General features: G+C 62.4%; 7 protein-coding genes across 7 annotated transcripts in view; 4 read left to right on the top strand and 3 right to left on the bottom strand.

Moving 5' to 3' along the window:
- LOC122155417 (alanyl aminopeptidase, membrane) overlaps positions 1-376 on the top strand; it is a 5,385-nt gene extending 5,009 nt beyond the window's left edge. The window contains exon 20 of the mRNA XM_042809249.1: positions 1-376. This exon is cut by the window's left edge and continues 38 nt beyond it. Within this exon, the coding sequence (XP_042665183.1) occupies positions 1-121 (121 nt within the window). The 3' untranslated portion in view covers positions 122-376.
- Positions 377-986: 610 nt separating this feature from the next.
- Positions 987-2,177, bottom strand: LOC122155412 (mesoderm posterior protein 2-like). Its single transcript, XM_042809245.1, has 2 exons — positions 1,311-2,177; positions 987-1,094 (listed from the first exon to the last, which is right to left on the bottom strand). The coding sequence occupies exons 1-2, from the start codon at positions 2,175-2,177 to the stop codon at positions 990-992; spliced, it is 972 nt and encodes a 323-aa protein (XP_042665179.1). The 3' UTR covers positions 987-989.
- Positions 2,178-5,124: 2,947 nt separating this feature from the next.
- Positions 5,125-6,569, top strand: LOC122155415 (mesoderm posterior protein 1-like). The gene is made up of 2 exons (XM_042809247.1): positions 5,125-5,973; positions 6,351-6,569. Exons 1-2 carry the CDS (start codon positions 5,125-5,127, stop codon positions 6,411-6,413), a joined length of 912 nt encoding a protein of 303 aa, XP_042665181.1. The 3' UTR covers positions 6,414-6,569.
- A 1,123-nt stretch (positions 6,570-7,692) lies between these two features.
- LOC122155416 (putative gonadotropin-releasing hormone II receptor) lies at positions 7,693-9,620 on the top strand. The gene is made up of 4 exons (XM_042809248.1): positions 7,693-7,738; positions 8,083-8,636; positions 8,822-9,026; positions 9,166-9,620. Exons 1-4 carry the CDS (start codon positions 7,693-7,695, stop codon positions 9,618-9,620), a joined length of 1,260 nt encoding a protein of 419 aa, XP_042665182.1.
- A 1,224-nt stretch (positions 9,621-10,844) lies between these two features.
- Positions 10,845-12,759, bottom strand: TMED3 (transmembrane p24 trafficking protein 3). Its single transcript, XM_042809246.1, has 3 exons — positions 12,607-12,759; positions 11,968-12,216; positions 10,845-11,669 (listed from the first exon to the last, which is right to left on the bottom strand). The coding sequence occupies exons 1-3, from the start codon at positions 12,757-12,759 to the stop codon at positions 11,433-11,435; spliced, it is 639 nt and encodes a 212-aa protein (XP_042665180.1). The 3' UTR covers positions 10,845-11,432.
- Positions 12,760-14,052: 1,293 nt separating this feature from the next.
- Positions 14,053-15,537, bottom strand: ANKRD34C (ankyrin repeat domain 34C). The gene has a single exon (XM_042809244.1). It carries the CDS (start codon positions 15,535-15,537, stop codon positions 14,053-14,055), a length of 1,485 nt encoding a protein of 494 aa, XP_042665178.1.
- Positions 15,538-46,846: 31,309 nt separating this feature from the next.
- RASGRF1 (Ras protein specific guanine nucleotide releasing factor 1) lies at positions 46,847-64,816 on the top strand. Its single transcript, XM_042809243.1, has 27 exons — positions 46,847-47,122; positions 52,756-52,862; positions 53,205-53,352; positions 54,112-54,204; positions 54,507-54,760; positions 55,336-55,415; positions 55,611-55,804; positions 55,890-55,999; positions 56,165-56,283; positions 56,398-56,558; positions 56,683-56,746; positions 56,857-56,993; positions 57,331-57,413; positions 57,651-57,899; positions 57,991-58,361; positions 58,513-58,638; positions 58,743-58,913; positions 59,143-59,249; positions 59,623-59,735; positions 59,945-60,005; positions 61,243-61,346; positions 61,429-61,513; positions 61,633-61,830; positions 62,479-62,558; positions 63,091-63,208; positions 63,337-63,405; positions 64,679-64,816. Exons 1-27 carry the CDS (start codon positions 46,847-46,849, stop codon positions 64,769-64,771), a joined length of 3,771 nt encoding a protein of 1,256 aa, XP_042665177.1. The 3' UTR covers positions 64,772-64,816.
- Positions 64,817-64,846: the final 30 nt, after the last annotated feature.

Here is a 64,846-nt window from a genome sequence, read left to right as displayed (position 1 = left end):
CGGCTCGGGGACGCGCGCCCTGGAGCAGGCGCTGGAGCGGACCAGGACCAACATCAACTGGGTGAATGCGAACAAGGAGGTCGTGCTCGCCTGGTTCAGCGCCGAGACCGCCTCCAGCTAAGTCTGCTCTGCGCACCACCGCGCCGCGGGGTCCGCCGTCGCTCCCCGAAGCCGCTCCGGCCGCTCTCCCGCTCCGTCCCCGTCCCGCGCCCACCCCGGAGCGCTGCCGCCCGCCGCCCCGGCCCGCCCGGCCGAGCCCTTCGCTGCTCGTGACGGGAAGCGCCCGGCGCCTGGATGATGGGCGGGGGGCACGGGGCCGGGTACAGCGAGAGCTCGTGCCAGACGTGGGGTCTCGTAAATAAAGAGGTGCACGGGAGCGCGGTGTGGCAGCGGCTGCGAAGCTGAGCGGGGCCGGGGCAGGAAATGGCTGGAGCGGAGGCTGTTAGGATCCCGGTGCTAAGTGGCTCCGGGGGCTGCGCCGACGCCAGCGCTCGGCCTCTCCGTCTGACGGCTGCGTGTGAGCTCGGCCGCGGCGCTGCGGGGGGGGGGGGGGGGTTGGGGCCGCTCCTCGAGCCCCAACCCCAAACCCTCGTGGGTGCAGAAAGGATGGAGGGGTCGGCGGGTGGATGGGCGCCGTGCCCCGGCGATCGGTAGGACTTGGGCAGGTGGAGGGCTGAGGGAGGCCAGAAATGGGGTCCCTCTGTCACTCTAGCCCTGGGGACGTCTCTGAGCTGTGGGACAGTACACCAAGCCCCAGACTGGGGGCAGCACATCGAGGTGTGTAATGTGGAAGTGAAGGCTGAACATTGCCCTCCCACAACCCCCCCTCGGGGCCCCATTCCCTGTCGGAACGCAGTGATCAGGAGCCCCGCAATAACCAAAGGCAAAGTGCAGCAGTGCACAGCAGCTTTAATGAGGAGCCTCTCCCAGTGTCCCGCAGTGCCCCTTGGCACTGTCCCCACGCTGCGTCATCAGCTGTGGGCACCGCATCAGCTCCACCACCCCCAGCACCGTGCGGGGCTGCAGCCGGGCAGGACAGGCGTCCCGTGGACGTCGGAGGAGATGAACAGGTCCTGGTCCAGGGGGCTGCCGATCTGCAGAAAGGCTGTGTGTCAGGCGGCTGTGTGGGGCAGTGCTGTGGCCATGTGCATGCATCCTGGGCTGGCTCTGCATCTCGGTGTGCTTTGTGCTGTGCCCACACCCCATGCAGTCACCCTGGTCACGGCACACATGTGCACTGCAAGAGCATCCTCCATCCCACCCCACCACATCCCAGGCTCCACCGTCAGCCCGCATGCACCCGTGTGTACCTGAGAGCCGCATGTGTGGAGTCCTGAAGGTCCCATGGCCTTTGCTCTCATCCCAGGATACAGGGAGGGGGCTGCGGGCTCCGTGCAGCAGGAGGGACCTGTCCTGGTGCCTGTGGTTGCTGCGCATCTCCGCGGGGGCTCCATCAGGGTCGCTGCTCTGATGCTGCACAGCGGTGATGGTGAGGGCTGTGACATAAAGCCCAGCGTCCCATGCAGCTCCGGGGGGGTCCCCGCAGTGGGGCTGTAGGACGGTGACGACCAGAGCCCCATCCCCACGTCAGGAACCACGTGCAGCTGCGGACGGGTCTCCAACACGGGGCCGTTGGAGAGCGACCCCCAGGCCCCCGTCCCCGCATCCAGAGCCCCGCGCAGCTCTGGGGGGGTCCCCCAACCCTCCGAGCCGGGGGGCGAATTCTCCTGCGGGGCTGGGGAGCGCGGCCGGGGCTGCGGGGGCTGGCAGCAGCCCAGGCCCCCGGGGCAGAGCGGGCAGCGGCGGGCGGCCGCCCCGCGGCGCAGTAGCAGCACCTCCTCGCTGAGGCCCAGCAGCGCCGAGAGGTGGGCGATGTAGCGCGTGGCGAGGCGCAGGGTCTCGATCTTGGTGAGGCTCTGCCCGGCGGGCGCCAGCGCGGGCGGCAGGTAGTGCCGCAGCCGGTGCATGGCCTGCGCCAGCCGCCGCATCCGCAGCTTCTCCCTCTCGCTGGCGCTCTGCCGTGAGCCCCCGGCCGCCCCTGATCCCCTCCTGCCCGCCGGACCCCCGCACCGCCGCAGCCCGGACCCGCCGCTGGGTCTGCAGAGCTCCCCGGTTGGTGTCGGAGTGGTGGCTGTTGGGGTCTGGAGGCTGCGGGGTGGCAGTGGGGACCCGGCCATGGCGGGCTCCGCTCTGGGGCTGCGCACGTCTGGGGGTCCTTGGGCAGCCCTGGCTTTATGTGGGCCCAAGGTGTGAGGTGGCAATTCTGTGGCCACCTGGAGGTGTCAAAACCTACATGGTGTGGGCTGGGACTGGACCGGGAGCCTGGGAAAGCCGGACCCATTTGCGGAGGTGTCAGTTCTGACTCCTCCAGCCCTTAATTGTCACTGCCCAGTGCTGGGAAGTGTGCAAGGACCAATTCACACGGTCGTGAGAGATGCTAACGTGCCGACCAGCCCTGCCAGCTCCCGCACTGCGGCACGGCACTATGGGGCAGCGAGGCCTTGACCTTCCATTGCCAGCATCCCTGGCATCCCCGCACCACTCTGCCCCTTGCGTGGCTGAGAGATGGAGGTCCTGAGTGTCTCTGCATCCAGCCATGCTGCTCCAGTCTCCCTGACTCTGTGGGATGCTGCTGTGTGTCCCTGAGATGCTTACATGCAACTCGGCACACTATCTGTGTGATTGTGGACACGCAGTGAGCCATGCTGCTTGCCCAGCTGTGGCAAACCCCAGGCCCTGACCCCAGGATGTGGGCAGCACTGTGGTGAGGTGCTCCAGGGCACAGGTCCTGCCTGCGGCCTTTGGGCTCAGCCAGTAGAACTGTGGGTGGGAGATCCTGGGGTTAAGAGCTGGTGCTGGGCAGGAGAGTGCCAAGATGGGATGGGAGCTGCAGGAGTGCTCAGGTTTGGATCTGGGTTCCTGGCCTCCAAAATCTATCCCTGCATCCTCAGCGCAGTGCCCTGTGCTGCACTCCATCAGCACAGCATGGAGGGAGCAGGGGATCCCGGCTGCCCAGTAAGGAGCTGCAGGCACTGCTCTGCAGGGGCTCTGACCCCAGCCCCGGCCGCGCTCCAGCACTTGTCTAAACACTGAGGGAGGTGGGAAGTGCCTGCCCAGCAGGGCCGCAAAACTCATTACCTGGGAGCTCGTCAGCTAATGAGACACAGGAGGGGGTCTGGGAACAGGGGGGAGCAGTTGTGGGACTGCGCAGGGGGATGTGTGGGGAAGGGGCTGTGCCCAAGGCTGTGCCCGTGGCTGTGGAGCTCCCTCTGAGCGCCCCCAAACACCCCTCTGCGCTTCTGGGCTGGATCCTCTGCAGACCCCCAGGTCCCCAGTGCAGCTCCAACCCTGTGGGTGTGCAGCTGGTGTCAGGAGCCTGAGCACAGAGCTGTACAGCATTCCAGTGTGCTCGTCCCTCGGATGGGACGGCGCAGGGGCACTTCTTCCACCGAGGGCAGAGGAACAGCTGGGAAATCACCAGCATTTATCCGCTGCGTCTGTGGCATCCGCAGGGTGAAAAATGCTGTGTCCTTGTGGCACCCGGCTGGTGGCAGACAGCCTGAAGCAGGGTGGCGGGTGCCTGGGTGCCTGTGGTGATGTGCCCTGCCAGCACGACGTGCACCAGGGTGTGCGTGGCTCCAGCAGTGCTGGGCACAGTGCGTGGTGGGCAGGGAGCGCCTGCTGTGTCGGCACTGCTGTGTGCTCAGATGCAGTGACACCCACACAGTGTGACTGCTGAGGGATGGAGATCCAGCATTGGTGCTGCCCAGCGTGGCGAGGAGTGCGGATGTGCCACAGCCCCACCGGGGGTGACTGATAGGCAGGGCTGATGTCACCACCTCCATGTCACAGCATGCGCGGGGAAAACCGAATGACTTTCATGTGACCATTGCTGATGAAGCGGTGGCTCACGCAGTCCCATCGCCAGCACTTCCCCGTGGAGCGGCGCACCCCGTGACCGCAGCCGGTTCCGTGCCTCGTGCCCGGCTCCGTGCCCTGCGCGCAGCTCCGTGCCCCGCGAGCAGAAAGGCTGAGCAGCTCCGCTATCAGGGGCTGCGCACGTCCTGCCCTGGGGGCTGCGTGCGCTGCTTCACCCCGTGCCACGCAGGGGCCGTCCCAGCGCACGACCAGGCTGCGCCGCTGACGTGCAGCTGCGGTGCGGTGGGGCCGCGCAGCGGCACAGGGATGCTCTCCCCCCCGGCCTTCCAGGCGCTCTCCCTGATCTGTTTTCCTTCCCGCGCGGTGCCGCGTTTCCCTGGAAACCTTTACACCCGCAGCGCGCGACTCCTGTGCGGGGCCTGGGAACGCGGCGGGGGGCCCCCTCCCAGCCCCCTCCCAGCCCCCGGAGCGGGGACAGGGCCACGAATGTCGGGAGGGGCCGGGGTCTGTGGGGCTGTGCCGCCTGCGGGTGCTACTGCAGGAACTGGAGATCGGGACTGGGGCAGCAGGGTCAGAGCTGCTGTGGGATATGGGGGCAGGCGGGAGTCGGGGGTGCAGCGCGGGGGCTGTCAGTCACAGCAGTGGACTTTGGGCACCGGGTGTAGGCAGAGCCGGGCGGCTCCACAGGCGTCAGGGCTCATTAGTGCCAGCATGTGAAATGCCATTAGCGGGACTGCAGGGGGGCCTGGGCAAAGCCCGCTGCCCCGGCTGAGGGTGGCGGCACGGTGCTGGACCCACCCTGGCCCGTAGGTCACACTGGGGAGCAGGATGGGCTGGAACAGCGCGGTGCTGGGCTCTGGGACTACCGGACCGGGGATGCGAGGGGACAGAGAAACCTGCCAGCCCCACTGTGTCTGCAGCACGCGTTGCACCGCAGAGCAGCCGAGCCCACCGCACGCACCCTGCGGCAGACCGCACCGCAGACCCCGCGTGCATCCCTGCTGGGGGGGCTCCCCCGGCCCCGGGCCAGAGCCGGTGCTGGGATGCGGGCAGTGCCGGGGGGCGGGCAGCGCAGAGCAGCCTCACACCACCGGGGTAAAAATCCTCACCCGCCTGTTCAAAGGACGGCTGCCCTCGCCCCCCGCCTTTGAAGTGCTGCCGACGCCGGCCACGGAGGTGCCGCTTCACACCTCCGGCCCGGCATAAAGCCAGGGCTCCGGGGCCGGCGGCTCTCAGCCCTCAGCCATGGCCCACCAGGCAGCTCCCGGCCTCGCGCTCCGCACCGCGTCTCCGCTGCACGACTGGGGTCTCGCCGCAGTGCCTGAGCCCGAGGGCTACAGCAGCAGCTCGCCGGCACCCTCACCCGACTCCTGCGGCCTCTCACCCCCTGCCAGGGCACCACGCCGCGGTCCGGCGGGCAGGAGGGGATCAGGGGCGGCCGGGGGCTCACGGCAGAGCGCCAGCGAGAGGGAGAAGCTGCGGATGCGGCGGCTGGCGCAGGCCATGCACCGGCTGCGGCACTACCTGCCGCCCGCGCTGGCGCCCGCCGGGCAGAGCCTCACCAAGATCGAGACCCTGCGCCTCGCCACGCGCTACATCGCCCACCTCTCGGCGCTGCTGGGCCTCAGCGAGGAGGTGCTGCTACTGCGCCGCGGGGCGGCCGCCCGCCGCTGCCCGCTCTGCCCCGGGGGCCTGGGCTGCTGCCAGCCCCCGCAGCCCCGGCCGCGCTCCCCAGCCCCGCAGGAGAATTCGCCCCCCGGCTCGGAGGGTTGGGGGACCCCCCCAGAGCTGCGCGGGGCTCTGGATGCGGGGACGGGGACCTGGGGGTCGCTCTCCAACGGCCCCGTGTTGGAGACCCGTCCGCAGCTGCACGTGGTTCCTGATGCGGGGATGGGGCTCTGGTCATCACCGTCCTACAGCCCCACCGCGGGGACCCCCCCGGAGCTGCACGAGGCTCTCGCCTCCGACGTGTCCTCCTGGCCATCCTCTCCTCACTGTGCAGTGGCAGGGACCTCTTCAGATCCCCCCAGTGACCCCATCTTCGACACAGGGCTGCTGCTGCCAGACTTTGTGGATGCAAAGATGGTCACCCAGGTATGTGCGTGGCCGTGGAGCTGGGATACTGATGTGGGGCTGGGCACAATCTCTCTGGTGGGTGCTCAGAGTGCTCCTGTGGTGTGTGGAAGTGGTGTTGGGGTCACAGTGATGTAGTCTGGGATTGGGAATGGAGAGGACCCCCCTCTACCCTATGGCATGTGTATGTGGGGTGCTTGGATCCTTCAGCTGCTCCCACCCTTCCTTGCATCGTTTGGGCTCCTATCAGCTAGCACAGAGCCCTGCTGGTACCTGAGTGGGTGCCCTCCTGACGGTGGGCTCTGCCAGCCCCTAATGCTGCTGACCCACACCCAGCCCTGCCCTGCATCCCTGCCCTGCCATTGGTGCTTTCCTCACCGATTCTCTCTTCCCCACAGGACATCTCAGCAGATCTGCTCTCTCTGCTGGAGGCTCTGCTCCCACCGCAGCCCCAGGACTGAGCCACGCACCATTGGACGCCCACGACTTGCAGGACCCAGGGAGACGTGTGTCCCCCCTTGGACAGCAAGGGGGTGGTGAAAGCAAGGTGCTTGGAGCCCGGATCCATGCTGGCTGACTGTACATAATATACTGTGACTGTACATAAATAAACCCCTTTGCCCACTCTGTCGCCACGTGGCCATTCCTGCAGCAGCTGCTGCGCGCGGGATGGGTGCAACATGCACAGCTGTCATGCTGGGGCTGAGAGGATAGCTGAGCTGGGGAAATTGCACCAGGGCATCTCTCTGGGCATGGGCAGGGGCTGTGACACAGAGCCAGCACCGTTGCGGGGCCCTGAGCCGGCAGCGTGCAGCTGGGGACAGCATCTGGGAAAGCAATTGCCGGGAGGTATCAGGACAGACACCTCCAGCTCTGGGAATGGAGCTCACCAGCACTGCCCAGGTGCGGCTCAGTGACAGCTGAGCGATGTCCGCACCCCGTGCCCGGAGCCTGGGAGGGCCCCACGTCGCAGGGTCACCTGGGGGCCGCACCCCACCGAGCTGGAGACCCCGCGGGTCCCGGGTGGAGGGCGGGTACTCGGCTGCAGGGGATCCCCGCGGGTCGGGCTGTCGGGCGGTGCGGAGCCCCATCCCGGGACTGGCGGGCAGATGCTAACGCGCACCGGGGTCCCCGGGGCAGGAGGTCTGCAGGGCTAATGAGCCCCGCTTATCTGTGAAATGACTGAGGTGACTTGCTAATTACGGTAATGCCCTCCGCCTGGGAGACGAAGCCTTTGAGATGCAAAAGAGCCGCGTTCCCCTCCCCCAGCCCGCAGCCCTGGTCCTACGGAGGAGCCGGGAGATGGGACCTGCGCATCTTCGGGTCCCCACAAACGATGCACTCCAAAGCAACGAGCACTGTGCACCCCACACACACGGCTCTGCAGCAGCAAGCCCAGCTCCGGGCACCCCGCAGCGCCTGGATGCAGGCCCGTCGGGCTGGTAACACACCGTGTTCCTTTGTGCACATGTGTCTGTGTGCATGAGGCTGTTCACGCTCATCCGTGTGTGGGTGATGCGGGGTAAAGGACGGAGTCGTTCCATGCAGGTTGGCTACGTCAAGGAGCAACCTGAGCTGCCAAGGGCAGCAGCCGGCGGGGTGCTGGGCGGGAGCGGAGGTGGCTGCAGGCAGCAGAGTGCTGCACTGCCGGCCCTGCTGCCCGCATCCCAGCTGGCTGCAGCTGATGCCAATGTGGGAGCACTGGGAGCAGCGAGTGGGTGGTGTTTGAGCAGCCCTGACATGGCCCGGCTCGGCGGGGGAACGGGGCAGGATGCTGCTGCTGCAGGTGAGGTGTGCAGGGAGATGGGTGCAGGGAGCATGGGGTGCTGCACCAAAGGGCTCCTGCACCGGGGAGTGCCTTTGTCCCTGAGTAGGACCACGAGGGATGTTCTGGAGTGGGGTGGACAGGGCGGCAGCGATGGCCTGGGGCAGGCAGGGGGTAGGGGAGGCTGAGACCACTTCCCCATGCTTACCTGCGATGCCAGAATCCCACAGTTCTCTGGGTGCCGGGGCTGCAGATGGGAATGCCGCGAGCTGAGGTGGGCTTCTGGGTGGGTCGGTAGGTCACCCCCTCCCCTGAGCACCCCCAGCCCTGTGCGGGCCGTGCTGCCCATCTGCCTATCGCAGCAGGAGGGGGCTGGCTGGACCCAGGCCCCGAGGCGGGGAACGACACCACGGAGCCCTCCAGCAGCACGTCCCACCCCAAGCAGGGCTGTGCCTGGAGCCCCCGTTCCGAGGGTGCCGAGGAGCTGCTGCTGCTTCCCACCTTCTCGCCCGCGGCCCAGGCCCGAGTGGCAGCCACCTTCGTGCTCTTCGTGCTCTCGGCCGGCTGCAACGTGGCGGTGCTGCGGGCGGCGGGGGGCCGGGGGGGCGGCGGGCGCTCCCACATCCGCCTGCTGCTGCGGCACCTGGCTGCCGCCGACCTGCTGGTGACGGTGGTGGTGATGCCGTCGGATGCCGTCTGGAACATCACGCTGCAGTGGCGGGCGGGCGACCTGGCCTGCCGCCTCCTCATGTACCTGCGCCTGCTGGCCATGTACGCCTCCGCCTTCGTCACCGTCGTCATCAGCCTGGACCGGCAGGCCGCCATCCTGCGCCCGTTGGCCATCGCCCGCGCGCGCCGCAGGAACCGCGCCATGCTCCGTGCCGCGTGGATGCTCAGCGCCGCGCTCGCTGCGCCGCAGGTGCCTGCCAGCCCCACGCACCCCGCGCTCCTGGGGGCCACAGGGGCTTCTCAGGAGTGGCAGCGCCGTGAGCCCTCGGTGCGGGGCCCAACCCTGCAGCTCAGGTGCTCTGAGACCCCTGGGTGCCTCTTGGGGAGGGGCAGGGTCTCCATCTCAGCCCCGTCCCACCTCTGCTCCGCTTCCAGCTGTTCCTCTTCCACACCGTCACCCTGCACGCCCCGCACAACTTCACGCAGTGCACCACGCGCGGCAGCTTCCCGCAGCCCTGGCACGAGACCCTCTACAACATGCTGAGCTTCTCCTGCCTCTTCCTGCTGCCGCTGCTCATCATGGTGTGCTGCTACACACGCATCCTGCTCGAGATCTCCCGGCGCATGGGCTCCGGCCTCTGTGAGTGGGGCTGGCAGGGGGCCTGCGAGCAGATCCGAGTGTGCAGCCTCAGCCGGGATGGTGGGGGTCCTTGCTCCCTGCTTGGGGTGTGGTTCCCACCCTGAGCCCCCCGCTCACCGGTCCCACTCCCACGTTTCAGTCTCCTCCAGGGACGTGCCGCTGCGGTGCTCTGGGAGCAACATCCCACGGGCACGGCTGCGCACGCTGAAGATGAGCCTGGTCATCGTCTCCTCCTTCATCCTCTGCTGGACCCCCTACTATCTGCTGGGGCTGTGGTACTGGTTCTGCCCGCGGGCCATGCAGCAAAAGGTCCCACCATCCCTCTCCCACATCCTCTTCATCTTCGGCCTCTTCAATGCCTGCCTGGACCCCATCACCTACGGGCTCTTCACCATCCCCTTCCAGAGGCGCTGCAGTTGTCCCTGCGGGCACAACCCTGAGCCTGAGCCACCCTCCTCAGCCACGGGTTCCTTCCACTGTTCGGCCTCATCCCTGCGGGGCAGGCAGAGTACAGGGGGCACGGAGGGGCCACAGCCACCTATTGAGCTGGAGCTGCCTGCTGGGGCTAGTTCCTGCCAGAGCAGTGCGCTGTGAGCCAGGGCAGCCTGATGCCACGAAGATGGCACTCTGTGTCTGGAAGGGCACAACAGCGAGGGCAGGCAGTGGGGGCTCTGCTCCAAAATGCTTCTGTAAGTGGTAGGGCAGAGCTGCTCCTACAGCCAGGTGGGTGTGAGCCACCCCTCTTCCCTCTCTGCACCCATTTATGATACGTGCTGGAGCACAACACAAATAAAGCATCCTGTGGCCATCTTGTGTTCTGCCTGCATCCGTGGACGTGGCTGCACTGGGGCTGGGGATGGGTCGTGTAGGGACCCTGGCTGTTGTCCCCAAGGGCAGGGTGGTTCTGCCATCCCCACAGCGCTGCTGGGGGCTGCACAGAGCAGGGCTTGCAGTCCCTCTGCTCCTGTGCCAGCCCTGCACCCGCCTGCTGCTGGGGACAGGATCTGAGCTGCTGCTGAAGGTCGTTGCGAAGTGCGGGAGCCTGGCAGCGCCCAGCAGCACAGCAGCTGCTCCAAGGCCAGTGGTGCTGCCGGGGCCAGGGACGCAGCTTTGCTGCTCTGCTACTGTGGGGGCTGCAGCCCCGGCCCCAGCGTGGGCTGTGGCTGGGGTCCCTGCAAGGGTGGGGGCTGCTGGTGGGGAGAGGGCAGTGAGGCACTCGTCAATGGGGTTCCCCGGATCTGGTGCATGGAATTGTGCTGTAAGTGCATTTGTCAGATCCTGACGCTGCTGCTGGACCAGCCTGGACCTGGCACAGAGTGCAAGCGGGCAGTGGATACGGGAGGAATTTGGAGCTGCCAAAATGCATCCCCTTGGATAGAGGTCTGCAGTAGGAGTCTGGCGTTACTCCATCAGGTGCATGGGTGGGATGGGCACTGTGAGCTCTGGGCACACATCCCTGCACTCCGTTCTGCAGCAGGGCTGGACACGGCCCCAGGGTAGGCTGGGCTCTGGAGGCACCGCAAGAGCCTTACAGTTGCTGCAGGGAGCTGGGAGGGAGCTGAGCACAGAGCTGCAGTCCCCGCAGGCTGGTGATGGCAGGGCTGAGGGATGGTGCTGATGCCCTGATCCCACACCATGGCTGCATGGCATGGCACTGCACCTGCAGGTGCAGCCATGCACGAGGAGCAGTGTCATGCCAGGTTCCCAGGAGGGCAGCAGCCATGCACAGTCGCTGACAGCACTGGGGGGATCTGGGGCACGATGGGGCAGGAGCTTTGCCATGCCATGCTGGGAGCAGTGCCCAATAACAGCAGCAGGAACAGAATCGTGTGGGTTTATTGTGAAGTGGCAAAGTAAAAGGACAAAGTGGTGCTGCTGGAGCTGGCTGGGTGCTGCAGCCAGCTGCCCCTGAGGGCTACAACTAAGGGAAGGGGATGGGGCTCCGGCATAGACTCAGCTAAGTACAAAAATATCTTCTGTGGAGCACACTGCTTACTCCTGTGGCCTAGGAAATGCTGCACAGGGAGAAGCAGACAAAATAAAGAAGCCAAGAGCCCCTGCTGAAATTTCAACATGGAAGATGCTGTGTGCGCTCAGGGCACAACCTGCCCACTGCAGGCACAGCAGGGAGCCGTGCGCACGCAGCCAGATGCAAAGCCTGCAGTCTGCAGGTGGGGAGCTGACCTGGGCTGGCGGCGCACGGCCCAGAGGTGGCCTGGCACTGGTGAGGCAGGTGACATCTTGGGGGTTGCTGCCGATATGTGCGGGGATGCTGGTGCTTGGCAGCTGTTTTGCACCCGGGCGAGCAACAGCAGCACTCCCCATGCCATCCCCAGCCACGTCCCCGCTACAGCACCATGAAAACCCCGGCTCCCTCCTGCAGTTTGGGATGGCACAGCTGTGGCATTAGGTGCCAGCTGCACTGCTGCCCGGCCTCTTCTCAGTGAAGAAACTTTTGAGCAGCATCACTTGCCCAACGCTGACCACGAAGAGGATGACGGTTTCCCCAGCCGACCAATACGAGACGCGCCCGTTGAGGTCCTCAGCCCGGCCGCGGTCCTGCGCTTCCCGCAGGCGGTAGTGAGTCTGGGAGTCGATCACCGCGTTCAGCGCCTCGTGGATGGTGACGCAGGCAGACTCCATCTGGGGGCACAGGGATGCAGCGCCACCCACCAGGCACGGCTTGGGCAGGGGGAGGGGCGCGCTGCCGGCTCCGCCGACGCGGCTCTGCTCCAAGGGGCAGCGCCGGAGCCCGGTGGGCAACGGGACACCACGCGGCTCAGCGAGGGCTCTGCGCCCCAGCCTGACACCGCGGCTCCGCTCTGCCACCAGCAGGCCGGCACGGCGCTGCCTGGCAGCGGGCGCTTCTGCACTCAGCAGAGGGGAAGGGAGCGAGCGCGGTCGCACGGGGTTGTGCGTTTGGCCACATGCTGCAACACACCTGTGTCAACGCCGTGACGCGGCTGCCCATGTCGGGCAGGATGGGCGGCTCGTCGCCCACCTGGAGGTTGAAGTAGACGGTTTTGTGGGAGAACGTGGAGAACTCATTGCTGAAGCAGAAGGTGTAGATCCCCGTGAGCTCAGCGTGGTGCGGGAAGCTGTCGTACTGCTTTTTGGTCTCCCTGTAGATGGTGCGGCCGTTGGGGTCCTCAACGTAGCAGTCGACATCGTAGTGGCCCCCGGTGATCACCTGCACAGGGAGATGTGGGCAGCACCTGCTGAACCCTGAGAACCCGGCACCACGGGCAGAGGAATGCTGCCCCAAAATGTGCCACATGCACAGCCATGCCCTGAGCAGCACGGCACCGTGCCACTGCAGCCCATCACGGGCAGGGGCCAGGCTGAGGGCCCACGGGCAGAATGAACGGGGGGATGGCCGCCACCACCGGGCTGGGGGACCACCGTGGGCACATCCCAAGCAGCTCTGATGTGGGCTCTGCTGGGCTCGAGTCTGGGCACAGCTCCCGGGGCAGCACGGGGGGAGCGGGGCTGTGGGGGAGAGGTGCGGGGGTCGCCCTGCTTGGGGCTTTGCAGGGGCTGGGGGACACGGGTGGAGGCACGGGTAGGAGCAGGGCCGTACCTGGTAGTCCAGCGTGAACTTGAGGCCTCGGTCCAGCTCTTGGTGGAAGCACTGCTTGTCGCTGTCGGGCAGCTCGAAAGTGAGCTCGGTGCCGCTCGCGTGCAGAGCGCCCAGCAGCAGGGCCAGCGCCCAGCCCCGCGCCCAGCCCCGCATCCCGCCCGCCCCGCACCGCGCCGCGCCGCTCGGCCCCGCGCTCGCCCCGCCCGGGGCCGTCCCTCCCTGACGTGGCGGCACCGCTGCGCTTCCGGGCTGGGGCGGCTCCGTGCGTGGCCGGGGGACGTCGGGGGGCCGGGGCCGGGCGGCTGCGGGCAGAGCGGGGATGTAAAACCGCCGTCCGTCACACGGCGTCACCCCCGCACCGCACACGCGAGCGGCAATGGCTGCGGCGCGGCGCTGCCCCGCGTTCCCGCAGTGAGATGCGCGCTCCCGCAGTGAGATGCGCGCTCACAGCCCCCGCGCAAAGAGAAGCTGAGCTGTGTTTGCAGCGCCGCCGTCAGAGCGCGCCGGCGGAAGCGTCAATAAAGATATGGGGATATGCGCGAATGAAAACTCTGGGATTTGGGATTCCTCAGCCAAAAATAGAAGACGAACTTCATGGTTAGAGATAAAGCGTGCCTGAAATTCCGTCTGTAAGACATCTGAGCGACAGCAAGTATAAACTTTAAGGCTGTAAAAATATAAGCCCACCTTTACTCTAAACAACACATTTAAATCGAAAACGCATTTCCAGAGGGCGCTCCCGTGCCGACGGAACCGCGGCGCATCCATCCTCGGGTACCCGCAGCGCAGCGGGGCCGGGCAGCCGCGTTCCCCGCGGGCGCAGCGTGCCAAACCCGGAGCTCTGCGCACGGCTCCCCAGCTGCACCAGCAGCGGATCTGGCTCTGTGTTGCCAAGCGCTTGGAAACGGAATCGCAGGACCTCTGAGCGTTGTCTCGCCTCTGCAGCACAGTGAGGGTATAAATACATTCAATCGCTAAGGAGGGTTATTTCTGCTCTCCATCCTCTCGCAGCGTTGAGCTCCTTCCCGGTAGGCACTTCACACACACGTCAGCCCCCGACTCCCTGGCGTGGGGCTCCCAGACCGTTTTCTGCATTGGGATGAGTGGGAGGGATGAAGAATGGATCGTAAATAACCAGGAACAAACACACTGCAGCCGGGAGCCTTTGTGTGATGCCTGCCTCTACCTAAACGTGCTGGGATTGGATTTCTCAGATAAGTGCTCGAGGGGGGGGGGAAAATCCAAAAGCAGCCGGCATGGCAGGGCTCCAAGCACTCAGTTCTGTGCTGCCTGCCACCTGTTGTCCCCCCAGCTCTGGGGAAAGTGCTCTGTGCATGGGGCCTCGAGCCCAGGGCTGCCAGCGCTTCCCAGGGCAGCACCGCCCCGCTCCGAACTGCCGTGTGTGTTCCTACAGAGGGCAGTTTGGGGAACTTCCCGGGAAAGCAGCTACTGTGCCACGATTTCCTCAAAATCAGACAGCTGCCTCATCTGCTCCAGCTGCATGGAGTGCCTCCGCAGGAGTTTCTTTTTGGTTCTCAGGTCACCCCGCTTGGGGGAGCTGGGCGCGACGGGCACCAGGGCCCTGAAGCCGGCAGCCAGCGGGGAGGGGGCCTTGCCACTGGCTCCGATGTCGGGGATGGGGGGGCTGGGGTTGACGTTGAGGGGGGGCAGGTAGCCGGGCCGGGTGTGCGCGATGTGGTCCAGCAGCAGCGTGCCGGAGCCGCGCCGTTCCAGCAGGTTGGGCGGGCGGCGGGCGGCGGCGGGGGAGGTGCTGGGGGCGCCATCCAGAGCCTCCCGCGAACCACCCAGCAGAGCCAGGTGAGAGCCGCTCAGCTTCCTCCTCTCCGCAGCCACCTTCCCCGCCTCGGCCATGCCGGCGTCGCACTCGTGGTGCTCGGCGCTCATCCGCCGCCAGTGCAGGGCCTCCATCGCCTCGCTGCTCTCCGGCGGCTCCGGCACCGTGCTCCTGCGAGGCAGGCGCTGGGGGCCCTTCTCGAACCCCTTCCTGCAGCCGGACCCGGGGGCTGGAGGCGTGCGCAGCGCCTGCTCGTCCACCAGCGGGAATAGGGGCGCATCCTTGCTGCGGCTGAGGGGAGCCTTCCTGCACAGCGCGAGCTCCCCGATGCTGCTGACCAGCTCGTCATCCGTGCGCACCCGCTGCTCCTCGTGGTGCGCAGCCAGCACTGAGGGCGCGACCAGCCCCCACGGCTCCGACTGCAGCCGCTTCAGCTGCGGGAGCCGCGCTCTCTTGGTGGTGGTGCCGCCCCTCCAGCCCGGGGAGGGTGGCTCAGGGGTGGCCTTGGTGGGAGGACCGTCCCCGGGGGGCAGCTCCTGCTCGGCGGGCTGTGGGCATGGGGCGGCCGCCTTCAGTGCTGCGTTGCTCGTCTCAGGGGAGGCCCTCTCCTTGAAGTCCAGCAGTGGGGGCACGTTCAGGTACTGCTTGGTGGCCTTGGCGCCGGTGGCCGACTTGTCCATGGTGATGATGATCACCTCCTTCCCCTTGGCTCTGCAGGCATTCAGGAGGTGCTGCAAAACATCCTTGTCATCGGCGTTGATGGCGTGCACCAGTGCAGAGGCACCGGAGTGGTCCTCCAGGCTGGGGTCGGCCCCGTTGTCCAGCAGCAGGGTCACCACCTCGCCACCCGCGCCGCGGATGCAGGCGTGCATCAGGGCCGTCTTCCCAGACTTGTCCTGGATGTTGGGGTCGGCCCTGTTGTCCAGCAGGTACTTCACCATCTTGGCCTTGCTGATGCTCTGCTGGTCCACGTGCGTGGTGATGCAGGCCACCATCAGCGCCGTCTCCCCCTTCTCGTTGCTCTCATTGATGTAGGCCCCCCCCTCCAGCAGCAGCCGGGTCAGCCGCAGCCGGCCCAGCCACACTGCCTTCAGGAGGGAGTTCCCCCCGGTCTGCAGCTCCGTCGCCTCATCCATGGCATGCAGGGCTCACGGCAGCTGGGGAGGAATGGGATGGAGAGGTGAGCCCCCCTGCAGCCTCCGCTGAGCCCTCTGCACATGGGCAGCCCTGCAGCACTTTCCCATATTGGAAGAGGTTGAATTTAGGTTAGACATGAGAAAGGGATTCTGTACCGCGAGGGCACTGAGGCCCTGGTGTAGGCTGCCCAGGGTGGCTGCGGGTTCCCCATCTTTGAAGTGCTCATGGTCAGGTTGGATGGGGCGCCGGGCTGTGGGAGGTATCACTGCCCATGGAGGGGTTAGAACTGGAGGGGCTGTAAGACGTCCTCCGATCCAAATCATGCCGTGGTTCTGCCACAGTGCTGTGTGCTGCCTGCTGGGGGTGCTGGGGTGCAGGGGGAACTGCAGCAGGAGGAAAGCTTTGTTTCCTCTGGGGTCTCCTGGAGTGACAGCACTGCTTGGAGCCAGCTGGGAGGTGCACTGGCACTGCCTTCCCTCGGCTCATAATTCATGTTATGGCATTGCTCCTCTCTCAGCGAATTCATTTCAGATGCAATGTTTGCCAGGCAGCCCCACAGACTCAGCCCCTGCTGTCACCCCATCCAGGTGTGCTGGTTGCCAGCCTTGCGAGCACCAATCAATGCCGATTGCTGAACAGCTTCACCTGGATCCCCACACCCCCTGCTATGGGCTGGGAGCCCTATTTAAAGGCAGGCCCTGAGCCTATGCTCAGCTCTGTGGGATTATCTTTGTTTGCTGGACTTCTCTTGTGGATAGAGTTTGCTGTTCTGCATTCTCCTGGTGATCTCTCTTGTGTGACCCATAGCTGTTAGCAGCCTACTCCTGCCCTACAGGTGAGGTCTTGCTCTCAGCTCATAGCTTGTCTCCCTGCGTGGAGCAGCTCTGCTCTCGCTGCTCCTTGATACACCTCAGTTCACCTTGCCTTGCTCTCCTCCGGCTCTGCTCCCACAGCCATGTTGATGTTTCCTTGAATGCAGCTGATTTCCTTCGGTGCCAGAGCCACCAATGTGGCCCTGCTCCTGGCATGGCTCTACTGTGCCTCGGAGGCCCCTCGCTCTGTAACACGGAGCCCACTGGAGGCTGCGAGCATCTCCTGTGCAGCTGGGGCCGTGGTCCTCGCTGCTGGTGGAAATTCTAAGCAGCTGCTGCTCTGCTGTGTGTAACCCTGTGCTGCTTTGTTGTGCTGTGGGGAGTCCTTGTATAGGAGAGTGCTGTGAGAGAGCAGCGTTCTCGTGCAGCACTCTGCAGCAGGACTGGCTCGGGGGGTCAGCAGACGCCCTCCCTTCTGGAAGGCGCTTCCTGCCCCTGCTCGGCAGCGGCTCCCCTGCTGATCCCGGGACTTGCAGCAGGGCAAGGCTCCTCCGTGCTGCTCCGCGGCACCACTCGGGAACTGAGCGCCTGGTGGCTGCGTGCCTGTGTCCCCGTGGGGCAGCAGCGCTGAGACCCGGTGAGTGCCGTGCACGGGGCAGAGGCGGTAACTCGCGGGGCCGAGCACCGCGGCGATGTCAGAGGTGCGTTGTCCCAGGAGCCCTGCCGCCTGCTCGCCCTGCTCTCCCATCACAGCTCCCTGCTGCCCGGCGGCGAGCGGCGCTGTCCCCTCCCCTGGGCATCTCCCCCTGCTCCGTCACCCGCAGCACTCCGCAGTCTGCGCTCACCGCCTTCCCCCACGGCACACGCGCGATGCTCTGCCTGCTTCCCCTTTCCCCCCCCCCCAGCCCATGCCCATTAATGCGTGGCTCCCGCAGCCCCCACCTCCCTGTCAGCGCAGCGCTGCCCGAAGGCTGTGAGCGCTCCCAGCCCCCCCCGGTAGCACTGCGCCCAGATGCCCAGGGCTGCTCCCCGAGACCCCCGCTCCGATTCCGAAGTTGCTCTCACCTCCATCTCCCCTCACCGGTGCCGCGGTGTCGCCTCCCCTGCCTCAGCGCCGGGCTCGGTGCTGCGACAGCGGGGCGGGGGTCCTTTCCTGGAGCCGGGGCTCGCCCCCGTTACCTGCTGCACCGTGCTGGTACCCGTTAGCGGTGTGCGGTGCCCGGTATCGGCCCCGCTGTGCGCACCGGGGCTGCACGGGGAGGAGGGCGCGGGGCGGCGCGTCCGCCCCCGCTGGGTGCGGGGAGTGGCGGGGGGGGGGGGGGAACCGTGTGCGGGGCTGCGTCCAGCACAGCCAGGTCTGAGCGAGGGCGGGACGGTGCGCGTCTGAATCCGCGTGTGCGAGGCGGGGCCGCGGTCTGTGTGTGTGTCTGTGTGTCTGTGTGCGTGCGCACGTCCTGAGGGCTGAGTGTCTGTGCGGTGGTGCGCGCAGGGCTGCGTCTGCGTGGGTGCAGGTGTGTGCCGGGTGGCTGAGTGCACACGCAGCCCCCGTGTGTGTGTCCATACCTGTGAGTGCCCAGCGGCACGGCGCTGTGTTCGCATGCAGGGCTGGCTGTGTCGCTGCCCACGCGTGGAGCTGTGCCGCTCGTGTCCCCTGGTGCCCGTGTGGCCACGTGTGCCGTCGGTGCCCCCCTGTACGTCGCTGTGCCCTGGTGTTGCTGAGGGTGGCCTGGCACTGCAGTGTGCCCCCACTGAGGTTGGGCCCCTCCCTCCTTAGGGGCTGTCAAGGCTCAAGGGGATGCAGTGAGGAGCAAACTGGGCTGAGCCCACTGCTGGGCCTTTCACTGGGCTGGAGACCCCTGAGGTCCATCTCCCAACAGTGGTAGTGTGCTCCTGTGGCCTGAGTGCATCAGCAGGGACACCAAACTGTCCTGCTGCACGAGGGAGTCAGAGGCTGTGTGCTGTTTTCCAGGGTGGAGATCTCCCCTCCATGCCTGCAGAGAAGCACTGCGACCACGGGCATCCTGCTGTCACTGGGACAGAAACCTCTAGTGCCACTGCTGTTGTACAGCATCCAGCCTGCCTTACCCTGAGGTTACTGGGGAGCCTGGCTCCTTTGAAGGTCCCACCAGGGGCAGGAAACCAGCCAGAGGGTGGGGAGCAACTGTAGGTGCACAACTGGCACAGAGCTGTGTGCAGCTCTGCCATGTGGGAGGATGCTGCTGCCTGAGCTGTGGTTATCACAGTGCTCTGAGACTGGATTGGCATTAGGGGCACCTGATGCTGGGCAGGGGTACGGCCACGGGGGGAAGGCATGGTGGGAAAGGCAAGGCTCTGGGATGTGTGAGGGCAGGGCTGTGTGCTGCTGGCTCCGAGCAGACGTTTGGCACTGGGTCGCCACCAGCCTGCTGGGCAGGGGCTGCTCATGGAGCTCACTGGGCTTGCAGCAGGGGCTGCCTCACACGTGGGGTCAGAGCGTTCCTTAGAGCCCACTCCAATTCCATGCAGAACGTATCTAAGTTTGCCTTCTGCTTCCTGTTTAGCTGAATAATTCATAATGAGTGATTAATGGAGGCGTGCCCCTCATTTCCTACTGGCACATCGTCACAGGTTGCATTTTGTCAGTGCTGTTCGTTATTCATTATGATTTGCTGAGTAATGGCTGCACGGCTCCGGGGCTGCGGCGCTGCCTGGGGGGCACGGTGTGCTGAACTCGGTGCCTTTCAGCAGGAGGGCAGCGAGCACATGATGTGCGAGACGTGGGAGGCTTCAGCTGAGCTCTCCCGCTCCTTCCATGTGTATCTCAGACGTGGAGGGGTATGTGGCAATGCAGACGACAGCACAGCAGAGATGTTGGGTGCTGCTCGGACCTTGCAGGTAGCTCTGGTCTGCCTATCGCAGCTTTCTGGTTAACATTGGAGCTCAGCCTGAAGGAAGAGAGAGCAACTGCTGCCTGCTGGGGCCTCACCGGAATGTCCAGCGTGTGCATATGCGCCCTGCGGGGCTGTGCAGGGGCTGCGGCGGCTGAGGCTGTGAGCACAGCGCTTGGGGCTGCGGTCCCTCCTTGTCACCACGCCCCCTGCAGCAAGCGCAGCTGGCGTCTTGTCAGAGCCTGGCTCCAGCTGGGGCAGGGGCTGCTCGAGGTGTGCGGGAGGTGGGCGGCTTCGCTGCTGGGCTCAGCTAAACGCGCGCCATCTCCCCGGGAGCTGCGCCGCGCTGGCTCTATTTCGGGCACTTTGCAGAACAGCTGGTGATCATCTCTTACACGGTGCGGCGGCGGCTGTGTGCAGCTATTTCTGCCAGCTCATCCCCACACAGCAGCTTTTTATAAACGCATTCACCCGGAGGGATGGACGCAGCTGTTGGGGAGGGAGGGGAGTTTGGTGCTGATGTTTTGGAGATCGTCAGCTCTGCCCTGAGGGCTGCTCCCGTGCTGGGTAAGGCACGTCTCTGCCCCAGTCTCTGCCCCGTTGGGCTCAGCGGGACGCAGAGCCTGGGGCAGCCCTGGGCATATGTGGCATGGGGGGCTGTGGGTGCCAACTCCTCAGTGTGCTCGTGTGCTGTGGCCCTGTGCTGGACTTGTCCCAGACTCTTACGCTCTGTGAGAACCCGTTCTGGTCCGGGCAGGTGATGGGGTTGTGAAGCCTTCACTGAGGGTTGGGGCTGCTGAGGGTGCCTGCGGTGTCCCCATGGTACAGCGCTGGCTGTGCTGGATGTGGAGGTGTTTTGGGGCAGGGGGGCCGGGTGCCCCTTGCATGAAGCTGTTCCCCCTAAGACCTGAGCAGGAACACACTGCATGTTTGCAGGTTTGCATCCACATTAATTTTGACCCTGTCTTCTGCTGGAAAAAATGAAGTAAGTAGCAGCTTCTTGTAGTGTCAAGAATTAGCTGACCTCTCTGATGGCCTCTGCCAGTGACAGCCTGGCTGTGACCATCTGGTGTGGCCATGCAGTGCCGTGCCTGCTGTGCTGTCCCTGCCCTGGCTGCAGCAAGGCTGGAGGCTCTGCTGGGTGCACAGCTCTGCTGCAGGGACCACAGGGACACTGCATGGTCACAGACCCCTGTGTTGGACTGCCAGTGCTGTTCTCTGCTTGGCTTTAGCAGGACCCAGCTCTGAGCCTCTATGGGAAGGGGAAGCCCCAATCAGCCGCAGCTTGAGTGGATCTGCCTCGGGTACAGCTTGCTGCAATCCTGCTGCTGCCGGAGCCTCTTTGTGCACGTGGAGGGGATGGGGGGCAGCAGGACTGGCTGGGGATGGGCTGCTGGGGCTGCCGAAATGCCCCCTCCTCCATCTCCCCGTGTCTGCTCTCCATCCTGCTTCCAGCTGGGGGGGCTGTGCTGAATGCGGGGCTCCCAAAATAGCAGCCCCCCGCCCCGTGAGCGCTCACAGGCAGGAGGCAGGCGGTGATGCAGAGCTTCCGAGAGAGGCTGCATCATTGCAAGTGGGTCTGATGTTTCTATAGCAACCCCGGGGTAAAAATAGTGTAGGAGCATTTAGGAGCTGTCAGGGCCTGGAGGGAAGGGCTCCTCCAGTGCTCTGCAGGGTGGGGGCTCGCCCACGGAGCAGAGCTGCTGTGCTGGGGGTGCTTCTGTGCAGCTCACAGAGGCTGGGGGCTCTCCCAGCATTAGCTGGGCACTGGAGCTCCTGCAGCCCACCCTCATGTGGGGTGATTTCTGCTGACTGTGTGCCTCTGTAATGCACTCATTAGAGCTGAGGAGAGGCTGAGGGTGCTTTGGGGCAGCCTGTGGGGCTGCAGGAGGGTCTGAGCAACTTTTGGGGGTGGGTGCAATCCAGGTCACGCTCCATTGCTGACCCAACAGCGTTGTGCCTTCATGCAGCTTTGACTCTAAGTTGTGCTGAGGTCTGGAAACAGAAATGCCACTGCTGTGTGTCACTGCGCAGTGAGTGCTGCTCATCTCTAATCACAGCTTGATGTTCGGCACCGTTGATGCTGGTGTCTGGCTCTCCTAATTGCTGTGTTGTGCCCAGAGCCTCAGCCTCTGCCCCTCATGATGTGGGGGTGCTGAGAGCTGGGTCCTGATGAAGCTGTGTGCTGGGGCCCTGTGCTCCCCCCAGAGCTGGGGCTGATGCTGCTGCCCCTCACCCGGCTCCTCTGGGCGTGTGGCTGTGGAAATGGCACAAACTGCAGTGCACTCATTTCTCTCTCCTTTCCCATCTCTTCCCCCATCTCCGTTGCTCCTGCAGTTGGTGGTTACCATGACAACGTATGTCTCTCCTTTTGCTCTCATCCCTTTTTGCTTTGTAATCTATATATTCTTTCACCTCCACTTTTTTTCTCTGCCGTACCCCAGAAGATCTGTGGAGGCACTTTGGAAGTGCTGTTGGTGTCAAGCAGGAAAACCTTGGGCCAGAGGAGGGAGGAAAGGCACTGCTGCAGAGAAGGGTGAGGAGCTGCTCAGCCCCATGTGCTGCCCATTCTGAGCGTGGGGCCGCTCCTGCAAGGGCTGTGCTGTGCTCCAGGCACCCAGCTGAGCCCCACGTCCCTCAGTCCCTGCCATGCTGTGTATGGACACGGCGAGGCTGGTGTGATGGGAACGGACCAAGCAGTGTTACGCAGCGCCCGAGCCCCTTACCTCTGGCACTTAACAGGAGGTGTGGAAGGAGCTGAAGGCAGCTCCATTGGTAGCAGCTATTTGCCAGTTGACATTAGTGCAGTGTCTGGACTGAGCAGAGCACTGCTTGGCTGGAGGGCTGCGGGCACGGAGCCGTGCTCCCCAGGGGAGCCGTGGGGACGTGGGGTGGGGATGGCGCCCCCAGGGTCGCACCGTGGGTCAGCCGGAGCAGTGCCACCTCCTGCAGCTGCACTGGGTGCTGCCTGGCCCTGTGCCCTTCCTGCTCCCTGCAGGTTGTGCGCAGCCACGGCAGCTGCTGCTGCAGCTTTCCCTCCTGTTTGCTTTGTGCTGCGGTGGCAGAAGGAGAGGCAGGCGTTGTTCTCACCCAGAACTCCAATTCTTTCTTTTTTTTTTTAATTCTTTAATTTAGTATTATTAAACAAAGTTTTATAAATATTCATGGGAACGAAATCAGTGCAAAAATATTCCGTTCTCTCCTTTTGCTGGTTTAATTTTAGAAACTCATTTTCTCCTGAGCTCTCTGCTGAGCAGTCGTGGCAGTGCTTCCTGGATGGCGCCTCACTTCTGAACCTGTGTGGGTCCTGCAGGGTAGCGGTGTGTGGGTGACACAAGCAGAATGCCAGCGTCCCTGGGGATGGGGGACAGGCAGGGGGCTGATGGGTGGCAGCAGACAGGAGCGTGGCTTGCTCACCTTGCATAGCTTGTCCCTGGTGCAGAGCCCTCTGCAGCACAGGCCGTCCCCACCCTGCGCACGGTGCCATGTCTGTGTATGTCTGCCTGCTGCCTGCGCTGTCCTGCTGTTGCTGTGATCAGCCTTAGAGCACACAGTGTGAGCCCATCCCTCAGCCCGGCTCCTCCGTCCCTTTCCCATCCCTGGCACTCCTGTGCTCCCCTCCTGCTCTGCCCCGTTGCTGCGTGTGACTGCGGCGATGTTCCCTTTGGGCTCCGTGCTGCTGGATGGGGCAGAGCCGCAGAGGTTGAATGCAGCTCTTGGTCGACTGCTGTTTTTGTTTTTTGTCTTAAAATCATGCAAGAGGGGGCATTGCTGCAGTATTTGTCACCAAACATCGGGGTCAGTGCTGCGCAGCAGCTGAAGGTGAGCAGTGGCACTGGGGCAGCCCTGCAGCAGTGTGCCAGCACTGGGTTGTGCAGCACGAGCGTCAGCTGGAGAGCAGCAGCAGCTCTGCAGGAATGCAACAAAGAAGCAATGTCTGCACTTAGCTGAGGCAGTGCAGCAGGAATTGTCGTGTTAAAATCTATAGGATGAGCCTTGCACTGAAAATGCGTCCTGTGAGATCCTTACCTTTTCCTTTACTTGCCTGCTTACTGAGGATCAGCCCAGAGCTGATGCTGTGGGCAGGTGGGGGGTGTCAGCACTGCATCCCTGCTATGCTACATGCGGTGCAGCGTGCGCCCTCTGCACGGCTGTGCCACTGGGTGAGCAGAGGTGTGAGGTGGAGGAGGGAGCTGATTGGAGTTTGTATTACACAGCACGCTTGTCGGAAGAGAAGTGATCTGTATTTAACAACAGCGGTGCAGTAATAACCTGCAATTACCTCCGAGCGCTGCGGCGGGGGCGGCTCTGCTGCTGGAGGAGGCTGGCGTGGCATGGAATAGCATGGCGTAGCGTGGCGTGGCTCTCACGACGCACAGAGCGTGGCACGGGGTCTGCTGGGCTGTGGTTCCTGTCTGCATGGAGCTGGGAAGCCCCATGCTATGGCTGTGCCCTCCCCGGGGCAGAGCAGAGGATCACTCCCCTGCTGTCCTGGCCACGCGCTGCAGGGTCTGTTTGGCCTTCTTGGCCCCCAGGGTATCCGACTGGTCTGACTGGTGGCCACTGGCACCCCCAGCTCCTTCTCTGCAGAGCTCTTTTCCAGCAGCTCAGCCCTATACCTGTGCTCAGGGCTGTTCCCACGGCTGCTGTGCAGGGATGAGTGTGGTTATCCATCCCTCCTCCTTCTGCGCAGTGCTGGGAAAACGCTGCAACGCCTCTTTGGCGAGAAAGCACATTATGCAGGCTGACTTTGTTCTGAAAGCTTCTGATGTGTAAGCAGGGCAGGAAGGCGAGGTCATCTGTGCGTTTCCACTGCTGGCTGCGCTCCAGCTGTGCAAGGGAGGGTGCTTTTGTCTGCTCGGTGCGGGGTGCCCCGAGGCTGGGGTGGTGCGTGGCCGTGGGCACGGCTCTGTTTGGGCAGGCAGCGCCTTCTGCAGGAGGGGCTCTCCTGACGCCTGACTTCACCTCTGCTCACCCCCCCGCCTTGCGGTAGCTCAAGCTCACAGAACTTCTGCTCCCCTCTCCCTGGCTGGCGGCAGAAGGGAGCGCAGCGGCACCACCTCCTTCAGAGCCGGTGGGACAGGAGGTGGTGCAGAACGATGCGTGCCCCCAGCCAGCCCCTGCGCGGGGCACGCGGCTGCAGCTGCTATTCTGCAGCTGTCTGAAGGGCTGCGGGAGTTTTAATATCTCTGCTGAGTGAAATTTCCTGATTCGGCTTTCATGTCCCCTGGGACACTTATGAAATATCCGGATTCTGTTTTTTTTTCTGAAGAAGTGGAATTTCCTATTTATGGATTTAATATAAGGGCTACGTGCTCGGGGAGGGCAGGGGCTCCGCGGTGCTCTCCCCGCCGAGGCTTTGCCCCGTTGCTTCTCCCCCTGGCTCAGCCGGCAGCAGGGCCGTGTGGGGAATTCGGCTGCCTCAGTAGTTTTCCAGCCCGCGCTAAGCTCCCTTTTCACAGCTAATCATGCTTCGCGATGAGCGAAGTCGAAATGCACGCCGCCAATCCGCTGGCAGCCGGATGGGCACGGGGCAGGCGAGGTCCGGCCGCGCTCGCCCTGCAGCCCTCAAGCAGCAGCGCTCACCCACCCGCTGGGAGCTGAGCTCTGCTGATGGATGCCAGCAATGCGCCGGGTCTGGTCCTCTCCGGAACCTCATCTGCCCTCGGTGTGCCTTTGTGCAAAGTGTTTGGATCTTGATGGAGGGCTAAGGGATGAGAGCAGTGGGAAATGGCTCCAGCAAGGTAGAAGAGGCTGGAGACGTGTAGTGGGATCCCTGGTGTCACAGAGCAGCAGGGCGTGAGATGAGTGGCTGAGCCTTCAGGCCCAGCTGATGCAAGGCTGGGAGCACAGAACGAGGAGCTATGGGCAGCACTGGCCCTGGTGGCACAGAACCAGGAGCTATGGGCAGGACTGGCCCTGGTGGCACAGAACCAGGAGCTATGGGCAGGACTGGCCCTGGTGGCACAGAACCAGGAGCTATGGGCAGCACTGGCCCTGGTGGCACAGAATCAGGCTGCGGTGCCGCTGGCTGCAGGCAGGAATGGGTTCCAACCCTGGGTGCTGGGAAGGAGCTGCAGCACCCAGTGCAGCACGCTAGCATAGCCCTGCCTTGCAGCAGGTCTGCGTGGTGCTGGAGCCCCTCTGGCCCCAGGGAGGGCTGGATGCTACTGGCTGCTGTGTCACAGCCTGCTCCTTTTGCCGGCCAGCCCGGCGGGGCTGTGGGCACTGAGCAAGCAGCCCTGGTTCCCGAATGCTTTGCCCTCCCAGCCAGCTGGCGTTGTCCTCATGACTCATGGCAATATTTGCCTTTCTGTTACCAGCATTTCTTTCATCAGCTGCAGCCAGATCCATGCTGCCACCACTCACCTTTAAAATCATGGGAACAGTTGAAATAAATTACTTTTAATGCAAACAATGTCAAACACAAAACACAGGCGTCTCACACTTATGCAACTCTTACTTTTGTAATTGCTCTTTATCGTGATCCCAAAGAACCTCAACAGCAAGTGAATGTCACCAAAGCACAAGCAAACTGCAACCTGCTGGTCACTCTCATGAAAAGTCATTTAGCAAATGCCTAAAAAAACCCCCCAAGCGTGTTCTCCTGCAGGACACCTGTTGTAGAAGCAAAAGAGGAAAAGCCCGGAGCGATGTAACCTGCTGTGCTCCATGAAACCCAGCATCTCCAGCTGCAGAGTGGGCTGTGCTGCTGGTCCTGATTGCAGCCGACCTCTGCAGAGCGCTGTGCATCCAGGCACCGCCAGGTGCTCGCACCACCCGCACACCCTTATCAGTTCTCCGTCCAACAGTCAGAGCGAAGAAGCTGGGCTGGAAAAGTGATAAGGGGGTGAGAGCAGCCACGGGGTCACCTTCTCCTGGAACTTTGGCACGGAGAAATAAGGCGAAGCCGGTAGCAAGTGGAGCAAGTGAGGTGTCGCCGGTTCCTCTGTGCGGCCCTCTGTGTGGAGATGCTGCTGGAGGAGCGGGCGATGCTGCTGGGGCAGTCCCAGCCTCCCGCCGCCCCGCAGTGCCGCCGCTCTGCCGAGCTGCAGACACTCCCCATTCACAAATTTCATAACCTCCAGTCCCCTCCCTGCGGGTGGGATTGGACGCCCCGTGGCCCCCCCGGCCCGCTGGATTAGGCTGTACAAATTGTGGGGCTGCAGCCGGGCGGATTCGTCTGACGCTGCAGAAAGGTGCTGGCAGCTGTGCCTCTGCACCCCGATGCCGCCGGCCCCAAACTGGGGCTGGGGTATCTCCACCTGCAAAGAGTGAGGGGTCGTGGTGGTGCCCGGGGGGATGTCCTTCCCCTGCGCCATTGCTCCCGTCTGCACTGAGTCCTGCTCTGTGAGGCCGGGCCCCACAGCAGCTCCCCTTGTGCCCTGTATCCCTGTGCCCGCTGCCCCCAGGGAGCAGCTCGAGTGTACCCAGGCACCCCAGAGAGTGAGCAGACCCCTGCAACACCTGGGCTGGGAAGGTGCACACTGGAGGGAGGAAGTGGGTGGCCCCAGGCACCTCGTGTACCCCTGCTGAGCAGAGCCTGGAGCCGAGGAATGTGATCCCCCTTCTGCAGCCTGGGCGTGTGCTGGCTTGGTGCTGCACTGTCGGGTCGATGTGCACAGGAATTACAGAGGAGCTCTCCTGCATGCGCCTATAGGGAGTGCTTGGCTGATGCTGGAGGCCCTCTCACAGCAGCCAAGCAAAGCCCAGCAGTTTCTCAGGGCTCCGGGGCTCAGTTCCATAATGGTGCTCTCTGCTCAAGGACTCAGCGCCTCAGGAATGGCCTCTGCCCTGCAGGGTGCAGAGCTGTGTGCTCAGATGTGGTTTCTGCTGTCATTTCCAGTTTTAACCTGGGGGAGGGGTGGGATGCTTGGTTAGCAGTGCTGGGTGTGCGTTTGCTATGGGGCACTTCTCCCCATCATCGTGAAGCACCATGGCCTCTGCTCGTGCTGCTGGATGCTCTTTCTGGCTGCTTGTCCCCTCTGTGCTGGCTGTTGGCTCAGTGCAGATCTGCCGTCCTTGGCTCCATGGGTGTCACTGGACCCACTGCATTACAGGGGGAGTAGGAGGTGGCACTTCAGGTGCAAACAGCCTACTTTCCAAGGTTCACAACTTTTGTCTAGTTCCTCTGTTGGAGTGCACTGAGCTGTGTGAGCTCTGATGAGCTCTTGCAGCACAGCAGCCTGCAGCCCCACGCGCTTCCAGGAAAGCACACTCGGGTCAGCCATGTCTTTCCTCCTTGTGTCTTCACCCAGGCTTGCTCCCACTCGGCCGCAGGTCAGGTACCAGCCCTGACAAACTGCACCAGCCCTGAGGCAGTCAGTGCTGCGCCTTGTGGCTTCCCATTCTCCACACTGCAGGATGGCATCGAGGGCAGCCAGACCTGCTGTGCCGTTGCCACGCCACGCCGTGCCGTGCTGCTCCATGCCGTGCCTCTCTGTGCTCCGTCCTTCCCAGCTCCCTCCCAGGAATGCCATCTGCTAAGCGCCCGCTGCCGCGTTAAGCCCTGTTCCATCTGCAGCTTTGCCCCAGGCTGCCGGTGTCCGTCGCGGCAGCGCCCGGCTCAGTAAGCACAGCACATCCCGCTGACTCAGGAGCCCGCACGGCTTTATAACCTCCCTCTGCATTTTGAGCGTGGGTCAGGAATGTTCCACGGAGCCGAGATGCCGAGGGGCCGCCAGGGTGCGGTGCTGCGCGCCGGTGCTGGCGGAGCCCCGGGGACCTTGGCTGGTGCTGCCGTCCCGGCGCCGCGCTCGGCCCTCTGGAAGACACAAACCGCCCCATCTGAAACATCTGCGAGGACAGAGGGGAAGCAGACAGCTGTTTCCCTGCGTTGCAATGAGGCCGTGTCGTGCTGTGCTGCTGTGGCACTGGGGATGCAGGGGACACCTGGGCCGTGCACCCAGCAGTTCTGGCTGGGCGTGTGCTCCCATGGTGCTCACGTCCGGCCTGCCGTGGGAGGACTGTGGCTCGTGGAAGGCCCGAGGAGCTCAGCACACAGTTGGTTCAGTGGAGAACAGGAGTGGGGACTGCTGAGGCTGGGCCAGGTTAAACCAGATCAGCAAAAGCCATCCATGTGCCAGAGCCTTTGGGCACCGACTGCCGGGGTGACCCCAGCTCACACTGCCTCCGAGGGCAACCTGAGATAGCGACAAACAGGGCTGTCACCACACGGAGCCTTTCCCACACCGGTGCTGCTGGCACCGGGCTCTGACGTCCCCACGTCCCCGCGCTCCGTGCTGCTGCCAGCAGGCGGTGGGAACACAGCGCGGCTCAGACAGCCGCCCCGGGAGCCGGGCTGCCGTGTGTGTGCGCCCAGTGGGCAGAGACAAAGGAAGCAGCAGCCCGGGCCCCGCGCTGGTTTTGGTGATTATTTCGTTGAGTAGCTCCAAGGGATGTTCAGAGTAAACAAGGCGCTCGCCCAAAATGAGTCTCTCCACAGAAGCGGCTCATTCACAACAGCGACGCGGGGCCGATGCCCCAAACGCAGGGGCAGAACTCGATCCCCAGCGCCGGGGAAGGGGAGCTGCTGCGGACCCGGGGGCTGGGAGGGCTCTGGCTGCCCCGCCCGCCCCCCGCGGCCGCTCCACGTCGCTGCTTTACGTGCGCTTACCAACCTCCTTCCCCGCGTACCTCTGTTATTAAAGCGGCTCTGGAAGGGAGGAAGGAAAGCGACCTTTCTCCCGCACCGCTCCGGAGAGGGGAGAGAAAATCCCCCCAGGATGGGAAGGAAATTGCAAATACCTCTTCGTGGCTCCGGCCGTGCCCCTGCGCCCCGCAGCCGGGCCCTGCGGGGAGCAGCGCGCTGCAGGGACAGCGGCGCCGACGCTGCACCGCCTGCCCGCGGCCACTGGATGTCCTCCAACGGCAGAGAGCCGTGCCGGGCTCCGGGCTGGGCTCCGGTCGCGGCTCTGCTCCAGGGGACACCGGCCCCGGCCCCTGCGGGTACCGAGGGCTTTCTGGCATCGGGGACGGCGAGGAGCGGGGACGGCGGGGCTGCTGCAGCACAGGGCTGCGGGCGGGCGGCAGAACACGGCTCCGCTCTGTGATACCGGGGTGGGACGCCGAGGGGGTGAGCGGACCCCCCCTGCCCTGGGGCCGTGCCTTGCGCGGCCCGGGACCGCTGCTCCGCGGCATGGAGCCGGCCGGCTCTGCTCTGCTGTGTGTGCTCTGCTCAGCTGTTTGTCTGGAGAAAAGCGCTGCTCTTATGTCCCTACTGTGTGTTATTTGAAGCGTTGATCAAACCACAGAATTTCACGAGGGATGGAGAACTGCACATGTCCGAAAGTCAGTCCTCCTCTGCGAGGGGGGGCCAGCGCCCGCACAGTGCTGCACAGCAGACGGGCGAGGAGCCCAGGAATGGGGTGTCGGGAGGCCAGACGCCCGCACGGGGCGGCCCTGGGACATGTCAGACTAGGAGGGAATAGCGGAGCCCCTAAGGGCTGCAGTGCCGCTCCCCGCCCCGGCGCACGGCCCAGGGCTGCAGCACAGCTCGCCCCGTTCCGCCCGTTGCGCCGCTCTTAATGCGTCACCAAAGCCCGAACGCGGCGGGCGCAGCGCTCAGGCGGGACGGAGCGTTTCGATGAGGTTCTGAGCGAGCGCGCACAGCCCCGCAGCGCCCCGCACCGCCCGGTCCCGCCGCCCGCGGTCAGCAGGGGGCGGCCGAGCCCCGCGGCAGGGGATGCGCCGAGGGCTGCCCGCCCCGCCCCGCGCATCGCGTCCCGCACACGAGGACCTGCCGACGGGAGCCCTCCTGCACCTCGAGCACGCAGAGGTCCCGGAGTCCCAGAACGGTTCGGACGGAAGGGTCCCCCCCAGCCCCACCCCTGCCTTGGTCTGATCCCCACGTCCTTCGGATCGCGCTGCCCAGGCCGCACTCGGCCCGGCTCCGAGGACCTCTCTGCCCTCACCCCCCACCGGCGAGCCCGGCCCGGGCTGCGTCACGGCGCTCCGAAGTCCTGAGCCCCCACCCGAGCTGCGGCCCGGCCCGGCACATGGCGGTGACGGCACCGCAAAGCACGGAGCTCCGGGCGGGGGTGAGGAGGCGGGCGGAGCCGAACCGTATCGCACTGGGTCGAGCCCGGCTCTGACCTCCGGGCGGCACCTCCCCGCTGCGAAACGGCCCAGGCAGGCGGCTGTGCGGCGCTCCCAGCCCTGCGCGGCTCTCCGTGCGCTCATCCCGCTGGGTTTGCAGGGGGTCGCAAAGACAAGCAGGCAAACGCGACCGCAGGGCTTGCTCAGCTCTTACCGGTGTGCAAAGCCCGGCCGGCTGTGCCGCTCCCACATCGCTGCTTCCTTCAGCTGCTGTTGACACCTCCACATTCGGTTTCCCGAGGCTTGGCTCTGTTCTGCTGCTCTCGAATGGTTATTTCCTCCCACTCCTGTTGATCATTTCCATTGGATTTATCGTCTGGGCTCCCACCCTGGCAGTGCTCAGGGCAGCGGGCTCAGCGCTGGGCAGCATCCCTGGCTGTGAGGTGCTCTGGTGCTGTTTTCAAGAGGTATTGCTTAAGAACTACAAAATTGCTCCATCTGTAATGACACGACTGCAAGCACAATGCACCTCCATTTTTGCATTTTTTTCCCCCCAGAGAGCAAATTATTCATTATTAAGTTTCATTTTCACATCCACATTGTTCTGCTGTTGTGGAATACATGCTTTTAATATTTGAGATTAGTAATTGAAAGAGCTGTATGCAAAATTGTTTTCAGAGCAGCTCCTGAACACAGGCTGCTTTGTAAAGCACCTGAAGGCAGCACTCAGCTCGTGGCACCGCTGCCATCCAGGCCCGATGCTCAGGGCACAGCCAGGCAGAACCACCTCATGTGTTGCAATGCCTGTGGTGACCTTTTGCACCCTGGAGGGTGAGAGGAGGACCAGCCTCATGCAGCAGCCCCAGCTCCCTGCCCACCTTCCTCCTTGCAGGGGACACTGTGGGGTGTAGGTGTGAGGAGCAGGGCCTGCAGGGCGCTCGGATTCCTTCTGTGACTCACAAAGCCCACCTGAAACCAGGAAACTGCAGGTCTGGCCCAGAGGTGCCCATGTGCCACCCCAGCTGTGATCGGCCCGTGGGGCAGGGGGTTGTCCTGGGATGGATACAAACACCACTCCTTCCCTCAGCTTCAGGTGCGACCATGTGGCTCCGGGCGGTTCTGTCCCTTAGCACAGCTCCTCATTCCTCTCTCCTACAGCAGGTGGCAAACCACATCCATTCCCATGCTGCAAACCAGCCCGTGCCCGTGGGGTCACGCTGCTGCTGGGCATCCACCCCTGCAACAGGACACCGTCTGCAGGCACTGAATGCAGTGTGGGGCAGAGCTGAGTGCTGCAGCACAAAGTGCAGGGGATGGGGAATGGAGTTTTCTCCACCGCTTCCCACCCAGCTGCATTAGGAGAAGTGTGGAGCTGCAGCTGCTGCTCCCACCCCCAGGGGCAGCTGCCCCCCGTCCGCAGGGCTCTGCTCCTCTCAGTGGCTGCAGAGCCATGGCTGCAGAGGTGTCGGCCCCTGCAAAGCTCAGAGGAAAGGAATCAATTGGCCTCGCACTGTCGGCCCCCCCCTGCTCTCCAGGCTGTGATTTCATGGTGCTGCCATCACCCCCAGCCCTCCTCCCTGCTGGAAGCATCGGCACATCCCCCTTGTCTCAGCGCTTTCCAGGAGAATGAAAATTGAAGGAAAGATCAAAGTTCAGCGATCTCAAAGAGAGCGGAGTATTTCTGGAAGGCCCTTGGGCAGGGATTGCTTCCAGCCCGGTGCGTGGCACTGCGGGGCTGTCAGCAGGGTCTGACTCGTGGCTGTGCCCCACAGTGGCACCCCTGCTGCCCAAGGGCGGCCCTGCAGAGCGCGGTGCAGCGAGCGACGTGGCACCGCTGTGCAGCAGGGAGGTATTTCCCACTCGCTGTGAGTTCCTGGCCAGGGGAACCCTGCACTGAGAGCTCTGGTCCCCACTGGGGGCCGTGAGATGCATAGCCAGCACTGCCCTGCCGTCCTCACACCGTAACGTGGAGCAGCAATGGCTCTGTCCTCCTCTCCCATCCACCAACCCACACGACTCGCTGGGTGCAGAGCAGCTTCTTTCCTATGAGGGTCAGAGCCGCTCCGCAGGATGGTAGGGAGGAATGTATTTTAAGCTGGGATGCGGTGGGCTGTTCATTTCTGTCTCCTCACAGGAGAGCTCATCCTATTTATAACAAGGATAGGAAATGTACGAGAGGTTCTGCAGATCTATTGCTTTGGAGAAGGAGACAAGGGAGCGCTTTGCGCTTCATGCAAACAGAGCTGGGGCTGACATGTCGTATTGTAAAAGAACCTCTTTGCAGCCGAGCGCAATTGCGAGAACCCAATGCCACCTTGCTATCCCCTCCCCCCCCCCAGCAGTGACTTCGCATTTCAGGGCTGTGCTTCTGCCCTGGCTCAGTGTCATTCTGGCTTATCTCAGTGCCCGGAGCCTCGTGCCGCCCTGCCCTGCGGGGTGAACACAGCTCTCTGCAGCTGCAGCCATTCCGCTCCACGCAGCGCGCAGGCAGTGCTGCTCCTGGCTGCGGCTGTGCTGCGTTGGGTGCTGCTGTGTCACCTCACATCATCCCAGCTGTGTGCAGGGCGCAGTGCTGAGCACTGGGCTCCCACAAGGAGCAGATGCAGTGCTTGCAGTGTGCAGTCTGCAGCAGCAGGGCTTCCCTGGCCTTGCAGTGCCCAATACCCGCCTGCTGCACGGCCACTGCCCACCACGCACCGCTCTGTGCCTACAGGGGCGCCGCTGCTCCTCTTCCCGCGTCCTCATTTATTTTTGGCTCCCGAGTTGTCAGAAGTGATTTGAGCTCAACAGTTTTTAAAAACTCGAACTCCAAACAGCTATTTAAAGCCTTGACAGGATACAAGAGTGTATTAAAAGCTTATTTTTAGACCCATTCTCGGCGCGCTCAGAAGCAGTTCAGTCCCCCCTGCTTCCTGCTGGCTGCAAGAGACGAGCTGGCAAGTGTGGCCAGCAGCCTCGGGGCACAGGGTCCTGGAGCCCTGCCCCCCACAGCCCCACAGCCCTGTCACCTCCCCTCCAGGCTCCTGTGCCCGGTGTCCCAGCATCGCCCCACGCAGCGCTCTGCAGGTGTCACAGCAGCACGCCGGTGTCACAGCGTGGGGCACAGCAGCACCTGGGAAAGTGCTCTGCTCTGCACTGGGAGCATTGGGAGTTTGCAGCTGGAAATGAGAAGTCTGGCTGCAGCTGAGGTGGGCGCAGCCCCGGTTACCCCAGCTCCGATGCCCCACCTGCAGTGTGTGGCTCCGTGGTTCTGCCTGGTGTGAGGCAACACAGGTTTGTTTCGGAGAGCTTTGGGACCTGCCAGCTTTCCAAGTTCTTATGATTAATGTAGAAATTAATTAGCGTGCTGCAGATTTTAAAAAATCTGTTAATTAGAAGATGATGTTGTTAAGTTTCCCAGAGCTTTGGCATGGGGGAAGGTTTCCAAGCACACTTCTGCCCTCCGTGTGCTTCTCATTGCAAAGCCCTCATGCAGACGGTCACCTCTCCAGGGATCTCCACTGGCCTCAGATGTTTTGTTCCCCATAGAGGGTGTCAGTGGTTCTGATCTGGGATATTTTTCGGCCTGTGCTTAATTAGTCATAATTCAGAGGTTTCCATCAGTCACATACTGCACATGCTTAAGTGATAATGAGGCATTTCCACACTGAATCACCACCTAATGGCTTACGACGATGATTTTGTTATTAAATCCTCAACCCCTGGCTCCAGAGAGCAGTGCTGGGAGCAGCCTGTTTGCTAATATGGGGAGACAGCGGAATGCGAGCAGAAAATATTATGAACTCGTCATGAGAGCGCTGACATATTGATGTGGCACCTGCACCTGCCTGCGGGGCTTTCCAAAAAGCGCTCAGGAACGGGGCTGACAGATTGGTGATTTTCAAATCCAGGCTGCTCTGCTCGCTCAGTGCAGCCAGCTGAGCTCTGAGCCCGTGTGAGCAGCTCGGGGGAACCGTGTGCTGTGGACCCCCGCAGCTGCAGAAGGAAGCTGTGCCCCCAACCCTCTCCTGCAGCTCCGAGCAGCCCCAGCAGCTCCGTGGGGCTCAGCAGAGCGATGTGCAGCGAGCGGAGCGCTGCCCACTGCTGCTCACCCCATAGAGGTGAGGGGCTTTGGAAAGGCCGGAGGTTCTGCTCACGTGTAGCAGCAATGCTGTTCTGCTTGAGGAAGCACCTCCCCAGGGAACGAGGGAAGTGGTGCATTTAGAGGGTTTCCAGCAAGAAATTGCAAAATTGCCTCCCCGCGGGGCAGCGCAAAGCACTCTGTTTGCCCTTGTGTTTATTCATGAGCAAACCGGCCGCAGAGCAACCGCTGTGTGCAGACACCCCGGGAGCAGAGCATGGGGTTTTTCCACCCGTTTGCCTTCGCTGGCTCCATCCTCTCCATTGGGGGAAATGGGGTCAGCAAAGGTGAGGAGATTCCCAGAGTGCTGGGGCCGTGGCGGCTGCCACTGCGTGCCCTGGCAGCGTGAGAAGCCGTGTGGGTTTGGAGTCTGCAGGGCTGGGTGTGCAGAGAGCAGCACCGCAGCGTCCCTGGGAGAGGCCGTGGCTGTCAGCCCCAGCAGCGCCGTCTGGCGCACGGCACCTCCGAGTGCCATTGGGCTCCAGGCAGGGCGCAGCGTGGCTCCATGGCACCCTTTGGTGCACACGTGGCTGAGCTGAACACCACGCTCACTCCCTGCCTGAGCTCTGCTGCTCGGCCCAGCATGTGGCACCAGACTGGGCTCAGGGTGAGCTGGCAGAGGTCAGATCCGCACCGGGGATCATCTCCCATGGGCAGAAGTACCATTTTAAAGGCTCCCGCATGGCTGTGATTTCTCCAGCATCCAGCAGAGAGGTTTCACCCCTATACACAACACAGCTGGCAATAGCAGCAGGTAACGAGGACACGGCAGCTCCACCAATGTGTCAGGACAGCTTCTCCTATTGCACACAGCACGGCAGTGCAGCCCCTCACCAGCTGTACCTCGTCCTGTGGGCTGCTTTGGGCTGATTGCAGACAGGTGGTGCTGGGGGCAGGAGCTGGGCTGTGTCCTGCACCACCCGTACCTTCCTCTGTGGTGCCAAGGGCTCCAACACGCTGGGGTGCTGCAGACTGATAGTAGCAGAGCCGTGGGCAGTGCTGTGCCTGGGGACCCCTTGGCTATGCCATAAAGCTATGCCCAGCACTATGGCTGCAGCATGCAGCACCCAGGCAGGCCCCACACCTGCTGCTGCCCTGTGCTAATGGTGGTACACAGCCCGCACGTGGCAGCTGGTCCTGCCCTCCTGGAGCTGTTGTAGGCTTACAGCCCCTCGATGTGAGCTGTGCCTTGCCAAAGTGCGTGCTGCCTGTAGTAGCCAGCCAGGCAGAGCCTTGGATTGTGCTCTCGGGGCTGTTTTCTTGTTTGGAGCTGTTTGTTGGCATCACCAGTGCTCCAGCTGCTGGGGACCCCCTGCTTCCCACCAGGAGCTGCACACAGCACTGCTGGCAGGTGAGTCCGTGGGTGCTGCTACTGAAATGAGCAGCCTGGAGGGTGTGAGGCATTGGGGCTACCTCCTCCAAGGAGTTTCCCTGCTCTGAGCACGCACTGTTTTGTCACTGCCCAGTGCCTCTCAGAGGCATCCTGAGAATTCAGAGAACGGTGAGATTCAGAGAATGGTGAGGGTGCTGCTGGTGGCTCCTGTTCACAGCTCTGCAGAGAAATAAATGTGCAGCTGTAGTGAGAAGGTGTTTGCAGGAGCAAGATGTGCTTGCTCACTCCGATCTCTCACGTGCTTCTCTTGCAAAACAGTGCTGGATTGAGGCAGGCTTGGAAAGTGGGTCAGGCACTTGTCTGCAGCGCTGCCCACTGCCTGCACAGAGCAGCAAGCAGCACTGTGCCACAGCTGCCCACCCCCCAACCAGGTGCCCCCAGGCTGCGGGGGGCCCAGTGAGCAACTCCCAGCTGGTTGCTATGGCAGTGCAGGCGTGTGGTCCCAGCACTGCAGCGCAGGGTGCAGTGAGCAGGAAATGGCATCCAGCTTGCAAAAATGAGGTGTCAGCAATTAGCCATATTTTAATGGGATTAAATGACACGCTGCTGCTTGCAGCGCCAGAGCAACCCGTGTGCAATCCCACAGGGTGGTGTGGGGACACTGCTCCCTGCTGTGTGGGGCTGGCAACGTGCTGCCCCTGGGATGGGCCTGCAGCCCTCACGGTGCTCTTGTAGGGCTGCTCTGTGATGGCTCCTCTGTGTGCGCCCTCAGTCTGTGCATACGCCTGTGCCTCTGTTAATTATAACTCGTTAGCCTTTAAGCTGCCAAGGAGAATCAGTTCCACAGCAACACAAGCCTACCTTCCACCACGCAAACAGAAGCCAGCCCTGTGCTTCTCAGAGGGAGAGTGGGTTTCTGGGTGCTGCCACCTGTTGTGTTGGTGTGCCGGGGGGAGGCTCCGGCCGGCGGTGCTTTGCATCCGTTTGCTGACAGCAGTAACAAGCAGCGGCCCTGCAGCCCGGTCACAGCGTGGATTTCCAAGAACAAAGACCTGGAGGTTGCTGGCCCTGTGTGCTCGGGGACCAGGTCTGTCTCCATGCGATGCAGAGCCCTGTGTCAGAGGTTGGAGCGTGTGGGAGCTCCTGGGCACGGCTGGCGCTGTAGGGCAGAGTTGTGGCTGTGGGCTCCATGGGATCTGCAGGGGTGCAGTGCCCACAGCAGTTGCCAGCGAGTCTGAATCTCGTGTGTGAGATGCAGAGCTGCGATGTGCCAGCACGGTGTTCCCCAAATAGAGGAGCTATTCATAGCTGGGCAAGGAGCTTGGGGATGGGCGAGCAGGCTCTGCGGGGCTGCGTCCTGCACCGGCAGCTCCGTGCTGAGCGGGGCTCCCTCTGACAGCAGGACTTGGGGCGTGAGAGCCTGGCAGGCTGCAGATCCACCATGAGCTGTTCCCAAATGCGGTTCCCTGAGTGGTGCTCAGGAAGAACCGTGCTGCTGCCATCTGCTCAGAGCCTGAACCCTGGCACAGAACCGGAGCTCTCCTGAGCAGCTCCTGCTACATCCATGTGCAGAGCTGTCCCTGGGGAGGGCGGGCTGCGTAGCGGTGCTGACCTGTTTCTTGTTAGCCACCTTAAAACTGCTGCATTAGCATTGTCCTGGCTGGCTCTGTCTCTTTGGAAATACCTATTAATAAAGGCTGGCTCATAGCTGTGGTGGTGCCTGCTCTGCTCTGGAGGTACTGTGGCAACCAGACAATAACGCACGCTGCCTCCTGTGCAAGTCACATCCAAGCTGTTTTCTCCTTCTCCTTCCACGCTTTGTGCAAAACGACGATGCTGAGCTGCAGAGCAGAGCCGTGCCCTCACTGCGCACCCCTGGGCTGCCGCCACCATCCTCCCGGGTGCGAGGACACAGCGCTGGCAGGGCTGGGGCAGGGGCTCAGCCTTTGGGGGGAAGCAGCGCCCGGTGTTTGCAAAAGGGCTGCGTTGCTGCCGATGAGCGCAGGAGGAGGCGCAGCTCGGGGACGCTGTGAGTGACCACAGTGTCTGCATCTCCCAGCAAACCCATCTGCGGGAGCTGCCGCCGCACGATGGTGGGGGTGGGATCCAGCCGCGCTCCCCTTTGCTGCGCAAACAATGCGCTCCATGTGGCCGGGCCGCGCTGGCACTGCGCGTGCAGAGCGCATAGCAGGGATGCGTAACGAGATGAGATCTGACAGCCCGTCTTCCTGGGAACGTCGCTGTGGTCTGCGATAACAACCCAGCCAGCTGGAATCGCCGCTCCGTCGCCGTTGCCTCACGCTGGCTGAGCCCACGGCTCAGGGGTGGCTGTGGGGCTCTGTGCCCCATGGCAGGGGAGCAGTGCCCTCTTGGCTCGTCCTGTGCTCTGACACACTGCTATTCCAGCTGCAGGCAGTTGTGTCTTACGTGGGTTTTTGCTGTCGTCGTGGGGCTGTTCTGACAGAGTGCAAAAGCTGTGCACAGAGGCTGTATGGATGCTGATGGGACGAGCTGCTCCCCTCCTCCTGCCTGCAGTGTAGAGCTGCCCCAGCAGAGACCCCGAGCACACACAGAGCACTCTGCAGCCCGTGCTGCTGTGCCCTTCGTGTGAGAGCCTCCCTCCGTGACTAATTAATTTTTAATAATGTGCGGCGTGCTTGTTTTCAAAAAAAAGTAAATTAATTTGTAAACCATTTGCGCTATTTTATCTGTCACTTAAGCTGCTGGGATTTGCAATTTTAATGCATTACATCAGTTAATCAAAATTCTCTTCCAGCAACAGTTTTTAATTAAACCCACTTTCACTTTTTTTTTTTTTTTTTGCTCGCTCAGTGCTGAAGGCTGCTAATTAGATCCTGATTCCTTTTTGTCTTGCATCCACCGCCCTGTTGTCGGGGCTGCAGCAGGGAGGTGTGCAGGCAGTGGGGCAGCACGGTGCGCTGTGTCCCACTGCATCCCGCGTGGGCTCAGTGCTGGAACAGCAGGGCTGCTGCTCAGCAGCTCCTCCAGCACTGTAACTTGGGTTTGTGGTCCCCATGGAGCTGTGCCTGCTCCGCACGGTGCTGCCCTGGGCTGGTGCATGGGTGCTCACCTCATCGCATGGCTGTGCTGCTCTACCCAGCAGTAAAGCATCAGTGGCTTTGTGTTTGATATGAAAACGTTCCCGCTGCTGACTGGCAGCTGATGAGTGGCAGTTTTTTGTGGCTTTTTCTTTTATTTACACTCAGGGAACCCTTTGGGCAGCAGGGGCTGCACGGCCCCATCCCAGCAGTGCTCCCACGCAGGTGGCTGCAGCCTGGGCTGGGTTGGCCCGTCCATGTCCACTGCTGCCAGCCCCCTCCCCATGTACGCATTGCCAGAAGGCCCTGCGAGCATCACTGCCCACGTTGCTGTGTCTGGCTGTGCTGTGTTCTTGTGCCTCAAGCACAGGGTGCCCCCAGAGCCCCCAGAGCCCTCCAGCTGTTTCCTAGCAGGCCCGGGGTGACCTGCTGCAGTGGGGATGTTGTGCTGGATGCAGGCATCGCACGCAGCCTCCAAAGCATCGGCTCTGTGGAATGATGCTCTGTAACTGCCCGAACCTCACAGAGCACTGACATCACAGTGCTCCTGTCACAGACACGGCTCCTTCTCAGCTGAATTTCTAAATCCGTCCCCAAAACAAGCAGCTCTGCAGTGATTGACACCTGCTGCGCCGTGCAGCTCGGCAGCAATCTCTGCTCTGACAACTTGCTAACACGCTTCCCCGGCAGCAGCCAATGCGCGGCGCTGGGCGGCTCTGACCGCCCCTGCTAAATTAACGCATGGAAATGAGGTCCTGAGCGCCGCTCCGACCCGACGGCCGCCTTGCTGTGGCAGAGATGAGCTAAATAAACCACCTCCCTGTGCATGGCACGCTGCTGCTGTGCTGCCACGGTGCGCTCACAGCACTCTGGTGCTGCGATCAGCCCCGTGCCAACCCAGCACTGCAGCCACGCAGCTGTCTGCCCCTTCTGCTCGTCTCACTCGACCCAAATCCTACTCCTCTCTTCTGTGCTCATTTTCTTCTTGGATGCGTTGCAATGAGCCAAGGGTTGGGCTTCTGGTGGTGCTGGGCTGTCCCAGCCCTGCTGCTCGCTGTGTGCGCATGGAGAGGGGCCCAATGGCATCACCAGGACCTTAACTGAGAAAATGGAGGAATCCTGAAACGATGACAAACGATGCTTTGTGCCGCCTGTTCTGCTAGCTGCTGTGCTTCAGAGGCATTTGTGCCATTTGCTGGAGTCGGTTGGAAGAGAGAAACAACGCTGAGGTTTGTGGCATCACGGCAGCCTGGCAGGATCAGTGCGTGCAGCAAACCAGCAGGCGTGACATTCAGCTCGCTGGTTTGGCTGCCAGGCAAAGCCTCCTGCGTTCAGCCTGCCTTCATCCTGCTCTTTCCCCGCTGTTCCCACTCTTTCTGGATTCACACTGTTGTGAACAGAGCAGCTTAAAAACAAATCCCTGCTGTAAGAAGGGAATGGGCGTTGGAATAGCAGGGCTCTGATGGCTGTGTGGTGCTGGGCAGGGGCAGCCCTGTGATACCCACATGTTGGCTTTGTTCTGTGCTCTGCTCACAGCCGTGGGTGCAGCTGCTGAGCACCTGGAATGCACCAAATGTGAAGTTGTAGGGTTGCTTGATATTTAGCTTGGCACTAAATAGCACTAATCTGTGGCGTGCTGCAAGGTGCATCCCTGCAAAGCGTTTCCCTTGGAGCAAGGAGGCACTGAGCTCTGGATGCTCTCATGCTGCTGCCATCCCGAATCCCCTCGGCTCCTGGTTCTCCCCTGGGGTGAAGGTGTGCAGGGACACTCGGGGTTGCTGGGTGCTGCTCTCCCTTTGCTCCCCTGGAAGTGGGCAGGCAGGAGCACCGCCTGCAGCTGGGAGTCCCCCCCCCGTGTGAGGTGAGCAGGGAAGACTACGGCTCTGTCTGGGGGATTTCTGCCCCTTGTCCCCACATGACCCCCTGCAGCAGAGCCATCCCAGCACTTGGTATGTGTGCACGAGGCGCTGATGCTGCGTGCATCGGGGCAGCCTGGACGTACTGGCACGAGGGATGGGTGCTCTGGGGAAGCGTCTGTTTCAACGTGCTTCCATCTTCTTTGTGAGCAATTTAGAGGGAAACCAGCCGTGGTTGCTGAAGCAGTGTGTTATGTAAATGCCGGCAGGGTGAGCTTGAACACTCATTTGGAGGAGCGCGCGGCCAGCAGAGGGGAGCTGGCAGCGGGCCGGGATGGGACGAGCCCCGTGTGCCAGGAGCGGCTCCGCATTGCTGTGCGCTGTGCCAACACAGCCCGTGCGCCAGGAGCGCTGGGGGGGCTGAGCACACGGCTCTACTTGTGCGCCTCTGCTGCCGGAGGTCCCTGCGAGCAGGAGGGCTGTGGGAGAGACCCGCAGAAACCTTCCCGTGTCAAAAGATCTGCGCCCTGGGGAGGCGCCGCTGCTCCCCCTGCCCTCGGGTGCGCGGCGCTGCTGGGTGCGATAGCGTTTAGTAGAAAATTCCCTCTTTGAAATGCAGTTGATTTGGGTTCCCCCACGGTCCCGGTTTCAATGCACGGCTGGCTGCTGGAAACGCTTTCCTCGAGACAGAAAATCTATGGGAAGGTGGGCAGCCTGATGAAGTATTCATGGAGGTTTTTACCATCAGCTTTCATCTGCTGAAAAAAAAAAAAGAGAAAAAAAGAAAAAAGAAAAAAGAAAGGCAATCTTTATTTTTAGTGAGCTCTGAGTAGGGCTGGAATAGAGGCCAAAGGCTCCTTCACATCCAGCAGTGCAGTCAGCGCCCCCCGGGGGAAGGAGGAAGGCAGCAATGGATGGGGCTGCACGAATGTTGGTGCTGGGACTGGGGGTCCGGCTGTGCCGTGCTGGCCAGGGGTGGATCTGTGCAGTGCGTGGGTTATTCTGGCACTGCTGGGATTTCCTGGCAGCTCTTGGCCCAGGACAGTGGAAGTGTTGTCACTTGTGCCAGTTTTTGGCTGTATATATTTGAGTTTACCCCTAGGTGATGGCTGGGGGTTGGTGTGGGCTGCGCTCCCCTCAGTAATCCCCATCCCATCCTGTCCTGGTGAGCACACGCAGCAGGGAATTGCGTCTGATGGATGTGCCGTATCCAGAAGAATTTCTCTGCATTAGCAAAGGTTTCCTTTGATTTCTTTCTACAAGTGACACAAAAGCACTTTACAGAGCCCAGCCCGCTCCCAGATGCACTCCAGAGCCACTGCCCCCAGTGTGTCTCCCCATTCTGTGCCCCCTGGTGCTGCTGTGCCCAGCGGTGCTCTGTCAGCATCAGGTACTTAATTAATCTGATTAAAATAAACCCGGTCCTTGTGTGACAGAGGGGCCCTTAACAGCAAATCCCGCTGTGGAGTGAGCAATGTGTGCCCCATCTCTGCTCTCCCCCTGCTGTTCTCCAGGCACTGTGTTTCTGAATGTGCCTGCAGAGTGCTGGGGGTGGCTGCCCCCGCCTGGGCAGGCTGCAAGCTGGATGATGGAGGGCACGTGGGGTTGTTTTGGTCCCAGCTAAAGGGAGCAGCCAAATGACTTGGGTGAGAGGGCAGCCCCCAGACTGCCTCCCTGCTGGGGCACTGTGGGGCTCTGGCCTGGTGGCATGGGACCCCCACCCCTCTTGCTGGGCTGGATTAGGGTGAGGGTGCCCTTGGGACAGCTAATCCCACCCAACCCGTAAGCAGCTAATGGGAAGAGGATGGTGCAGTGCTCACAGGGGTTTGCTGTGCTCCCGATGGGAACAGGCTGGTGGAACAGTGACCACCTGTATGCTGTCCTGCCTGCTGCAGAGGAGCGTTTCCCCCACCCTGACCAAGTCCTGGGGCTCCGGCACCTCTGACACCTCACACCATCACTTCTTAGTAGATAAGGGAGTGCTTTGCTGTCTTCCAAACCTGGAAAGATGGTCTGGTGGATAGAGACAGGCCGGTGGAGAGATGCGGAGAAACAATTTCTCCACGATGCTAAGTAATTATTTGCTTCCTGAGCTTCAGTTATTAAAATCTTAATTAGAGACGGGCTGCGTCGCACAGTGCCATCGGCCACAGGCTGGCAGCCAGCAGCCCTGCCCACGGGACACCCACATCAGTGCTGTCCTTCTGCAGGGCTAATCCAGGTGGCCCTGGGGATGACGCACTCGGCACAGCACGGCACAGACTGTCCAAGGTGATCCCACACCTCCCTGCGCTGTCACAGCACAAACGTGGCTGCTGTCCTCGGGCCGCTGCTCGGCACCGGGCTGCTCACACCTCTGCTGGTGTCAGGACGTGGGGCAGCCGGCCTTGGCCTGGGCCCTTCCTGCCCGGGGAGCAGGGGGAGCCCGCGGTGCCCAGCCATCCCAGCCGCAGCTGGTTGGCAGCACCCCAGCAGTGTTGCCCTTCTCTCTCCTCCCGGCTCTGAGGGTGCAGATAGCTTTACCAAAGCATCTGAGGCGAGGTCAAAAATTGACTTTGCCAGCTCCACTTTCAGTACTGCTGAATCCAGGTGTGGTGTGCTCTGTGAGCACGCCAAGGTCCCTGACGGAGAGATTCTTTATCCTGGTGAAAGCTGCAAATTGGAAAAACCTCCCGTGTACATATGTATAAAATTTGGGGATTGCTGGTGAATGCAGCCAGCAGTGGTTCCCTGCCTTTGCTGAGTGCAGTGGGCACGGGGCTCTCACTGCTGTTTGCTGCTGAGTGCAGGGTTCAGGGCAGCCCCTTCCCCCCAGCTCTGGGGCAGAGCAGGGCTGCACAGCACAGGGCTGCTCCCCATGCAGCCTCCTCCAGCTCCCTCCCTGCTCCTGAGAGCGCCGCATGCAACACCTCATCAAGTCTGTAATTGTTTGTTTACTCCTTTGCTAGTAAGATACAATATTGGTTTAATTAGAGAACAGAAACGAGCGCTCTCCTTGTCGGGAGGCTGATGCTCAGGTTGGACCGGGAGCTGCTGTGCCTGGCACAGTGCTGTGCCCAGCTGTGCCACTGCTACTGCGGTGCCTCCTGAAGCATCCTGCGTGTCCTGCCCTCATAGGGATTTCACTCTGGGGATAAGAGCTGCTCTGTGAGCCACCTGCACACAGTGCCAGTGTGCTGCGTGCCAGTGAGCTGGAACCAGGCACAGGTGCACCATGCACGGCCCTGGGCACGGGGATGGCTCTGCAGGGTGTGCAGGCTCTCAGTGCTGCAGGGAGCTCAGCACGTGCACGGTGCATCCCGGGGCTGGGGAGCTCCCGTGGCGCTCAGGTGCTGCACCCACTTGTGCCCCTCTGGTGCCCTGGGGGGCAGCGATGGCGCGGTTCTCCCTGCGCCTTCAGCCACGGAGCCATGGGCACCTCCTGCTGGTGCCTCAGATCCACCTTGTGCTCCCAAACACAGAGTGAGATGAGCCGTGTTGGCCTGGGCTGCCTCCTGGCACCGTGCTCATTAGCATGGCGTGGTGCAGGGAGGGCACGAAGGGCCCCTCAGGGCCGTGGAGCACTCACTGCTGTGTCAGTGCTGGCAAAACAAACAGCCCCTATGTGGGACAGCGGGGCTGCTCCTCACCGGGCTCTCACAGGGCACTCGTGGCTCTGCAGTTTTGCATGGACGCTATTTGCATTTTTACATAATGTTATGAGGTGCCTTGCAAAGAGGTGGGAGGTGGCTGAGTGTGTGGGGAACCTCTCCTGCAGCGCCTGCTGCCAGCGCTCAGCGGCCCTTTGGAACAGAGGAGCGCCTGCTCGGCTTCCAGAGGCGTTTGCTTTTGCCACCGAGGGATGTCTGTCATGGAGGAGATGATGCTTTTCCCATGTAAATCACTCAGCAAATCCGCACTCATCCTGTTGTTTATTTTCAGGAGCTGTGGTGTGCTACAGCCGCCGTGTGACAGGGCTGGGAGACACCGTCCTGCTCCCCTCACACCATGAGGAAGGGTGCTGTTGTGTGACAGTGCCTGCCCTCAGCAGAGCCAGCACGAACACGGCTGGTGACAAAGGTGGAAGCAAGGGCTGGGACCGACAGGAGGTTCATTTTGCACAGCTGATGATTTTGGCAAGGAAGCTGCAGGCTGTACATTTCATTGGAGTCAGCAACAGGCACAGCACCTGCCCAGATACCAACACGGAGAGAGAATTGCAATTAAGATCCCCACCGCAATTAGGATCTTTGAAAATAATGAGAAATCTCAGCTCTGGACAAACTGCTGTCCCCGCAGCCCCAGCGGCCGGGCTGGGCTGCAATGCTGTGCGGTGCAGCTCGTGGGAGCAGTGATGCAAATGTCACCTCTGCTTCCCCAGAACACATTTCATGCGTTTGAACAGGGCGTGCTCATCCTTCCCAGCGCTTTTGCACAGTGCTGGCATTACTGGCAGTGCTGGCTTCCAAGCTATCATTTGATCCAAGACCTTGCCAGCTTCCAGGAAGGATGTGACCGCACCATTCCATGAGCAGCCCCTCCTGCCCATCCCCACGCCGCCGTGCTGCCGGGGCTGGTGCCCTGCGATGGGCGCATGCTGGTCATGGGGAGCACCAGCAGCCATGCGCTTTGACCCATCTGTAGCTCAGCAGAGGGCAGGGGGTGGGACAGGAGCAGGGGACAGCCCTGGCACTGCAGGACGTGGATGTGCAGGGCATGTCCTGGAGCTTGCTGGCTGCTACTGCCAACAAGCAATGCTGGCACACTTTGGCCATGGGGACAGAAGGCTGCGCCCTGCTCAGCAGCTCCAGCGCCTGGAGACGTCAGCACCTTTCCCAATTCCAGCCCGTTCCCTCTTGTTACCATGGCAGCTTGTGACCTCACTGAATTCCTTGGAGATCTGCCAACCGTTTTCAGAGGAAACAAAGCTAATCAGCGCGGTTCTCCTGATGCCCTCCGTGTCTGCAGGGCTCGGTCACAGCCGGGCAGGGGCCGCTTTCTGTGGCAATGTGAGCAGGCAGCTCCATCGTCACCCCAGCTGCTGTGTGTGCACATCACCGTGGCCTCTGGCCCACCTGGGACTCCTGGCAGCCCCCAGGAGATGGGCAGCACCTGCCCCCAACCCTGCCCAGTCTCGGCTCCCAGCAGTGCTTGTTTTGCTCCGCTCTGTGCAGCGCTCCGGGCCTGAATGCCGTTTAAAGATTAAAGTTGCGAGATGCACGGAGGTGAACAGAGACATTGCGTTCTTCTCCCCCCTGTGACCTCCAGCAGTGGCTGTGCAGCTGGAGGGCTGTGATGAGGTGCTGCAGGTGCTGCTCTCTCGTTGTGCCGTGGGACCACCCCGACTTCAAGGACTGCAGTGGATGGGAGTGGGATTACCTCCATCTACCCTGTGGGGTCAGGAGGTGTGGGGCTGTGTGTGAGACCGTGTGTGAGACACACCACGTGGGGCGGACCACAGCCAGCACTGGGTGTGGGGCTGCTTCCCCAGGATGCTCAAGGGCTGGGCTGCTCTATGGGGCTGAGCACAGCCACGAAGCTCTGAGGTTCGGGGCCGGCCCGAGGGTCACAGCCAGCCCGGGAGTCCCGCTTACTGAGAGTCCCACTTATTGGGGGTCTCCCTTAGCGGGATCCTGGCAAGCCGGGGCTTACGATGGGCTCAGGGCCCCCACCGGCCGCGATTCCCGATGGCTCCGGGCTCCCTCTCGCCTCGGGGCTCCTTTGCCCACAGCTCCCCTCGGGCCGGGGTCCGTCCGGCGGCGCGCGGGGCATCCGTCGACAGCCGCTCCGAGGTCGGCAGCGCCGTTACCCGCGGGGGCGGCCCCGGGGAGCGGCGCCTCGGGGAGGGGAAAGGAGAGGAGGGGGGGGCCGACCCCAGGCGGCGCGGCGCGGCCGCCCCCGCAGCCGTCGTTGGGGCAGAGCCATCCGCCCATCCGTCCGCGGCGCGGGGCGTCCCGGTGCCGCCGTCCGCGGCGGTGGCGGCGTTGGCACCGTCACATGACTCCGCCGCCTGCGGGAGACGCGGCTCCGGGACGCGGCGCTCCCCCGGCACTGCCGCCGCCGCGGGAGGAGCGGAGCGGAGCGCAGCGCGGGGCCGGGCGGCGGCGCGAGGAGATGAGGAGCCGGCGGCTCTCCGGGGGCAGCGGGCGCCGCTGATGCGGGCGCGGGGGCTGCGGCTGCTCGCCAGGTACCCGCCCGCCGCCTGCCCGCCGGGGACCATGTGAGGAGCCGCGGAGCCCACCAAGATGCAGAAGGGGATGCGGCTCAATGACGGGCACGTCACCTACCTGGGGCTGCTGGCGAAGAAGGACGGCGCCAGAAAGGGCTATCTGAGCAAGCGGAGCTCCGACAACACAAAATGGCACACCAAGTGGTTCGCGCTGCTGCAGAACATGCTCTTCTACTTCGAGACCGACTCCAGCTCCCGGCCCTCGGGGCTCTACCTGCTGGAGGGCTGCGTCTGCGACCGGGCGCCCTCCCCCAAGCCCTCCCTCTCGGCCAAGGACTCCCTGGAGAAGCAGGTGGGTGCCCGGGGCCGCCCGACCGCCCGCTGCCCCCGCACCGCCCGCTCCCGGTGCCGCGCTCCCCCCGCGGAGCCGCCCGGCCTCTGCCCACGCGTGAGCGCGGCCGGGGAACGCGGGGTGCGGCGGGGTGGTGCTCCCGGGGCGCCGCCGCCGGTCCCTGGGGCGGATCGCGGGGGTGGGGGGTGACGGGTCCCGCAATTAGCCTCGCTAATTACCCCTCTAATCGCCGCAGGGCGCCGCCCCGCGGTCGCAATTCGTGCTTTGCGCAGCGGAGCCCACGCGTGTCCGCGGCGCGGCCACGCCGGGCGCTGTGCGGCTGCCGCCCTGTGGGGGGACGGGGAGAGCGGAGCGGCCGCGGCTGCCCCGTCTCCATCGGGGTGCTCCGTCCGCGCCGATCGGCCTCATGGTTTCGGCACGGAGCCGAGGGCGGCACGAGGCTCCCACGGGCACCGCCGGGAACGGGTCGTTGAGGAAAAGCCGCGCTCTGAGCGTTGCGTGCAGCTCTGGGGTTGGGTGCCGCTCTTCGCCCCCTGCCGCACGCCCGCCTGGAAACGCGGTGCCCCCCCCAGGGCACGCAGAGCAGCGCTGCGCCCGCAGCACAGTTGTCGATGCCTGCGGGTGCGGTGGGTCCCGGCGGCTCCGTGGGGCACCGCAAGCAGCTCCCACCGGCACGGCGCTGTGCCGTGAGCTGCAGAGCGGGCCGGTGCTGGTTCGCCCCGCGGCCGCGGTGCGTTGCGTGTGGGCACGCGCTGAGCCCGGTGCCCGCGTGGGGCTGCGGGAAGCAGTGCTTGCACAGCCCCGGCTGCCTGCTCGCAGGAGGCCCCGCGCCTCGTGCTCCGGCTCTGCAGCTCTTGCATAATGTGGCCCCGCAGTCAGACGGGGAGCGGGGCCGATAAAGCGGCCTGCAGAGAGGCGGCGAGCCGCTGATCCCCGACGCTCAGCGACCCAACGCACGGCAGCGCTGGGGCCGCAGCAGCTCGGAGCCGTGGCACAGCTCTGGCAGCGATTGCTGCAGCCGCTCCGCTCTGGCTGAACGCTGCTGTTGTTGTTGTGCGGCAGCGGTGCCCTCGCAGCTCCGTCGCCTTTGAGTGGCTCCTGCGTGCTCCAGCTCTGCCTGCAGCAGCAGCAGCAAAGGCTGTGTGTCGGCTGGGGGTCACCGCCCCCTGGTTTGTTGCTGTGCCCCAGGGCAGCTCCATAGCTTGATCCTGGCTCATTAGCCAGGTTTTGAGTCCTCTTATTTGTCCAGGAGGAATTTTCTGTTTGGGGAACGCTGAGGGCAGGCTGTCACCATCCCTTCTGATTTCACAGTGCACCCTGAGGATCCGTTTGTGTTGATCTGCCCGTGGGGCACAGCAATTCCTGCCCCATGAGCTGCCTGCAGGGCTGCTGCTCTGCACTGATTCACCGGGGCCAGCGCCTGGCTCTGCACCGTGGCTCGTTATTGGGACAAATGCAGATGGAAGCACCCGGGCACTGGGTTGCCCACAGCTCCGCAAACTGATTAATCTCCCAGCAGATGGGATGAGCAGCGGAATGCTGATGGTGCAGCTCTGCAGCCCGCTCAGTACAGGATGGCTGGGGGGTGACAGCTCTGCAGAACAGAGGGGCTGCTTCCTCCCGTGCCGGTGCAGAGCTGCGCCCGGCAGCGGCGGCTCTTTCAAAGGTGTGGAGGAAATTTCTAGCATCGCCCCTGATCACCATTAATTGGAGGGGATTTACCCATCCGGGCTTCAGCCGTGAGCATGGGGCTCCTTTCAGACAGTGCCTTTGGGTTTGGATTCCTTCCGAACCAAAGCAAAACCCAAAAGGTTTCAAATGCTCCACAAAGGAGAAATGTCAAAGGCTGTGCCTTCCCAGCGCTCTCTGTTTTCATGTTCACCTATTTTGCTTTGCTGCAGGTTTTTTTTTTTTTTTTCTCTGGAACGCAGCGTGCTTAGCATGCAGCGCATGGGAGAGGGAAGGAGTGAAGTTATTTGGCAAATGGAGGTGCAGAACAGAGGATTCGGGCACCGCGTCCCCAGTGCGGGGGGCTCGGGGTGCGTGCTGCTCGCTGGCTGTGGGCTCTCAGTTCACACGGTCTCAGCCAAAGGACAGGGCGATGTCAGGGGACAAAAAACCCTTCCCCCACATTTGTCATGGAAATCCAAATAAGGACATCCGGGGACAACAGAGTCTTCTACAGAGGTTGTACGAACAAAGGAGCTGAAGTCACAGCCCGCATTTTGCCCCAGCAGTCACCTAGAGGAGCTGAGGGGGCATCGCAGTGCTTTCTGCACCTCAGAAGCGTTTGCCTGCCCCTTGGCTGGCAGCTTCCTTTGTCACACGGCCGAGGTGGGGATGCCCCTGGTTACGGTGCTGCTCCCAGCCCCGTGCTTTGCCCAGGTGTCTGCAGTGAGCTGTGTGACAGCAACGCAGAGTTGCACCAGGGGCGTTGGGAATGGAGCCCTGCTGACATCAAGTTTTGGAATATTTGGGCAGACCTTGGCCTGTGAGCTGTATACATGTGTGTCCCTGTGCAGCATCACCAGGCACGGGTGGGGTGGTGCTGTGGGGAGCCCAGCAGAGCTGTCCTGTGTGGGGCAGGGGCTGCAGGCTGCTCCTGCTGCAATGTTCTCAGCTCCAGGTGGAAGTGCCTTGTGCCTGCTGGGACCTGGCCGATGGCACCGAGTGTGGGCACAAAGCGTGGTGCTGCGTCTTGTCCCAGCAGGTGATGAGGTCTGCGGTGTCAGATGGGCTCCACTGTCCCAAGCAGCCGTGCTTCTGCTTGTGTCAGGCCTGACTCTGCTGTTCCCTTCCTTACTGTGAGTGCTGGAGGTGTTCGGTCCCATCTTGTGGTTCGGTGCCCCTGGAGCACCCGGTGCTGTGCAGGGGGGATGGCAGCAGCACCCTGCCTGTCCCCCTGCAGCACTGTGAGGGGGCACCACTGCACTCTGCACGGAGCTCCCTTTGCGGTGGCACACACGTTCATTGCAGCTGTCTGGTGGCTTTGGCTGGGGATGTGCAGGATGGAGGAGCTCAGGTGTCCCCCACCTTGAGCATGGGAGCAGGATAAGGCTGTGGGAATAGGACACAGGTGTGGCCCTTGAGTGTCAGTGGGTCCTGCTGAGCCCCATGGGGAGCTGGGGTGGGTGTGAGGCAAGCGTGGGAGAACCCTGTGCATGGCTCCCAGCTGCATTGCTGGGGGTCCTGCGCATCTCAGCACCCTGGGACAGCAGGATGTGAGTCCTGGGGTGCTCAGAGATGCCCGGCACAACTCCCAGCAGGTGCTGCTTTGCCTCCATTCTGTGTGCTTGGCAGAGGGCAGCGCGGCTGCGCCAGCAGCACCAGCATGGGGACATCAGACACGAGGGAGGACATTTGTGCATAGCCATCCCTGCACGTTAATCACTTGGGTAGTCTCCTTCATTAATTCAAAGTCATTTGTTGAGGTTCTGGAAGCAGGAATAGCTCCCAAGCAGCATTCTGCTGTTGCGCTCTTGTCTCGATAAAAATAGCTGGGCTGCTGCTGGGCTGTTCTGCTGGAGCAACAGGGAACTGAGGTGCTGGGGTGGGGTGTGGGGACCAGGGCTGCAGCAGGTGCCAGGCCAGCTCCCTGCACGCTGCACCTCCTGCGCTGTGCCAGCTGTGCTGCTGTGGCCATGCAGGATTGGGGATGCAGCAGTGCAGCCTGCACCAGAGCTGAGCTGCTCTGGGCTGTGGATGATGGGCACTGGGAGCAGCATGCAAGTTCCTGCAGGAGTGGCTGTGCTGTGGATTTGCGCTCCTGCCCATTGCCCAGCTCAGCACCTGGTGGCCACACGCAGCATCCAGGTGCTGGAGTTTATTGGACTTCTGGAGCTGGGATTTTTCGCGCTGGTGTCTGCCTCAGACTAAATGACTTCAGTGTCATTGAGCTGGGGGTTTTGGAGGCCGGGGCAAAAGCAGAATACACTCTCTGCCGGTGCTGAAAAACACTTGCAGCATCTCCCTGTGAAGCTCAGGCAGCTCTGGCCCTGGAGGAAGGACTCAGCATCGCCTGCTGCTGCTTTCAGCACTGCTCACGGTGACCTGAAATGCTCCCGCGCCGTTCCTGCAGGCAGAGCCGCCATCGGCTGCACCCTGGGGATAAAGCAGGGGGGATGCTCAGTGCCCAGAGCCTGCGGGGGGCACTGCAGGAGGTGCTGCAAAATGCCTGTAATGAGGGACCCGAGGTCTTGTTTCTCAGAAAGCAGAGCAAGGGGAGGTTTGATGAAAGGTGGTTTGCGAGTGCCTCCACGGACGTGTGCTAATGAGAGCTTCCAGTGAGCAGAAAAGGCAGCGAGAAGAAGCGTGAGCTGCAGGAGCTGTGCCTGCTGCAGGATGGGGGTATTCTGCCTGCTCTTGGGCTGCTGGCGCTGCTGGCTCCAGTGCCACCTCTGTGCCCCCAGCACAGTGAGCGCTGCTGAGCCGTTCCCGCGCTGTCGGAGCGATGTGTGGCTGAGATAACGGCGGAGGCTCGTAATTCAGGAGGAGATAACAGGCGGTGGGAGTTGTATTATTCAAATATAAAATAACTTCCTCCTTCGGAGCACGTTGCGCTTCCTGGGCGTTGGATGGGAATGATGGCAGTGACAGCACACGGTGTGCACGGCTCCAGGGCCAGTGCAGGGCACGGCAGCACCGCGGTGAGGCATGGCCACCCATGCAGCTCTGGAACCTGGATGGGTGTCTGTCAGGGGCGTCCTGCTGCCCCTAGAAGCCTTTGGGCTGGGAGAGAGGAGGTGGAGGGGTGACGTGGCTCAGAGGGAGGGAGGGAGGGCTCCCCCAGCAGTTGCGGGGCATGAGGATGTGGCACCGAGGTCCATCCCAGTGTGCAAGGCTGAACCAGTCAGCTCTGGGGCTGTGCTGGGAGGATGCAGCACAGTGGAGGTCCCTGCAGGAGCCGTCAGGTTGAGCGAGGCCGGGGCTGTTTCTGGCTGTTACCTGGTGAATGCAGCCCCTTGTGGGCGCTGCAGGCACACCGGGTGCTGCGCTCCTTGCCCCTCACCCCCATCCTTGCGGCTTCTCCTAGCAGCCGTGGTACCTGCTTGCCCTCGTTGAACTCCGCAGCAGAGCAGCAGACAGCATCAGAAGGAGCTTTTTCCAGCAGGTTTCTGCCTGGCCCTGCAGCTGGCGGCAGTGCTGCGCGTTACCTGTCTCCTAGGAGACAGCAGGGAAGCACAGCAACAGCGCAGGTTGGGGCCGCGCGGGCTGCCGCCGCCGCACAATTAACACCAATACTGTAAATGTCAAGGGAAGCTGAAAATAGCTGCTGCGCCCGTCCTGCCCTGCTGCGGCCACCAGGGTGCCCAGGGCCGGCGCTGCTGCGCGTGGGGCACGGCTCTGTGCGGGGTCCTGACAGCAGGGATGTGATGGGACATGGCAGGGATGCAGCACTGCATCCCCTGTGCAGGGGAAGGCCCCCTCCTGGCCTGCAGCCCTGGGCTGTGCTGTGTTCATGTGCATTTGGGATCTGGCAGTGCCCAGAGGACGGAGGTACTTGCTCTGTGTTTCATAGCAGTGTCCCCCCTGCAGCTCCATGGCTGTGCTCCTGGAGCAGTGCTGCAGCTGTGAGCAGAGCAACGTGCTGCTGACCACAGGGACCCTCCTGACCTGTCCTGCTCCCCCCACAGCATTACTTCACCGTGAACTTCAACCATGAGAACCAGAAGACGCTGGAGCTGCGCACAGAGGATGCCAAGGACTGTGACGAGTGGGTGGCGGCCATTGCCCACGCCAGGTACCAAGGGCTGCCCTGTGCCATCTGTGTGTCGCTGCTTCTGCACCCCACCCCTGTCAAGCGCGTGGGCCAGCGGGCTGCAGGGCTTCCATTGGGGATAGCAAAAATGGTTGGGAATGGGATTGTCGGAGTGGGCATTGCTGTGCTGGGCCGTATTGGTGCAGCATCCGCTGGTGGGAAGGCTGATGGCAAGGAGGGGATGGCAACGTGGGGTGCATGCGAGTGGCTCAGATGCATGCAGCTCTCTGTATCCCGTCTGTGGGTCCCACTGCGCTGTGTGTCTGGGGGGTGCTGTGTGCCTGGGGCTCTCGGGGCCACGCTGAGAGTCGTGTCTGCTCACAGCTACAGGACCCTGGCCACGGAGCACGAGGCTCTGATGCAGAAGTACCTCCATTTACTTCAGATCGTGGAAACGGAGAAAACTGTTGCCAAGCAACTCCGACAACAGATTGAGGATGGGGAAATCGAGATCGAGCGCCTGAAGGCGGAGGTGCGGGGCGGACCGGGCGCTGCAGCGGGCACTGCGGGCACCGTGCTGCGGGCACACAGGGGGTTGGGTCACACGTGGCTGCTGGGGTGGGGGCAGCGCTGGGTGGAGAAATGGATCCTGGGGAGGGATGGGGGCTCCCTGCCATTGCATTCTGCCTGCTGGGATTTGCCCTGTGTGCCGCAGCAGGGCACTGCGTGTGGGCTGTGACAGGGCTGTGCAGGGATGGGGACAGGTGGGGCAAATAGGGTACAACTTGCTTAGGGCACAGCACTGCCAGCCATTAGTAGATAGAGTCCATCAGTTGATATGGAATCTGGAATAATCTCATTTGGTGTCTACCTGAAACCCAAACCTTCCTTTCTTCCTCTTTATCCCCAAAATTAGGTTATTACTTTTTCTTTTCTTTCCAGTATTCTTTGAAAGTTTTCTTCTTTCTCCTATCTGTCTATAAAATCAGAATTCGTTTTTCCTGACGTTTTTTTTCTGGGTGGCATTTTTTCCAGACCTTTTCCCGTAGCTTTGTCAATGGTTGCAGGGCTGTGGGTGGGGGTGAAGCAGCGCATAGAGGGGTGAGAAGCATGGCAAGGAGTGCAGCACGCTGTGCTGGGTGCTGGCTGTGGCTCGGGCAGGGTGGGGGCACGGCTGCATCCCCGCTGCCACCCCACCGAGGGCAGCATCCACTGCGCTGTGTCCATAGCGCAGCACTGCCGGGTCCTGCTGTGAGGACACTGCAGGTGTGCTGCCGTCCCTGTGCTGCAGATCGCTTCCCTGCTGAAGGACCACGAACGCATCCAGTCGGTGCAGAGCAGCGCGCCCAGCGACGATGACAGTGACATCAAGAAAATCAAAAAGGTTCGGCACAGCCGGGGCGTGGAGCTGCCGGGCCGATGTGGGGATGCTAGAGGGGAGCTGGGCTTTGAGCTGGGCAGCCACAGCTGCGTTGGGCTGAGCACCCACATGGAGCTGCTGCCAAGCAGTGCTGCCTCGCATCCACGTGGCCGGGAGGGAGCAGCCTTCTCGGGGGGGTCACATTCACCTGCACAGAAGCACTGCTGGCTGCTGCCGGCACCATGGGCTGCAGCCTGCCCAGTTAGGTTAGGTTAGTCAGCCTGTGCTAATGAGCCAGCCTGCACTAATGAGCACTGCTCCCCCAGGTGCAGAGCTTCCTGCGTGGCTGGCTGTGCCGCAGGAAGTGGAAGACCATCATCCAGGACTACATCAGGTCCCCGCATGCCGACAGCATGCGCAAGAGGAACCAGGTGGTGTTCAGCATGCTGGAGGCCGAGGCTGAATACGTGCAGCAGCTGCACATCCTGGTCAACAACTTCCTGCGGCCGCTGCGCATGGCTGCCAGCTCCAAGAAGCCGCCCATCACTCACGATGATGTCAGCAGCATCTTCCTCAACAGGTGGGCTCTGGCTTGGGAGCGTCTGGGTTGGATTCCTTTTGGGTCCTCTCCAGCTGGGAACGTTCCGTGATCCTGTTCTGAGCAATCCAACCAAATTCATGGTGTTGGTGCAGGGAGGGGAGCGTTACTGCCAGGCCTGGAGGATGCAGGGATGGTTTTTTGGCTGTTGGGAATTAAACACGCATCGCTCCACTGGCAGCACGTGGAGACAAGGGGCAGCCACCAGCAGCGGGCATCCATTTCACAGGGAGCAGGAGTAAGCAAAGGGGAATCCTGGTTAGCTCCCAGCCTGCAGCCAGGGGGAGCGGGCTTTGCAAAGAGGTGCCTGGTGCTGTGCACGGAGGAGACGCTGGGCACAGAGGAGGCGATGCTGCGTTGTGGGGTTGAGATGGTGGGGTCCCCCAGGCTCAGGGGCTCAGGGTGCTGCCGAGCGCCCACTTACTGTCCTGAGACCTCCCTGCAGCCCCCCTGGCAGGACTCATCACCAGGCTGCCCCACACACAGCTGGGGGGTGACTTGGTCCAATGATTATCTCTTCTTGTTCATCTGCCCTATGCCTGTGGGTTTCTTTGCAGCGAAACGATCATGTTTTTGCACCAAATCTTTTACCAAGGCCTGAAAGCGAGGATATCCAGCTGGCCGACACTCGTGCTGGGTGAGTGCCCCTCGGCCCTGCTCTGCTCCCCGCTCCTCGCTGCTGTCCTAACGAGGCTCGGCAGACTTTGTGCTAATTGTTGGCAGCGGTGAAGCGCAGCACTGCCGGCCCCTGAGCCTCGTTAACGTCAGGCGTGGGCCTGAGCGAAAAAAAAAAGAATAAATGGAGAAAGCCAATTGCTGCCTCTGTCTGCAGCCGACCTCTTTGACATCCTGCTGCCCATGCTGAACATCTACCAGGAGTTTGTGCGGAACCACCAGTACAGCCTGCAGATCCTGGCGCACTGCAAGCAGAACCGCGACTTCGACAAGCTGCTGAAGCACTACGAGGCCAAGCCCGACTGCGAGGAGCGCACGCTGGAGACCTTCCTCACCTACCCCATGTTCCAGGTGACCGTGGCTGATAGCCCCCCGTGCCCCAGCCCAGCCCCAGCCCTGTGCTGTGCTGCTGAGCCCCTCTCTGCTCTGTTTGCAGATCCCCCGGTACATCCTGACGCTGCACGAGCTGCTGGCGCACACCCCGCACGAGCACGTGGAGAGGAACAGCCTGGATTACGCCAAGTCCAAGCTGGAGGAGCTCTCCAGGTCAGAGCCGTGGGGTGACACAGGGCTGTGCGGTATGGATGGAGGTGGTGGTTCTGGGAATGTCCCTTCATTTGTGAGTTTACCCAGCGCAGCCACCCAGCCTGTTTCGAGGGAGCTGCGGAGCAGCTTGGGTGCGTGTCACTGCAGCTCACCTCCCTCCTTCAGGATAATGCACGATGAAGTGAGTGAGACCGAGAACATCCGAAAAAATCTGGCAATAGAGAGGATGATCATCGAGGGCTGTGAGATTCTGCTGGACACCAGCCAGACCTTTGTACGACAAGGTACCGTGCTCCTGCTGCCGTGCCCTCCTCGGTCAGTGCAGCACCCCATGGCGCATGCTGTCCCTGCCACCCCACGGAGCCAGCCAGAGCCAGGGATGGGGGCTCTCCCTGCAGGGTCCCTCATCCAAGTGCCGATGTCAGAGAAGGGGAAGATCACACGCGGGCGGCTGGGCTCTCTGTCACTGCGCAAGGAGGGTGAGCGGCAGTGCTTCCTCTTCTCCAAGCACCTGATCATCTGCACACGTGGCTCTGGCGGCAAGCTGCACCTCACCAAGGTGGGCAGTGGGGACAGGGCATGGCATTGTCATTGTCAGAGCAGCAGAGGCCGGGGCAGCGGCTCCCCACCCCGCTGTGGCTGGATTTACCATCCTGCCGCTGACCCCAGTTCCCACTCTGCAGAATGGCGTCATCTCCCTCATCGACTGCACGCTGATCGAGGAGCAGGAGAGCACTGACGAGGACGGTAGGTACCCCCCGCTGCCCCGCAGTTCCTGTGCCCTTCCTTGGGGTGGGGGGCTTTGGCTGTGCATCTCCCCATCCAATGTCACTGCGCGCGCTTGCTCTGCTCCAAAGCGAAAGCTTCAGGACAGGACATCGACCATCTCGACTTCAAGATTGTGGTGGAGCCGAAGGACGCGTCGTCCTTCACCGTCATCCTCGTGGCATCCTCCAGGCAGGAGAAGGCTGCCTGGACCAGCGACATCAGCCAGGTATGGCTCGCCCCTGGGGGCCAGCATGCATGCTGCGTGGCCGCAGAACATCTCCAGAAGGTGTTTCTGGCGTTTGGTGGCTCAAACAGTGGAAGTGAATTATGGGATGCCAAGAGCTGCACCACATGGATACAGGGTGTCCTGTGGGCTGCCTATGGGCTGCGCCTAGAGTTGACTTCTCCCCTGATCCCTGCATGTGGTAATGCCTTACGAGCTCTGTGCTTGCTTTGCACAAAGTTGGATTTTAGGAAAAAATTCTTCTCCAAAAGAGAAAAAAAGGGAGCAAGGTGCTTCTGCCACCACTGCCCCCTCCCACGTCCCCCACTGTTTCTCACAGTGCGTGGACAACATCCGCTGCAATGGGCTCATGATGAATGCCTTCGAGGAGAACTCCAAGGTCACCGTGCCACAGATGATCAAGTGAGTGCTGTGGGCAATGCTGTGCACTTCATGGCCACAGGGCTCTGCCCTGCCCCAGCTTTGCCACTTATCTGGGACCCAGCCTTCCCCGGAGCAGCCCCGAGGCACCCCGTGAGCAGGGCTCCATCCCCCGGCACCCCCATCCCCAGTCCCTGCATGCCTTGAGTGCGGCTGCTCCTGCCCTGCAGCTCTCGGTCTCATTCAGGCTGGAGCCACAGATCTCTTGTTTCTCTGCAGGTCTGATGCCAGCTTGTATTGTGATGATGTTGACATTAGGTTCAGTAAAACGATGAATTCCTGCAAGGTCCTCCAGATCCGCTATGCAAGCGTGGAACGGCTGCTGGAGCGGCTGACAGACCTGCGCTTCCTGAGCATCGACTTTCTGAACACGTTCCTGCACTCGTACCGCGTCTTCACCACCGCCCTGGTCGTTCTCGACAAGCTCATCACGATCTACAAGAAACCCATCAGCGCCATCCCTGCGCGGTGAGGCTCTGTGTGCGCCGTCTCCCACCTGGTGGCGCTCCGTGCCACGCTGTGCTGCAGGGTGAGTGCCGGCTCCCGTCTCCTCCTGCAGGTCCCTGGAGCTGCTGTTTGCCAGCAGCCAGAACACCAAGCTGCTCTACGGCGAGCCCCCCAAGTCCCCCCGCGCCAACCGCAAGTTCTCCTCGCCGCCGCCGCTCTCCATCACCAAATCGTCGTCCCCCAGCCGGCGCAGGAAGCTCTCCCTCAACATCCCCATCATCACTGGGGGCAAGGCGCTGGACCTGGCGGCGCTCAGCTGCTCCTCCAACGGCTATGCAAGCATGTACTCTTCCATGGGCCCCTTCAGCAAGACCACCCTGGACATCAACAAGCTGTACGTGTCCAGCAGCTACCCCAACAAGATCCCTGATGAAGGGGAAGCGGCCGCGGAGAAACAGGAGGAGATGCTGCCAAGCAAGCAGAGTGAGTCCTCGTGGGAAGGGCAGGTGGTGCCCCGGCTGTGACCTGCTGGGGTCACATCGCCATCATACGGGTGCCTGGGCTGCAGCTCCGGGGTGCCAAAACGGGGCCGCACCGCACGCAGTGCTGGCAGTGAGCGCTGCCTGCTCACCAGGCTCAGACGTGTCCGTCCGGGAGGAGTCCGACACCGACCCCAACCAGAGCGATGAGGCGGAGGCTGAAGCTTCACCAACAAAATCTCCCACCACTCCCATGTCCATCAAGTGCAAGAACTCCTCAGGTGAGCTGTGAGCGCGGCGCCTGTGGCGAGCTGCGGGCTGCTGCGGGGATGGGGGGACCCGGCTGGGCTGCAGCTGCGGTTGAGCGCTGCCGTTCCCCCTCCAGATTTCTCCCTGTTCTCCTACAACAACGGTGTGGTGATGCCATCCTGCCGGGAGCTGGACACCACCCGCAGCGCCCTGTCTGCCGCCTCCGCCTTCGCCATCGCCACGGCGGGCGCCAACGAGGGGACCCCCACCAAGGAGAAGTACCGGCGCATGTCGCTGGCCAGTGCAGGTGCGGGGTTGGGTTCTGCAGGGTCAGGGTCTGCGTGCGCCCGTCCCCGCTGGGTTTGGCTGCTGCCCCCAGCAGTACTGCGGCCCTGCAGGTTGCACGTTGCCAAGCCCCTTGCACATGCAGCTCGACTGCATTGGGGCACTTGTAAAAATAAGGCTTTTCCTTCTTGCAATCCTAAAAGTACTCCTGGCAGCACTGTGGCTGTGCTGAGCAGTGCTCCTGCTTTCAGGCTTCCCAACCGACCAGCGGAACGGGGACAAGGAGTTCGTCATCCGGAGAGCAGCCACCAACAGGGTCCTCAATGTGCTGCGGCACTGGGTCTCCAAGCACTCGCAGGTGCAGCGGGGGGCTCCGGGCAGTGGTGTCCCCATGGCTCAGGGCAGCTCAGGGGGGCTGGGTGTGCTCTTTGGGGTCCCTCAGTGCTGGCACAGGTTTGGCAGTGGGCTCAGCTGTTTGAAGAAGACAGTTTGGATCTTTTTTCTTTCCTTAAGCAAATGAGTGGACGCAGGGAGATGGGAAGTGCTGTGGATGCAGCAGGGCACCACGGCACGGGGCTGTGGGGAAGAGCATCACTGGGGTTTGGTTCTTGGGAGGAGTCAGCAGGCTGAGATCAGGGTCAGCGGCCGTGGTGTTGCCTGGTGTCCCCCGTCCTCGTAGCGCTGCGGTGCACTGTGAGTGAAATCGATCGCAGCTGTGCCTGATTTGGCAGGACTTTGAAACAAATGAAGAGCTGAAGTTCAGGGTGATCAGCTTTCTGGAGGAGGTGATTCACGACCCCGAGCTCCTGACTCAGGAGAGGAAAGCAGCTGCAAACATCATCAGGTGAAGGGCTGGTGGAGGGTTCACTTCTCCTGGTGCAGTTCTGGGCTCCCGTGGCTGCTCCCAGGGTAAAAGTGGGCCTGAGGACATGGATGGGAACCTGGGCAGCCTGAGCTGATGGGAGGCACCCAGCCTGCGGGGGGAAGGGGGTGGGGGGGCGGTTCTGGGGTCCTTTCCCACGATTCTAAGTGCTGCATCCTTTTGTGCCGCAGAACTCTGACACAGGAGGACCCGGGGGACAACCAGACCACGCTGGAGGAAGTGGTGCAGATGGTGAGCTCTGTCAGCTGCTTGGTGTGCACGGCAGCCTTGGTGACCCGCTGCTGGAAACGGCAGCACCAAAGCAGCCCCCATCTGGATCCATCCATCTGCACCACTGGCGGTGCTGCAGGGGCACAGAGATGGGCAGCCCGCAGGGTGCAGGGATGCCCGGTGGGTTCCCAGAGCCCCCAGAGCTGCACCAGTGCTGCTGGCCGTGGGCTCCAGATGCTGTGCCAGCATCGCTCCAAGCAGAGCGCAGGGAACGTGCTGTGCATTTACAGAGCTCAGGGTGAGCACTGTGCTGCTGCTGCTTTCTGCACTCAGAGAAAACAAAGCCTGGAAAAAAACAGAAGCACTCCAGCGTGGCCTGGTGCGCCTGAAACAACAGTGCTGCTGCCCTCTGGTCTGCACGCTGCTTTCTGCAGGCTTTGAGTCCCTTCAGGTTTTAAGGCTTTTGTCTGCAATCACTGGAGCTGCAAACTGCCCTGGAAGTGGAGCATGCAAACAAACACAGGGGTTTCGCTCTGCTGCTTCCCCCGAGGAGCTGAGCTTTAAGGACAACACCTGGGAAAGGCAGTGCCCTGCAGGGCTTGGGGTGCCCGTTGGGGTGCAGGAGCTGCGAGATCCCCTCGTGGGGTTTCTCCACCTGGGGACAACAGGGGCTCCGGGCATGGGGCAGGAGCAGCCCATCGGCTGGGGGCATCCTGCTCCTGCTGCTTTTCTGACATCCCCTGGGAGATCCATCCCGGCAGCAGTGGGCTCTGCACTGTGCCCACCTCGGGTGCTCACAGAGCTGCTCTGCTCCTGCTGCAGCTCCCTGCTGCTTTGTTCATTAAGCAGATGTAGGGCAGAAAGGCGGCAGTTACACAAACCGGTGTGCTGGGATCTGACACTCCATTAAGTCAGCAGTGGGGATCAGATGGCTGTGCGTGTCCACATGGATACACGTATGGATGTGATTAATGCTCTGGAATCCCCCAGTGCTGTATGGGGTCAGGGAGAGAAGCAGTGGCGGGTGGGCTTCGTGGCACAGGTGACTTTGCCCTTCGTATGAGCCTGAGGTACAGAAAGTCCCAACTCGGTGCCCGTCCCTGGGACACCCATGGTCAGGCTGGATGGGCTCTGAGCACCTGGTGGAGCTGTGGGGTCCCTGCTCGTGGCATCAGTTCCAGAGGGTCTTTGGGGGCTCCTTCCAACCCAAACTGCTCGTGATGGTCCTAAGCAGCCCTCGTTGTTGCCCTCACCGTAGGCTGAGGGAGTCAAAGCGGAGCCCTTTGAGAATCACTCGGCGCTGGAGATAGCAGAACAGCTGACGCTGCTCGACCACCTGGTCTTCAAGAAGATCCCCTACGAGTGAGTGGGGCGCGGGGTGTCCTGCTGGTGGGGCACGGCGCGGCCGCGGCAGCGAGCTGTCACCTGGCACCGCCCTTTGCAGGGAGTTCTTCGGGCAGGGCTGGATGAAGCTGGAGAAGAACGAGCGGACGCCGTACATCATGAAGAACACGAAGCACTTCAATGATGTGAGCGGGGCTGCGGGGCGGGATGGCGAGCGGTAAAAAGAGCGGAGCGTGCGGCACGCGGGTGCGGGCTGAGCCGCTGCCCAAAGCGCTGCTGATGCCGGGGCTGCTGCCTCCCGAAGGTCAGCAACTTGATTGCGTCCGAGATCCTGCGCAACGAGGAGCTGACCGCGCGCGTCAGCGCCATCGAGAAGTGGGTGGCGGTGGCCGACATCTGCCGCTGCCTGCACAACTACAACGCCGTGCTGGAGATCACCTCCTCCCTCAACCGCAGCGCGATCTTCCGCCTGAAGAAAACCTGGCTGAAGGTCTCCAAGCAGGTGGGCACGGGCAGGGCGGGCGCTGGGCTGCTGCGGGGCGCCGCGGTTTGGTCGGTCCGTGCAGGAGGGAGCTCCGCGCCTGGAGGGGCGTTCCCCGAAGGGAGATAGCTGCTGCGCGCCCTTGTGCATGTGGGCACTTCTTTCTTTCTGAGGGCTCCTCGGACCAATTATGGCCGAGCAGAAATAACTCCTGTGTTGATTTACTGGGCTCAGAAATAGCTTCTATCGAGCCTGCCGGAGCCCGGGGGCTGCCGGAGCCAGAACTGCTGTGTGGGCTCCTTCTGAGTCTGAAATATCTCATATTTTTGCTGCAAAGAGCTAAACCTGTGAATTAAGACAGGCGCTGGCAAAGGAGGAGGCGGGGAGCTGTGGGCTGTGCCGTGCCGTGCCGTGCCGAGCTGTGCCGTGCCGTGGCGAACTGTGCCGAGCTGTGCCGTGCCGTGCCATGCCGTGCTGAGCTGTGCTCTGCCGTGCTGTGCTGTGCTGCAGGGGCTCTGCTCAGCACCCGCTCTGCTCCTCCACGTGTTCCCAGCAGCAGTGCACCACTCACAGTGCTGCTGTGAGGAAGGGTCCCACGGGCAGGGCAGGTGGGGGTGGCAGGGGGTTCCTGCCTGTGCCACCCCACGGTACGCTTTGGTTCTCTTGCAGACGAAGGCTCTGATCGACAAGCTGCAGAAGCTGGTGTCCTCAGAGGGGAGGTTCAAGAACCTGAGGGAGGCGCTGAAAAAGTGAGTGAAGGCCGTGCCCCTGCTCGGGGGGCTGCGCTGCGGTGAGCAGGGCTGGGTGCCCTTCTGACGCCCGGTTTCCCCAGATGCTCATCGTGTGGCGTCGCGTGGTGCCGCACAGAGCGCCGTGTGTGGCCCAGGGGCAGCGGGTCTCCTCTCCCTCCTCTCCTCTCCCCTGGGTGCTCTGCCCCTCAGGGCCCTGCAGTGTGCCCACCCGCACTGCGCCCATCAGTGCTTTGCTTCCTGCCTCCCTGCGTCCCCTGAGCTCTGGGGTTGATTAGTCACTGCCCTCAGTGAGCCCTGAGGTGCTGGGACAAATTCACCCACTCTCATTACACTCCTCCTATGCAATTCTGGTTAATTTTTCTGTAGCTGGCAAGGAGATGGTGGGGTTGAGCCCTGGAGCTCCTGGCCTTACAGAACCCTTCAGATCCCAGTAGCTGCAGGGCACAGCCCTCCTCCCTCCCCTGCAGGGCCCACACAAGCTCCAGGTGGGGACATTTCTCTGTCAGTTGTCTGTGATTTGCTCCTGCAGCTGCGACCCCCCATGTGTGCCCTACCTGGGGATGTACCTGACTGACCTGGCCTTCATCGAGGAAGGCACCCCCAACTACACTGAGGATGGGCTGGTGAACTTCTCCAAAATGAGGATGGTGAGTGCTGGGCACGTAGGCAGCTCTGGGCAGCACCGGGAGTTGTGCTGGTGGTGCTGGTGGTGCTGGTGGTGCATCACCAGTGATGGCTGCACTGTGACCAATGGTTTCGTTTCCTCTCTGGACAGATTTCCCACATCATCAGAGAGATCCGCCAGTTCCAGCAAACTTCCTACAAGATCGAGCACCAGCCCAAGGTATGAGAGCCACGAGCTCCCGCTGCCCCCATTGCAGAACTAAGCCTGGGTTTCTGGCAGCACCTTTGGTGTAGCTGCGGGGCCTCTGTAAGGAACACAACATGTTAGGTGAGCACAGCGTTGGCTGTGGCATGGGGAGGATGGAGGGTGCCAGCAGTGCTGCAGTGCCATTTGGCATGCCTGTGCCATGCTGCAGAGTGCAGGTCCCCTGAGCTGCATTGCTGGCAGAGCACAGGGATGCAGCTCCCCAGCACCAGAGCCTTGGCCACAGCGAGTCGGCATTGTCCCTGTGTCCCTGTGCCTTTGCTGTCACCTTTCCTAGCAGGCAGGACTGCTGGTGTGCTGTGGTTCTTTCTGCAAACACGGGTGAGCTCAGCGCTCAGCAGCATGACCTCGGCTGGGCAGTGCAGGGAAAGGCAGGAGGAGAAAGAAAGTGCATGCCATGCCCTGCATGGCTGTGAGCAGCAGGTGGCAGTGGCTCCGTGCAACAGCTCTGCGCAGAGCTTGGCATCCTCCTGCATCCTGCCTGGGTGCCCCAGGCACGCAGCCGGGCTCTGCTGGCACAGGGAGAAGCTGTTGTGGGGCAGCACCTGTGCGCCCACTGGGGCTGCAGGCTGTCAGCCTGCCCTGTGTTCCCCTCCCCCCCCAGCACTGGTGGCCTCTGCCACGTGTTGTCCCCAACACCCAAGCAGTGATGGAAAGCCCCGGCCGCCCTTGTGCTTCATCTGCCACCGCATGGCGTGACCGCAGTGTGCAAGTGTGGGCTGTGGGGTTCTGCAGGGCTGCCGCTCTGCAGAAGGAGGAGAACCCAGCTGCCCACATCCCTGGCACAGCACCAGGTGCCCGTGATGCCATGGGGTCCATGCGGTGGCAGGAACTGGTGGCAGGCTTTCTGCTAACAGCAGAGCTGTGCCGTGCTCGCTGGCAGCTCTCTTACAGCAGGAACCTGTGTTCCCTGATTGCAGTGCCTTAAGATCATAGAATGGCTTAGGCTGGGGAGACCTTAGAAATCATCTATTTCCAACCCCGCAGTATGGTTAACCACTGGGCTTTGGTGTTCTCAGCAGAGAGCGCACTGTGCCTGCTAAAACGGGGGACAGAAAGTAGAAGAGCAACTGAGGACTTTGCAGCTGTGGGGTGGGACAGGTTCATGCAATCTGCTGCGGGGTTGCAGCACTGCTCTTCAGCGCAGGCGTTGCTCGGCCCTTTCCTTTCCCCACTGCAGCACCACTGCTGCCCCACACGGGCTCTGATGCTTGCCCCCGTTTTGCAGGTGACGCAGTACCTGCTGGACCAGTCTGGAGTGATGGACGAGGAGGCCCTCTATGGGGCTTCCCTGCGGATGGAGCCCAAGCTGCCTTCCTGAGCCGGGCGCTTTGCCCCCGCTGTACATAGCTGTGTTCCCGTTGGATGCCGGAGTGGGGGGGGGGGGGGGGGGGGG

This window comes from Centrocercus urophasianus, unplaced genomic scaffold (assembly GCF_019232065.1).
Source record: "Centrocercus urophasianus isolate 14NV4802_14NV808 unplaced genomic scaffold, USGS_Curo_1.0 seq_1135, whole genome shotgun sequence".
Classification (NCBI taxonomy): domain Eukaryota; kingdom Metazoa; phylum Chordata; class Aves; order Galliformes; family Phasianidae; genus Centrocercus; species Centrocercus urophasianus.
Note: the sequence above shows the minus strand (reverse complement) of the source record. Positions and strands in the feature narration are given on the sequence as shown.

Excerpts from the sequence above, each read along its gene's own strand:
- LOC122155412 (XM_042809245.1), bottom strand. The coding sequence starts at position 2,177 with ATGGCCGGGTCCCCACTGCCACCCCGCAGCCTCCAGACCCCAACAGCC. Across the intron at positions 1,095-1,310 it reads TCCACACATGCGGCTCTCAG|ATCGGCAGCCCCCTGGACCA; the intron begins GTACACACGGGT and ends GCCTTTCTGCAG.
- LOC122155415 (XM_042809247.1), top strand. The coding sequence starts at position 5,125 with ATGGCCCACCAGGCAGCTCCCGGCCTCGCGCTCCGCACCGCGTCTCCG. Across the intron at positions 5,974-6,350 it reads ATGCAAAGATGGTCACCCAG|GACATCTCAGCAGATCTGCT; the intron begins GTATGTGCGTGG and ends TCTTCCCCACAG.
- LOC122155416 (XM_042809248.1), top strand. The coding sequence starts at position 7,693 with ATGGCCCGGCTCGGCGGGGGAACGGGGCAGGATGCTGCTGCTGCAG. Across the intron at positions 8,637-8,821 it reads CCGCGCTCGCTGCGCCGCAG|CTGTTCCTCTTCCACACCGT; the intron begins GTGCCTGCCAGC and ends CTCCGCTTCCAG. Across the intron at positions 9,027-9,165 it reads GCGCATGGGCTCCGGCCTCT|TCTCCTCCAGGGACGTGCCG; the intron begins GTGAGTGGGGCT and ends CCCACGTTTCAG.
- TMED3 (XM_042809246.1), bottom strand. The coding sequence starts at position 12,759 with ATGCGGGGCTGGGCGCGGGGCTGGGCGCTGGCCCTGCTGCTGGGCGCT. Across the intron at positions 12,217-12,606 it reads AGTTCACGCTGGACTACCAG|GTGATCACCGGGGGCCACTA; the intron begins GTACGGCCCTGC and ends CTCCCTGTGCAG. Across the intron at positions 11,670-11,967 it reads GCGTCACGGCGTTGACACAG|ATGGAGTCTGCCTGCGTCAC; the intron begins GTGTGTTGCAGC and ends CTGTGCCCCCAG.
- ANKRD34C (XM_042809244.1), bottom strand. The coding sequence starts at position 15,537 with ATGGATGAGGCGACGGAGCTGCAGACCGGGGGGAACTCCCTCCTGAAG.
- RASGRF1 (XM_042809243.1), top strand. The coding sequence starts at position 46,847 with ATGCAGAAGGGGATGCGGCTCAATGACGGGCACGTCACCTACCTGGGG. Across the intron at positions 59,250-59,622 it reads GGGTCTCCAAGCACTCGCAG|GACTTTGAAACAAATGAAGA; the intron begins GTGCAGCGGGGG and ends CTGATTTGGCAG. Across the intron at positions 61,347-61,428 it reads TTCAAGAAGATCCCCTACGA|GGAGTTCTTCGGGCAGGGCT; the intron begins GTGAGTGGGGCG and ends CGCCCTTTGCAG.